The sequence below is a fragment of the Abrus precatorius genome, unplaced genomic scaffold (genome assembly GCF_003935025.1).
Source record: "Abrus precatorius isolate BTA unplaced genomic scaffold, Abrus_2018 Scaffold5, whole genome shotgun sequence".
NCBI classification, from domain to species: Eukaryota; Viridiplantae; Streptophyta; class Magnoliopsida; order Fabales; family Fabaceae; genus Abrus; species Abrus precatorius.
Window position 1 is genome coordinate 3,321,160 of NW_020874395.1, and position 72,089 is coordinate 3,393,248.

At 29.5% G+C, this 72,089-nt stretch overlaps 5 protein-coding genes and 1 pseudogene across 5 annotated transcripts; 5 read left to right on the forward strand and 1 right to left on the reverse strand.

Moving 5' to 3' along the window:
- The first annotated feature begins 6,519 nt into the window (after window positions 1-6,519).
- LOC113867865 (basic leucine zipper 43-like) lies at window positions 6,520-7,182 on the forward strand. Its single transcript, XM_027503365.1, has one exon. It carries the CDS (start codon window positions 6,577-6,579, stop codon window positions 7,180-7,182), a length of 606 nt encoding a protein of 201 aa, XP_027359166.1. The 5' UTR covers window positions 6,520-6,576.
- A 5,434-nt stretch (window positions 7,183-12,616) lies between these two features.
- LOC113867199 (probable galacturonosyltransferase 9) lies at window positions 12,617-16,515 on the forward strand. The gene is made up of 3 exons (XM_027502325.1): window positions 12,617-13,051; window positions 13,264-14,499; window positions 14,678-16,515. The coding sequence occupies exons 1-3, from the start codon at window positions 12,899-12,901 to the stop codon at window positions 14,951-14,953; spliced, it is 1,665 nt and encodes a 554-aa protein (XP_027358126.1). The 5' UTR covers window positions 12,617-12,898; the 3' UTR covers window positions 14,954-16,515.
- A 3,995-nt stretch (window positions 16,516-20,510) lies between these two features.
- LOC113868168 (zinc finger A20 and AN1 domain-containing stress-associated protein 7-like) lies at window positions 20,511-20,978 on the forward strand. Its single transcript, XM_027503754.1, has one exon. It carries the CDS (start codon window positions 20,511-20,513, stop codon window positions 20,976-20,978), a length of 468 nt encoding a protein of 155 aa, XP_027359555.1.
- Window positions 20,979-23,901: 2,923 nt separating this feature from the next.
- On the forward strand, window positions 23,902-24,315 carry LOC113868117 (zinc finger A20 and AN1 domain-containing stress-associated protein 1-like). Its single transcript, XM_027503683.1, has one exon. The coding sequence runs from the start codon at window positions 23,902-23,904 to the stop codon at window positions 24,313-24,315; it is 414 nt and encodes a 137-aa protein (XP_027359484.1).
- A 21,749-nt stretch (window positions 24,316-46,064) lies between these two features.
- LOC113867470 lies at window positions 46,065-48,468 on the forward strand (annotated as a pseudogene).
- Window positions 48,469-50,384: 1,916 nt separating this feature from the next.
- Window positions 50,385-58,771, reverse strand: LOC113868172. Its single transcript, XM_027503759.1, has 6 exons — window positions 57,822-58,771; window positions 56,115-56,252; window positions 54,646-54,747; window positions 52,993-53,094; window positions 52,180-52,601; window positions 50,385-50,993 (listed from the first exon to the last, which is right to left on the reverse strand). Exons 1-6 carry the CDS (start codon window positions 58,657-58,659, stop codon window positions 50,385-50,387), a joined length of 2,211 nt encoding a protein of 736 aa, XP_027359560.1. The 5' UTR covers window positions 58,660-58,771.
- Between the last annotated feature and the right edge of the window lie 13,318 nt (window positions 58,772-72,089).

A 72,089-nucleotide genomic window follows, 5' to 3' on the forward strand; every position in this document is an offset into this window, starting at 1 on the left:
ACAAAGTATCTATGGCATGTTGGGGAGGTAAACAGAATCCCCAACGTAGTAGATTATTGTATTTTTCTGAATTACAATATAATTTGATCCAATCACAAATATTCAACTAGTTTTTGCACTTATAAAGAATCACCTTGAGGAAGAATGCCATTAAGCAAGATTTTGGACAAATCATTTAGTAACACTCATATAAGTTACTTTTTAAAAATATGATATAATTTTTACTTATTTATTTTGATGAAAATTTAAAAATAATTGTTATATTTACTTTATTAACATATGTACATACATAGCAGTTGAAAATGGTGTAACCTTAAATATAAGATTGGACATGGACTGATGGAAGTGGGAAAGAGGGGGGGAAAATGGATCGTAGTGATATTTATCTGAGATTTTTTTTAACAAAAAGATTATTTATTTTTAAAAAATCATCTCAAAAAGTTATTAAAAAAAATTTATTATTAATTTTCACAAAATAAAGTTATTCAAACATGCAGTCGATATATTATGAAAAAATTAACATCAATCATAAAGACTGGCTAATTTTAAGTAAAAAAAAAATGAAAATTTATTAAATTGTCTCCTAATTATTAAAATTACCTTCTCAAATTAGGTCAGTTAATTGACGGGTAGAATATAATTTGCTAATGCATATTTGATTTTTCAATAAAAAAATAAAATATATATTTATAATATAAAAGTTGTTCTTTATTCTATTAACTTGATCCATATTAAATTAAATTTACGTCATATTCTAAACATGGACTGAATGTGTTTGATCTTTCGCGATGTGCTTTTTTCCTTTTTTATACTTTTTTTTTTTATTATTCTCTGTAAGGTCTCTGAGTCTTTTCTTTGACAAAATAAAAAAATTATAAAAGGAAGCAAAATATTTCTTATATAAATAAATAATCTGTATGATTTATAGATTAAAATAAATATTTTTATGATTGAATTTTTATAAACTAAAAAATATAAAAAATTAACAAGAAAAAAAAAGGAGAAATAAGATATGGAAGTAAAAGGGTGAGAGAGATCAGGGAAATGTTGAGTTGACAGGGTGAGCAATAGGGTTAGGGGATGGTGGAATAGCTAGCCATGCGTGCTCGTTAGCATGGACCCCACAGATGACATCTATTGTGCGCCCGCATTTTTCTCGTCCCGTCTGTCAACTTTTTTTCTTTTCTTTTTATTTGAAATTATCTGCCAGGTGTCACCATTATAAAAACCTACCTATTTATTATTTATAAACATTAATAAACTATAATGGTACCAAACAATGAAAAGGAAAATTTAAAAGTTACACAATTCTTTTAGCATAAGTAATGTAACCAGCAAGTTTTACTTGTATTTTAACTTTAAAAGTTTACTTCCTCCCTAATTAATCAAATTCTACTTTGTAACCATTGATAAGTAAAGTTATATAAATACATAATCAAAATTTGTATTTTACCATAAATACAAAGGTCAAAGAAATTTTTTGTAATCACAAAAAAAATTTATAATTTAACCATTTTTATTATAAAAATGACAATTTAAAAAATATTTGCTTAAGTTAGACTCAATATAAAATTCATTTAATAATAATTTTTTTAAACTGACCAAATTTTAACTAAATTTAGGTGAAATTTTTTAATTTCATAATACCGATCGATTTTTAACATGTAAAGAACCCAATTTATTCTTCAAGATTTTGTTTGTTTTGAAGAAAAAGAAAAGAAAAAAATAAGATAAAAAAATATATTTTTAAAATTAAATTTTTAAATTTTTTAAATGATTAAAAATATAATTATTGTTTGTATTTTTTTATTTTTCTCTTATATATTATATTTATGATTTGAAGATAAATGTGTTGCATGTTAAATTTATTAGAGACAAATTTAAGTGTGTCTATATATATATATATATATATATATATATATATATATATATATATATATATATATATATGGGATTAAAATAACTTCCAATGATACGTTAACATAACTAACCCGCATAAGAGTGGGTCTCTTTCACGTTATAAAATCATTTTGGGGTCTCTCTGTTTGGCACGAAAAGGGCAGTGGTTAAATCATGTACTCTTTAGGTCTCGTGCCACTGGCTATTTTTTGACATTATATTTTCTTCATCATTGTAATAAACATAATTATTTTGAGACAAATAAAAAAAAAATCATCATTTGTGATCTGAGAAACATATTCGAATATAGGAAAGGAAATCATATTGATAATTTTTTTTCGTAGCATAAACTTGTTTAATTTTGCTTGATATATATTTCATTAATTATGCTTGTCATTGTAGGACAAACTAGTCTAAGTTCACATAAATAACACATAAACAGTTCAATGTAAGGTTGACATATGCTGACTTATTATAACCATGTTGAGTTGAATGTTACACGTTGTTGTCAACTTTAGGGAAGCCACAGTTAGGAAGAAAATAAAACTAGGTAACTTAGGTTAATGGATTAATGAACATTTATATGGAAAATAATAGATCAATAAAAGCCCAAACTAGCATGATTTTTACCTGCTCTTAGTGAGTTAAATAGGATTATTGTAAGTAATATTATTTTTCAAATGTATAACATAATTACATTTAGTGATATGATTTATATAATGTATTTTTTTAAAACATTATAATAATATTTTTCTCTCATTTTTCTTTTCTTGTTATATAAATACAAAGTGTTTTATATAAACAAGGATTGATTCTCTCTATTGTGGGCCTAGTCAAGAAAGGAATCGAGGCGTGGTGGACAAGTGTACGGACTGATCTGAAACCAGCTACCAGTTGCACTAAGCTGATGATCAACTTGACCAAAAGAAAATAAGGTAAAGAAAATGAAAAATCATGTACCTCAATCAAATGGCAAAGTCAATTTGTAAACTTTCCTTGTCCACTTGTGTCCTTGCGATTCATAGCATTTGGGAATTTGATTTGACAAAACTGATGTATAGCAAGTACATGTACAATGTATAGTACAAGAACAGTTTGGTCAATGACAGACATACCAATCTAACAACATGTTTGGATTGGTGTCGATTAACTTCAAAATGGAAGTTCCATGCTTTACCATAGTATGCAACGCAAGTTTAATGGAAGTAAAAAGATTTTGATCCAATTGAACCGAGGTTGTAAGGTAGGGATAAATAGAGCCTAAGTCTCCAACTATATGAGCACACTTCTAACTAATGGTTAATTTCAGTAATTTTAACATATAATTATAAAAATATTTTACATTGATTAATAAGTTAAAATTAACTTATAAAAAATTAAGGTATTTTACTTTCTTATTTTGTTTTATAATTCTTAGTAAGAAGTTTATCCAAGATAAACATAAATTCACAACTTTTAAGTTACATATTCAAAGAATATAAATAAGTGTAAAAAAAAAAAGAAAATTATATTAGAATTTTGAGTGTAAAATCAATCTGAATATAAGAAAGAGGGTATAAGATTTTAAGTTTCACTGACTTGTTTATATATATATAAACACTTTTATGTAAGTTTCTACGTGTTAGAATAAAACAAAGAGAGAGAGAGAGAGAGATAAAGCAAAGAACAAACGGAAGACAAGAATGAAAGGAGAGTCTAAATCTGTCTAATGGTATTGTTGACCATTGAGTCCACTCAAGCAGACTCACACGGGAAGTGCAGGTAGAAAGCATTTGTCTAGTGAGATTTTTGGTTCTCATCCTTCTGAATGCATTTAAGCTTTTGGTTTAGTGGAAGATGCAATACAAAGTACCATTCCTACTCATTAATTTCCACCATATGTTATGCAATATGCATGATCTTTTCTCCACTCGTTTGAGTGGTTAAAATCAAGCTCATCTCTTTCCATTTTCCTCTGAATGACAAAAAATTTGCATCAATTTTATGGCATAACCAAATTGAAGAACTACATGGATATATACCAATTTGGTGTATCAATAGTTGTCCGACAGAAAATGAATGTAATGCCATGGATAACAAATGCTTGAAACAGAAGATGTACATATAATCACCATGATATTTTCTATTTCATTGATCTTACTAACAAAATATAAATAATTTAAAGTTGTTATTAGGGTCACCATATGTCATTTTCCTTTTATTTTTTAAAAGACAATAGCCAAAAGAAGTGGCAATGTGAAACTGTTGGTACCTGATTGGATAGTGAACAACTGCTCAACATCACTAAAAACTTTTATAACCTTTTTCATCTACTTTATCAAAGCGTATCATGTTCAAATTTCATATATCCTAAAACTATATATCCTAAAAATTTCATATATATATATATATATATATATATATATATAAATGAAATTTAGAATTTGCCAAAACAAAGACACAATTTTAATTGTATACACACATAATTAATGATTTATTTGTAGATGTTGGGTTTTTTGAAGAGTATTAAGGTAAGGAGCTTTATAATAAATAAGACACCATAATGCAATTTCAAAACTTTAAAATAATGAGTATATAGGTTCATCTCTTTATAAATTTCTAATTTACTCATATTTCATTCTATGTAGAACTCAATTCACACTTAATTTCTAACAGTAGACATGTTTTATTATCACTGTAAATAATATTACTGTATAAACTTGTTAGTATAAGTCTTCAAATTCTTTAATAATAATTTAGTATTTGTTGAAAAACTATACTTATAAAAATTGTCTTAATATTATTTAATAATTTTCCTTTTTTGCAATGCATAAAATATTATGTAATCGTTTGATTCCTATATACTCACTCTCACCTACTGAAAATACATACAAAAAAGTGATTGTTGTTATTGTTAGTTTTAATTATGTGTGTATATGGTTATCTTTTCAAATATACAAGTTTATTTAAGAGTTTTATTTTCAAATATGTAGTGTCATTAACGGTCGTGGGGCACCATTTTGTTCACGTGAAGGGCAATTTATGCAGAATAATCATGAGAATATGCCAGAAAAGACCAAAACAAAAATAAAACCTATATACATAAAACTTTATAGTATCTAAAATAAACACAGGAGCGTGACGCATTCAGCATTTTCTGGCATACAATTGGCGTGGAGAGTAATGTTAGCTGAACCTTCTATTTTTTGCTGTTATCACTATTTGAAGTCGTCATTTGCAGAGCCAAATATACTTTGATTAGAACCAAGTACCTACTAGCCCTACTAAACAAAAGTGAATGCTCATAAAAAAATCAGCTTCTATTTAACCCATACATATACAATTGTTTTTGGAGGTCCCAGTAGTGGTCTTTGAGTCATAATTTGGATAGTCATGAATTTAGAAATGAGCTATCCCTGTTGGAAATTTCAATGCAGGTGGCCATGTGAGTTAAGAAATCCCTACAAAACACTTCCCCTATTTCATATAACATCCAATTTATTTTTTACATTAGATAGAAAAATATTATATATTTTTATTTTTTAAAATAATAAATATATTTTAAAAGTAATACAAGTCTTTTAAAGTAAAAATACTAATTAATATTTTTTATAAAACATTAGTCACCCTTACATTTGTAAATAAAATACATAGAAGTTGGATGCTAACATTTTTTTATAGAAAATTTGAACCTATACATATCTTTGAAAAAGTTGATAATTAAAAAAAAGACGAATTATTTTTGAAAATGAATCAATCTTACTATTGGTATCTTAAACATAATAATCCAAGCATGTACATCTTATGGCTTTGTTCTAAGTTTAACAAAATGTAAAAACAAACATGTTCTGAGAAGTTGCTTAAGCATTGTGATTCGTTAGTTTGTCCATTGAGGTCACCTTCAACCTATCTTTCCCAGCCTCGTTTTTCCACACCCTTTTCTTACGTCATTTAAGTGAATATACTAAGCAACAGATCGAGAATCAGCTTGGAAATAACACAATTAAATGACCACTTCAACTCCAAAATTTCCCCTGTACTTGCTTTCAATCAATGGTCTTCCAATAGAGTTATTTTAATTATACTCCCCATGATATAAAATGCCTCTGTCTCTCTTAGGTAAGCATATTTTTCTTCAAATTGATTATATCCACAAACCCAAGTTGCATTCACCCTTTTTGGGCCACTCATGTGCATCAATCATGTCATCATTCACCTATAACATGTCATGAATGTCATGCACATACATACACAAATGCAATGCTTTTCGTAGTATGCAATGGGAACATAAGAGCAGCTAACTAATTAAACCCACTTCATAGACATCATCTGCATGACATTTCATCAATTAATAATTTTATTTTTTGAACATCTAAAATTAATACCATATATAATATCATATACAATTTTATTTTCTTATCTTTTTTATATATATTCATCTTAAAAATACTTCAAAATAAAAACACCAAAAACATCTAAATATGTAAGAAGACATTTTCCATAAATTAATGTAACAAGCTTTTATACTTCAACACTGTTACTCTACTGTTACAAAGTGGGGCCAGTTTCTCATTTTCTCTCCTTATATAATACCTACTCTTCCCACTCTTCCTCCTTCTCAAGACAAATTGAAAACTCTCCATCATTCACTACTCTTCCTCAAATAGCATAAATCTTCTGCTGGTTGCAAGCTAAACCATGCAAGCCAGGGAGATCTCAGGGCTAAATTATTTACTCCCTTCAAACCCATCTTCATCTCCATACCCTTCTAATAACTACACCATGATTCAAAACAACATTCCCACATTTCAATTCCAAAGATTCCCTAACCAATTATATGGTTACAACCACAACCCTCCTTATCAAGTTCATGACTTTAGTCCTCAATCATCATGCATAAGCAGCAACTCCACTTCAGATGAAGCTGAGGAGCAAAACCTAAGTCTCCTCAATGAGAGGAAGCACAGAAGGATGATATCAAACCGAGAATCTGCACGTAGATCACGCATGAGGAAGCAGAAACACCTTGATGAACTGTGGTCACAAGTTGTTTGGCTAAGAAATGAGAATCACCAGCTCATAGACAAGCTGAACCATGTGTCAGAGAGCCATGATCAAGTGCTTCAAGAGAATGCTCAGCTAAAAGAGGAAGCTTCAGAACTTCGCCAAATGCTAAGGGACATGCAGATACATAGTCCTTCCCCTTCTTCTTTCACCCCTTTGGAAGATGAAGTCCCTTGCAACTCAGCATATCTCAGATCTGATTCTTCAAACCAATCAAACTCTAGTAACATGCTTGGCTAAATTTCAAGACAAGGCCCAAATTAAATTTTTATCATCTCTTTAGTTATTTTTCTTTTACTTTTTTTTTTTTTTTGTCTGTGTGGAAGTCCAAAACTGTAGTCTTTTCCTCCCTTTTGAGCTGAAAAGATAAATGGCAATAACATGTCTTGATGAGTATTTTTAATTTGAACCTTTAGTTATTCATTTACTTTGACACTATCTCCTTTCTTTCTATAAAGGGTGTATGCATATATGCAGTCTCTAATTTTTATGTCTTGTGTAAGCATTTAAAGATGGCTAAAGGGTATGTGCATGTGTGTAATCTCTAATTTTTATGTCGAGTTATAAATTTGTAAAGAGGGTTGAAGAGTTATTTATAAGAAACTGTTGGGTTAATTGTTAGCATAAAACAGCAGAGTCAGAAACAGCATCATGATTCATTCCCTGAAGACAATATAGAAATCTTTCATGACCTCATCTTTCTAGCAATATCCAGAGAATTGTGGGGAGATTAAAGAATTAAACAAAGGAAGAAAATAATAAATAAATAAGATAATATGAAGCCAACATAATCTTATATATGATTTGTGTAAAATAATGGAAGTAATAATGTCAGGTGGAATTGGATTGGGGAGAGTAGGACATGACACAGAAATAAAAGGGTGTCTGTAGTGGTCATTGGCTGATGATAGAAAAGTTGCCATAAAAAGGAAAACATTTGGACAGGCCACCCACTATAATTCTTATCACTATATTATATCTTTTTCACAGCTACCTTGACTGCATATTATTGGAAAATAACTGAAGCTTTGGTTATTTACTTTCCTCCCAGGTTTTGATAGAGATCCAATATAATTTGTGCACTGGCCAGAGGCACCAATGCACCTTTTTCCTATAATATGGCTCTTGATGATGAAAAAAGTATTACAAATTAATGCAAATATGTGTACACATGCTCAAAAATAACATTTAGCCATAATGTTTTATCCTGTTTTTTTGGGGGCAGGGGGGTATCTTTTGACATTCCTATTGTGGTCCTTTGATGTTGCAAAATTTAGGAGAACAACACTTCAATTAGAAAATCCTCAACCTTTAGAATTGAGTTAAATAATTAATAACATCAAAATATTAAAAATTATTATATTTTTAATGCAAAATTATTACTTTTGCTTAAAATGAGCAATAAGAACCAAAGTTAACAAAATTTTTAATTAATATAAGATGTAAATAATAGGCACATAGTAAGGTGGTAGGTCGGTGGTGCTTGGTTTGCTGCTCCAAGCAAAGCCGAATGGGATGAGTTGGTTCAGTAGGTTGTGGTCAATAAGACTGGACACTTCACAAGCCTAAGAGTTCAAAAGTCAGAAAACATTACAAGTAGTGGAAATTTAGTCCATAAATTGGAAAAGGAAAATCAATGTATTAACGAATCATCACCGACAAGCATTTATGTGGTCATCGTTGGCAAGTTCACACGTCCCTCTTTTGACTTGTTTATGTATACTCTTCATCCATGTTTTCGGCTTATCTAATCTCGCGTAAACTTAGATGTTAATTAGAGATTACTAATTACTTTATTCTATTTCTAATACATTCTATAAGTTTAACGAAAATGTAGAGACAATATATATGTTACTCTGCTTTACTATTAAATTTTATTATTTAGAAAAGTTCGATAATATTATTATGTCATAGAGACTCTAATTATGCCATTGATAACTCTTCTATATGAAAGAATATCATGTGTTTAAAGGATCTTGTTATCAAGTATCTAAAAATACATTACTAGAAAAGCGCTGATTACATACGGATTTGTGATTTTTTTTTTTTTTTTTTGAAAAATCTGTCTGTAATATTTGTCTGTAATTTGCTCGCTATTTGGCGCAAAATAATATAGACAAGAATTACAGACAGATTTTTTCATCTGTAATTTAAAAAAGAGAGGAAAATTTGGAGCGAGAGTTACAGACAGATTTTTTTTGTCTGTAAATATTTCCCTTTTTAACCGACTTTTCATGTGACAATTTACAAACGGATTTTTACATTTGTAAATGGATTTGACGAATTTACAGACGAAAAAATTCGTCTGTAACTAGATCTTTAAAACACACCATTTCATTAAACTATTTACAGATAAATTTTTTGGTCTATAATGTCTGAAACCCATAAATTCGCGCCTCCCCCTTCTCCTTCCTCATCTTTCATAAATCTCTTTCTCGCCTCTCTCTGTCTCTCTTTCAAGAAACTTCAGTTTTTTGGCCTTTGCAAGTGATTGGAGCATCCATTTAAAAAATAATTTGCATCATTATGTTCCTGGTACGATACTCTAACTTTTAATCGGTTTAGTTTTTTTTTTTTTTTTATGTATTTTAGAGACTTAAAATTTATAAAATAGAGTTGTAGGATTAGAGATTGTATGACTGGGGGAAGGACATAGAGATCCTTCTCTGAACTTGATTATTGTGTGCTGTTGGATTGTTTGTATTTGTGAAGTTTGTAGAATATGCATGTCTCCTGCATTTGTCACTGGAGATACCCCTTCTCTTGTACCTGAGGAAGTGGAGGACATGGTCTGCACTTAGATCCATGCCCTCAATGAAGAACTGCATAAGCAAAATGAAAAGATATGGAAGAGTAAGGAAAGTGTATGGAAGAAGAAGTGAGCGAAGAAAATAGAAAAGAAGATAAAGAAGAAGGTGACATCGAGGATGCAGAAGGAGGTGCAGCAGCAGCATATACAGATGCATGCATACTTTGAACTCATGAGAGCAAGCACCTCTACACCTCCTCCTCCACCAGCTCCAACACCACCAATCTTCAGCTTCATGCATCATTGACTCCTCCTCTACTGATGGTGATACTTTTTTGGAAGATGATTACGCCGATTATTAGTGATATACAATATTATTTTATTTTTTATATTATTTTTCTAGATGTTTACTTCTTTCTTTGTAATGAAATTTTAATTTTACATTTATAAATAAATTTTTAATTTTAAATATATAATTTTGTAGTTTTTATTATGTTTATAAATTGTAATAATTATGAACAATGAAAAATAATTATGTTTATAAAAAAATGAAACATTTTTTTTTGAAATTTCATAAATGTTCTGTCTGTAATACAGATGAATTTTTCTGTCTGTAATTATTTACCGATGCGCATATTACAGACAGACTGTAACCATCTATAAATCTGTCAGTAATACTAAAATTTATCTTTAATAGTAAAAAAAATTTATCTATAAATCCGTCTATATTTTTAAATTTTCTAGTAGTGATATTTGTTAGCATTAATTTAGAGTTAAGAGTTGAAACGTATTAAATTTGTATCCTTTCATTAGTTAATAACTTTTTATATTGAATATATAATTGATTATTTTATATTATTTTCTTGATTATGGATATTAAATTTTACAAAATTAAAATATTTATACGTATGTTATTCAAAATTTAATATTTACTTATATTTTAAAATATATACCTATTGAATTAAAGTAAAATGATAAATTATTTAGTAATTTTATTTTTTAATAAAATTTAACAAAGTTGATTTTAATAAAAACTTTTAAATTAATGGTTAAATTAATTAATCTCATCTTTTACAAAAGTTATTAAGTGATATAAGTGTTCAAACTTAACATTTAACATCAATAAATCCAGACTCTAAAATTGTATTTTGATAGAAAATTTTAAAATTCATACAGTATATGAAATCAATAATATAAAATTATTTAAGTGAAGTAAAGTATGAGAAAAATTATGAATAATAATTATAAAAAAATTAAATATAAGTATAATAAAAGAATTTTTAAATTCTCTCTAAAAACATATCATTTAAAATTTATTCTATTTGATATAAAAATTAGTTAATTAAAATTTCAGAGGATTCTATAAATACCTTTTTAGTATTCAAATATATATAACTTAATATTTATTATTATTTCATTTAAACACAACATAAAATTAATAGAAATAATTTAGATATTTTGATACTATGCCATATATAAAATTCATGTGAATTTTCATTTTTAGTTTATTCTTGTTCTTGTGATTTCTGTGGCAAGAATGAATCAATTGCAATAGAGCATAATTAACACGTATAGTCTTAGATTAAGTTGAAATTAGAGAAGACCATATGACTTATTTGTATCCAAGATGCTTCTCTTCAGTCACATTGGAGCGCTAGAGTTTCTTTGAGTTCCCTGTATTGTTTTTCTTTTTGTCGAAATCCCATATTCTTATTGAGTCATCAAAATGGAGGTAAGAGTCTAGCTTTGCAGCAATGAAGGAATGTGTACGGGAAATAGAATTAGAAAGAGGTAAAGCTTCTAAAGATGGATTTTGGGCCCTAAATTTGGTGTTTAAAGCTATAGTTTGGAGTGCCATTTATTTTTGGGCTCATATTTATTTGGCAACTGCTATGGATTAGAGCCTAACTTTCAACATTATCTGCTACAAATCGGTGTGTATTTTATTTGATTAAAAAAATTGTGTATGTTGTGTTTTTCAATTATTTTTCTATTTAAGAGGATTAGGTTTGCTTTTGAGTTTAGCTATTTAAGCATAAGGAGATTCACGCTGACTCTATTGTGGGATAATGCCTGACCAAAAACAGGGTAATCATTAATAATAAGAAATTAATGATACTTTTATTTTGGTTTTTAATCAAATTTATTGTTAAATACACCATAAAAAGGTAGTAATTGGTAAAGTAAAATGTACTTTTCACATGAACTACATCACTACGAATTTATGTAAGCTTATCTTAAATTATATTTGATCAAAAGTCAACTGTATGGAAATTAACCAAAACACTTAAGTTGCGTTTAGTTTGGTCGGATTGTTTAGTCAAATGAAAACATCAATTCGATTTTGAAAAAGAAAACAAAAAACCAAATGGATTGGTTGGCATGAATTCACCTTAGAAATGCACCAAATCAAAGTAATACTACTGGCTAATATGCACTGAAACTTAACATTAGCATCTAGTGTAAAATAAAAATATTTTTTAAGCTCATCTTGTTAAGAAAGAGAAAAACATAAACAGGACAAAAAAAAAAGATGATGAATACATGAATTACACATTGAAAAAACGAAAGAAAGTAAGACAAAAAAAAAAGGAAACAATTTATAAATTAATAAAAAATATTAATATCAAATTTTATTATTGATTTTAAGGGTTTATTTAGAAGACATGCCAAGAAAATATGATATTTTTTTTAATTTTATTCTGTTTTTGAAGTTTATTAAATAAATAAGATGTAATAAGTCATAGTCATGTCGATAAATATGTTCCTAAATAATTTAAAATAATAATTTTTTATTAAAACTATGATGAAAGTTAAAAAAAAAAAAAAAAAAAGGCATAATGTGAAGAAAACATTAATAAGCGAAGAATGCGATGGAGGCGAGAGATATCCTAAAATTCAGGTTGAGAACATTACTAGCCCACTTCTGCACATTCCGTGTACAACCCAACACACACTTTCACATCACAATCTCACTAGACTCCTTTCATTACATGCATGCTCTCTCTTACACATCTCCTTGTCCCAATCCTATTAATTTCCTGCCCCTAAACCCACCATGCCAACACCACTTTCCATTGAACCAATTCAAATGAATGAAAGTTAAAAACACACACAAGTACCCTCAACTTTTTAACACAGATTCTTCAATTCAAATCCCTGGATCTTACACAGAGCAACGGTTTTTGGTGCTAAGTTCAAGATCCAATGGCGGTTGCTGTGAGAGGAGGCAGAGGTGGATCTAGTTTTCGTAGCTTCTTCTCGTTCCGGATCTTCATCTCGGCCATGTTTTCTCTTCTTTTCGTTGCCACTCTTTCGGTGCTCTTCACCACCAATCCCTCCACATCAAACGATGACTCTGTAAGTTCCTCTGTTTTCATGCACTTTTAATTGGCTTTTTCTGTTTTTGTGCCAAATTTTCGATTTTGATCGAAACCCACTTTTAATTTGCTTAATTGGAAACGACCCATTATTGTAGATTCGGTTTAAAGCCTAACCCACATGGTGATTTTACAATTTGACAACTTTGAACGAACCCCGTGTAACAGTTTAGGGTGTTTTTTCTGTCACAGGATCTTCCCACTACTGGTAATGCATACGTGCATCGAACGTTTTTGGCATTGAAATCTGACCCTCTTAGGACCCGAGTGGATTTGATACACCAGCAAGCTAAAGATCACATAACACTAGTGAATGCCTATGGTGGTTACGCTAGGAAGCTCAAGCTTGACATATCCAGGCAATTGAAGATGTTTGATGAATTGGCGCGCAATTTTTCTGATATTGCTCTTAAGCCGATGTATAAAGCATCGCTGTTTGAGTCGGATGGTCCGATTGATGAGGATGTGTTGAGGCAGTTTGAGAAGGAGGTTAAGGATAGAGTGAAGATTGCGCGGATGATGATTGTTGAGGCGAAAGAGAATTATGATAATCAACTTAAGATTCAGAAGTTGAAGGATACCATATTTGCCGTTAATGAGTCGCTTGCGAAAGCAAAGAAGAATGGTGCGTTGGCGAGCTTGATTTCTGCCAAATCGATTCCCAAAAGCTTGCATTGTTTGGCAATGAGGTTAATGGGTGAGAAGATTTCAAATCCGGAGAAATATAGGGACGACGAACCCAAGCCGGAGTTTGAAGATCCGACTCTATATCATTATGCAATATTCTCAGACAATGTAATAGCTGTGTCGGTGGTGGTGAGATCTGTGGTGAAGAATGCAATAGAGCCATGGAAGCATGTTTTTCACATAGTTACGAACAGGATGAATGTTGCAGCAATGAAGGTTTGGTTTAAGATGAGGCCAGTTGAAGGGGGTGCGTTTCTAGAGGTAAAGTCAGTAGAAGAATTCACATTCTTAAACTCATCATATGTCCCAGTGTTGAGGCAACTTGAGTCAGAAAAAATGCAGCAACTTTTATTTGAGAAACAAGCTGAAAATGCCGCAAATGATGCCAACCTGAAATTTAGAAATGCTAAGTACCTGTCAATGTTAGATCACCTTCGATTTTATTTGCCAGAGATGTACCCTAATTTGCATAGGATCTTACTTTTGGATGATGACGTTGTGGTTCAAAAAGACTTGACAGGTTTGTGGAAAATTGATTTAGATGGGAAGGTGAATGGTGCCGTTGAGATATGTTTTGGATCTTTCCACCGATATGCCCAATACATGAATTTCTCTCATCCTTTAATCAAGGACAGCTTCAATCCAAAATCTTGTGCCTGGACCTATGGAGTGAATATATTTAATCTTGATGCTTGGAGGCGTGAAAAATGTACAGATAATTACCATTACTGGCAGAATAAGGTATATTTCTTCTTGTAGTTTTCTTCTTTGTGCTAATGCTATGTTTCTGACCCTATTATTTTGCTAAGAAAAGACTGTCTAAATAATACTCATTGCTCAAGCCGTTCGCTTGTATGATTGCTAAATGGATTACTGTCAAGAGCAACTCACTAAATTTTTGGTTTGATTATGTTTTCAGAATGAAGACCAAACTTTGTGGAAATCGGGGACACTTCCACCTGGTTTGATCACCTTCTACTCCTCTACCAAGTCATTGGACAAATCATGGCATGTGCATGGGCTAGGATACAATCCCAGCATTAGCATGTATGAGATCAATAATGCTGCAGTAATTCATTACAATGGAAACATGAAACCCTGGCTTGATATTGCATTGAATCAATACAAAAATCTCTGGACCAAATATGTGGATAATGATATGGAGTTTGTGCAGATGTGCAATTTTGGCTTATAGTTGAGATCAACACAGTGCTGTATCATGATAAAAGCTTGAGATAACATGTCACTCGTGGTTTACCATATTCTTTTGGAATTGAGAATCTCAAGTTAAATGTAGCTTGTCACACAGAAGTTCTGTGTTGTCATCATGTTTCTTCTACAATGGGAATGGCATCTGAGAATTTCACTGTTGATAATTTTCAGTTGCTAGGCAATAATTTTGACAAAACTGTATTTGAAAATTTACACGAAGTAGTATTTTTTTCTCCTTCTCTGTTCTGGATCATATTTTTCATTTATTTGTTTGCTGATGGTAGTGGCTGACTCTATTTACTGAAAAGGCACTACTTTTTTTATCTATTTAATACATGTAACATGTTCTCTTTTGTACGTTTCTGGTATTTCCAATATTGATAAAGCTACATATCATAGGGAAAGGCCATATGAAAAGCTGCAAATAGTTTACAGGAATTTGGTGCACTTGAATGAAGCACAACGCATTTTCAACCAGGGATGTTTCATTTTTACAGAACGTTTGAGATAAGTAGTTTTTCTGGCTTAGTTTACTGCTGTGTGCTTTGTTAAGGATTACATCATCTGTGGATCTTTACAGGGATTGGATAGTTCATTTTATAGGAATATTTGTTTGGTGGATCAGTGGATGTGTCAAGGGATTGAATGGTTCTTTAATGTTGATGTCTAGTTTTTCTGTTTTCTTCTGTTAATCTACTTCTTGATTTGCCATCTCAGTAGGAATCTCAATTTTCTGTAATATATCTCTCTTTGGCAAATATGGTATCATGTTTTTGTTTTGTTTGGATATAAATGCTGTTAATGCAGCTTTTACACTCAAAAGTATGCCTAAAATTATTCAAATTCAATAAGGAACATCCTTAAATGAGACACCAATCTCAACTTTCAGGAGATGATACAGGTCATTTTTATATATCATGTACGTGTTGATGTGTTAAGTTGAAGAAGTGACTAGTTTAGTCATGTATGTGTGCTTGTCTTCCTTTGCCATAGTCACTGGACTCTGCCAATCTCTACATTGCCTCTTGGATATCTTCACTTTCAATTGATAGCTGTGAAACAAGCTTTTCATTAGGAGCAAATATGGATCAATATTCCCATAGAAATCAGAAACAGTTTTAGAGCATCCAACAAGGTATGGAATTGATCACTTCAATAGCCTATATATTGCCCGAGGCTTTCAGCAAATTGTATGGACTAGGGTTAATATTGGTGCAATTGAAGTGAAAAGACGTGAGATGTTAATTCTGGAATTTATAGTAAAGTAGACATTTTTGACACACAAAAGTCCACCCTTTTGGCTTTCAGGTTGATTCCATTTTGTAACTAGCCAGGTGCTTCATACACATGTCAATAGTGCAACAAAAAAATCATTTGGGATCTAAAAAATTCTTAATACAAGATATTTCCTCACAAGTTGTTTTAACACTATCCCCCTTTTTTTTTCCCTCAAAATTGATAGTTTATTCTGAACCCAACAATTTGATGTTTATTGTCTAATCACTAATGTGTAGTTTTGGTATGCCAAACGACATGCTCTCTGACCCAAAAAAAAAAAAATTGTCATTTTTGTTGTAAAAATTCACATGCCAACCTTTATCATCTCTAGCCATAAGGTATCTATCTCTAGGCAAATTTGGAAAATGAATAAGAAACTTTTATCATCACTTGAGACCTCTCTAGTCATAAGGTAATTTGGAAATGACAGACATCAACTTTCTCTCTCAGTTGTCCCCCTTATTAACAAGATATCTTGCCTAATTACAGCAGCGTGTTATCCAGAAAATACTGATCAATTTAGAGTTGCAAAAATAAAATATCCTTCTGTTATGCAGATGAATCGAGAAAACTAGGTTAGGTGGCTTACATAATCTGTGATTTCTTTCCTTCTTTGTCATCCACATGATCATAAGTAGCTGCAGGTTGCTTCTGTTAGATAGCAAAGTCTAACATTGGTGGAATAGCAACAAGTTGGTATATAAGATAAGCATGAGTTCAGATTGCCAAGATTAAGTTTATTCTCTCCCACACTCTTAAATCAAGCCTCCACTCAAATTTTAAACAGCCACTGTTTACTCCTATATTTTCTTTAAGGACTATCTTAAAATTTTTGTAACATTTATTCCAAATATATATATATATATATATAATAAAAATTTATCATGAATAGTAGTGCAGCAAAAACTTCATCAGCGCACGGTCAAAGAATTTAATATATCACTTAATTCAATCTAAATTCATATCAATTCAACAAATAATTGGATTCTCAATTATATAATAATAGCTCTGATACTAAAGGTAAGAATAAAATTTTTATGAATCTAATTATATGAATCTATAATATCAATTATAGAGTAATTGTAAAATTATTTATTTGTTATAGATATTGTGAATTATAAAGTAAATAACGTACGTGAAGTATAAATCCTTCATGAATGAGAAGTCAAAATCTTCTATTAGCTAATTACGCTCTCATAATTTTATGTTCTCAATGGGACAAACCTAGAGAACAATAAAATATGTTTCTATGACAGCAAATGTGACTTAACCGTTGTATTTATTAACCTTATGCATTTTTTATCATAAATTTAAAGGTTAGGTTCACACTATGTTTCACATTGATCAATATTAAATATCTAAAACTGATAAGTAATTGATCACATTATTAATAAGGTTAAGCATTATCAAATAGATCATAATATTAGTCATTTTTTGACAAAATAAACAATCACAATTAATTATAATTTATAACGAATTCTAATAAAATAATGTTAAAATAATTATAAATATATTAATATTTTATTTATACTTTAATTTCAATTTTATCATATTATTTTGATAATGTTGTTAAAAGTTACCTGTTATGTGGTAAATAAGAAAGATTGTAATAAATTATAAAAAATATTAACTTGTAGGAGTAAGTAGTAACAGGAGGGTACCATTATTCTTTCCCATCATCCTTAGCTCACCACTGATTACGAACAGCTATATCGACATAATTTAATAAACATAATTCTTAAAAAGTACTCTAATTTGTTTATAAATCATAAATTACTCAATAATGTACAAACTGGTTTATCTTAACAGCGTTTTGTATGAAATGGCTTTAACCCACAATTGGCAAAATTGTCTTAAGTATTATTTTTGTCATATTGAACGAGAAATTTAGGAAACGTTCAAAAGAGTTTATAAACATAATTTATGATTCTTATGCACTTATTTTATTAGTTTTTTTTTTTTTTATCTATATCAAAATAAGGTCTTATTAGCTCATGCAAATAAAAAGCTTATCGAATAAGTGTATAGTTATATTTAAACACGCCCTACTTAGTTATCAATCATTTCATATTTTTAGAAGTAATTTTAACAAAGAACGTTTTAATCAACTATTATCTTTCTAATTACACTACATAATTTCTTCTGCATTCAATTTTTTAAAATTTAAAAATTCAATTTTTAATAAAATTTTCTTATTTTGAAAATTTTATTTTATAATTTTCTTTTTAATATAAAATAATTATTATTAATTCATTTTTCAATTATTAAAATTTTTAAAATTTTAAAATAATAATGTAATATACAGTTAAATACTTATTTCAAAAAGTTATTTCAATTTAATAATACACATTAAAAAAACTCACTAAATATTGCATACTTTAGTCCGTTGTGAGCTTACGCATAAAAATAAGTGGCCCATTTAAATGTAAGTCTCGCATGTTGACTTTTATACCCATGAGGTAAACCTACAAGCCTGCAAGCTAACCCGTTAACTTGCAAAAAAAAAAATTAAAATATTAACTTTTAATAACTTTAATTATTTTAAAATAAGAATGATAAAGTATAAGTAAAATATTAATAAATAAAAATTTTAAAATAAAAAAATTTGTGGGATAACCCATCTAACCACGTGCTTATGTGAGAGAGAGCTTCGTATATAAGGCACATTTAAATATTGACCTGTGTGATTTGACTCATTTAACTGCGACCTTATGGAGCGAGGCAACCCTATACCCACCTATGCATATAATCAAATTAATCTATCTTTAACTATTCCCATTTTACTTTTTAGACTATCATATCTAGTTTATTTTATTTCATCCTACTCTATTTTATCTCTTTCTATCAAGAAAATGCATAATTTTATCAAGTAAAAATAAAAAATTGATACAAACACATATATATAGTTGATTCCAAATATTTAAATTTATAACATGAGAAAAAAAAATAGAGATTACAAATTACAAGTGTCATTATTTAATAAATAGAGAAAAATATTCAATCACTATCAAGAAAATAAACTTGATTTAATATATAAGAAAGGATAAAATTGTATTTTAAAAAAAATTCTATTGACTAGGAATTTAATTTAATATATGTTTTTTATTTATATTTTTTTACAAGTAACATTGTATCTATGACCATCAATTCAAATTAATGATTTTTTTTCAACATAACACAAATGTTATTCAATTAAATAATTTTTATTAAAAATTAAAAAATTATGACTATTTTAAAATTGAATAAATTTACAAAATATAAAATATTTTAAGAAGCAATAATAAATGTTTATTATATAAAATAAAAGGTAAAATAAAGATATTAAAAATTTTTAATTAAAAATTATAAAAACTAAAATATTTTAAGTAAAATTAAGATTGAATTAAAAAAAATTAAATGTTCAATGCAAGAGAAGTCACACAACGTAATAAGAATAAAATAGCTCTTCAAAATATTTTTTTTATTTAAGAGGACTCCTAATAAATTCAGATTTAAGAACAATGACTCTAATTTAGGTAGATTAGTAATTTTAATTAAAATTTGAAGGTCTAACAATTATATCCTTGTTCAGGAACATAAGATAAATGATATTTTAGAAAAATAAAAACTGATAATAAATAACTAATTATTTTATGTTACTTCTTAAAAAAAAAAAAAAAAGAATCACTCAAATAAAGTAATCTATAGCTGAATTCATACTAAAATTTGAAATTCGTTTAAAAATTTTAATTGTTTAATTAATGCCATATCCATAAAAGAAATAAATTCAAGTGATTTCTGACATTCCTTAACTTCATCATCATCGTCATATTTGACGTATAAGATCAAACTTTTAAAGTAAAAACAGCATAGCAACTGGTCATTAATTGCTGGATTTTCTTAGTTGTAGATTATCTATAACTAATTACAAGATATGCTTGAGGATGTTACTTATTGCCATAATCCCCTATAAACTAACCCAATCTATTCAACCATCCACCTAACTAGTTCAATGCATATAAGATAAGGATTCTAATACAGAATAAATTAGGATTACTTTTGTTGTTTTGGTGCCATTTATTGTTATTTTTCCTTATTTTTAGGGATTTTATATTTTATTAGGACTTGTATTTAGTTAATATCTATTTAGGTTTTGACTATCTTTGGGTTATATATACCCTATCCTATAGGTATAGCATTACTTTGTTTTCTTTTCTACAAATTTGCGTCGTTTCAAGATCTCTTCCTTGCGTTTCTTCTTTAGGGCAAACTAAGTGAGCAACATGGATCCTCCACTTTGTGCTAATGGTTGTGGCTTCTTTTCTTCTCCTGCAAACAAAAACCTTTGCTCAAAGTGTTACAAAGATTGTCTCAAAGAAAAAATATCTAAATCAAATGAAGTTTTGAAGAGTCAAATCAAGTGTTCGAAGGATGAGCTCTTTACTCTTGACTCATCTACGTCTCTTAAACCATGTTCTTCAAATAACCTTATAACTAATGTTTGTGATCCTATGGCTAGTGTTGCCATTTATGACTCTTCAAGCGTGAAGGACAAGAAAAAGAGGTGCAAAAGCTGCAATAAAAAGGTTGGACTAATTGGGTTTGAGTGTCGTTGTGGGGATGTTTTTTGTGGAAAACATAGACACCCAGAAGAGCATGATTGCAAAGTGGATTTCAAGGAAATTGGTCGTCAAGCTTTGGCTAAACAAAATCCTATATGTATTGGTGATAAATTAGAACATAGGATCTAAGCTATAAATTTTTAGGAATTTAACAATTCTTGTGGTGATGAATTTCTTGCTCGTTATTTTTTCATTTAACAATTCTTTCTTGTTATTAACTTGTGTATAATTGGACATTATTAACCATTCATAGAAATAAAAAATCTCTCCTTTTATTATATAATAATGGTATATTTTTAATGATGTTGATTTTTTGTTTTCCTGTGCTATATATATGAACAGAGACGACAGATAGTGAGTTTTATATGAAATTAACTCAAAAGAAATTAAATCTAATGTTAATATACGATAAATGTGGATACAAAATATCATCTATTCTCTACTGGTTAGACCCATTGGCCAACACCAACAACTTTTCTCTATAATATTTCTATCTATAAATTTTAGTTTAAGATAACATATTCCTTTCAAGTTTGATCAGTTCGTGTGAGAAACATTAATTTTACTTGGTTCTTATGCAATTTGAAATAAAGCTAGAAATGCCGTTTTTAATATAGTGCACTCGTGCTTTATTGAATTTGTTCGTGAGTGTTACAATCAAGGTCACCACGAATAAAAATAGAAAAGAAAAAGAAATCCTTATTAAATTTTAAAAAAAAATTGAGAAAACTTAAAAGAGAAAAGGTCTATTTATGTTGCATTTGGAAGTTTATTGACGCATGGAAAATATGTTAACAGCTAATAGTTGGAAAAAAAATGTTAAAGCCTCAAAAAATCAGTAACAGTAGAAAAATTACTTAAGAAAAAGGAGAATTGTTAAGATAGACAAATTAAATATTTTGATTAAAACCATCAACACAGAAAATTGTTTCAATCGCATGAATAGTCTTAAGTCCTTTAAGTTCGACGACACCACATAGTCTCTTCTTCCTAACCATGAGTGTGTTTGGGCCTAAATGGTTGGTATCCTTTGTAAGATCCTTAGGAATGCAAATGGAGATAATGTCTAGAGAGAGAGAGCTTGTGCATAACCTCAACCACGACGATCTATCAGATACAAATTATAACTGTCATACAAATCATCAACAATCCGATCGATATTCATGTATTTCTTGTAGTGTTTTTTTTTTTTTTAAATTATATTAAAGGTGTAAATTTTTTAAAAGATATTTGAAAATAATAAAAAAATAATATTTTTATGAATAAAAGATAAAAAGATATTTTTTGAAAGGTATTTAAAAGAAAAAATAAAAACCTTTAAAGATATTAAAAGCGATTAAAAATTATTGTTATATTTAAGTTTTTTGTTAGTAGAAAAAAACTAATGTAGCTAATCACATACCTTACCATTTCCTAATACATCATTGGGGACCAAAAATGGTTAACTTAAAAAAATAAAAATCATGCAAACCTTTTTTACGACTCATTTATTCATTGTAAATAGTAGTGATAGATTTTTTATTGTTAATTTATTTAATTATTGATAAAATTGTCGATTTTCTTTTTAATAACTTTAAGTTTTTTTTAACTGAAAAATTCAATCACCGAGTCTTTCTCAAATAGGGTTAGTAACATATTTTTGACAAAATTATAAATTTTTAATTCTTGTATGAATTTAAAATGTATTTCTAATTATTTTTACACATGCAAAATATTGAAAGAGACATTGTATACATGACATTAAGATCTTATTTATTATACGGGAATGATAAAAAAAAACATATACTAAAACAAATAATAGTAACAATAACACTTTCAAAGTGAAAACAATGGAAAAAAAACATTATATTTTAAATTTATTTTATTATTATTATTATTAATAATAATAAAAATATTACTCTTTATACAAATTTATTAATTTTTATTTTTATTTTTAGAAGTAATTTATAATTTTAAAAAAATTATAGAAACAAATAATAAAGACGAAGACACTTTTTCCGTATTTGGTCATGCATTCAGTTTTAATATTTATTTTGATTATAATAAAGAAAAACTTTTAAAATAAAATTTATAAAATAAATCATGGTAAAAAGTTTGGGACCTTTAATACATAGTAAAAATTAGTTATTTTAAACATTGTACTTAATATTTAAAATATATACTATTTGATTGATGGTTTTATATTTTCTTTAATTTAATTTATTTTTGTGTTTTTCTTTAGACAAGCTCGTATCTTTCATTCAGTCTTTATGCAAAAATTTTGTTTTGAATATTTTTAATATGTAGTGATAGTTAAATATATAAATTAAATTTTAAGCTTTGTTTATTATATTAGTTTAAAGTTATCATGCTCTTTCTTTCTTTCTTTTGAAATTACTAGCCTTGACTCATTATTATTTTTTCAGAGCAAATGTTATCTTGAATTAAATCATATTATTATTTTTTCAGAGAAATGCTGATTATTTTTATTATTTTGTTGACTGGATCATGATGATCAAAGGTAATTAATTTGGTATATTATTTTAAAACAATTACATTTAATTAAATAAATATAAAATTTGGAAAAAATTTACTGTAATAAAATTAATTAAATATATAATTTAAGGATGGGTCATAAATTATAAATTTTTTATACAATTATTAAAATTAAAAAATATATTTTATTACATTTTATTTATATATCTTTGAATCAGTATTTTAAACTAAGAATTTTTTTATTAAATGTCGCTTATATATATATATATATATATATATATTAGCAAATATTAATACACCCGTGTATATAGCGTGGGTAGAACTAATTGGTAATAATAATAAGAAACTAATTTACGTCTAGCATGCTCAGTTTTTAAAATTAAAACTGCAAGGAAATAAGTAATAGTTTTCTTGAATGTAGATGATTTATAATTAATTATAAGATATGTTTATGGATATTACTTCTTGCCATCATTTCTTATAAATTAACCCACTCTATTTTGTTCTTTCTCCAAATTTTCCTGTCAATATCTTTTTCTTGTAAAATTTTCGTTTGAGCCAAACCAACATAAGCAACATGGATCCACCACTTTGTGCTAAGTGTGGCTTGTTTGGTTCAACTACAGACCTAAACCTTTGCTCAAAGTGCTACCGAGATTATCTGGAATCGAATAACGTTTTGAAGATCGAATTCAAGAGTTCGACAGGTAAGACCTATGTTTTTGAATCATCTATGTCTGGTAAAGCATGTGCTTCTGGGAGCTCTTCCACTGTTCCCAGTGACTCTAAGAGTGAGGAGAAAAGGTGCAAAAGCTGCAATAAGAAGGTTGGACTAACTGGCTTTAAGTGCCGTTGTGGAGAGTTGTTTTGTGGAAAGCATAGATACCCAGAAAAGCATGCATGCAAAGTGGATTTAAAGGAAACTGGTCGTCAAACTTTGGCTAAACAAAATCCTAAATGCACTGGTGATAAATTAAAAAATAGGATCTAGGGTATAAATTTATACAAATTATATATACTTTTTATATTTCATGAATTATAAATATTACTATTATATAAGTTATGAGTTTCTTACTCATTATTTGTCTTTAACATTATATAAGTTATGAGTTTCTTACTGATCATCATAATGGGATATCACACACTGTTTTGTTTCTCTATCAATCCATGCCTGATGCGTTATTAACCATTTTGTATAAATGTTATTACACGCAGTGAGATATATATAATGAATATTTTTAGAAAATAAATAAATAAATAAATTAAGGCATAATTATTATAAATTATTGTCATAATAATTTTACTACATGAGTGCAAATGTGGGTCATCCAAGCAAATTTCTGCCCAACTTTGACAACACCACCTCCTCCCAATTATTTTTAGGATCGTTTATCAAACTCTCATTAAGTGAGTACTAATTTTTAAATTAGACCCTTTTTAACTGTTTTATATGGTTTTATGGGTTAGTTATGTTTTTTTTAATCATTTTAAGTAATTTTTTATATTAAAAATTATTTTTAATTTAATATTCAATTAAAGTTTACAATTTTCATAATTTATTTTTTTAATTTTAATATTTATCTCTTTACATAACTTTTTTAATATAATAAAATATCTATTATTTTAGAATTTGTACTTATAAATTATATACAGAGGTAAATATACAAAGTTATATTAAGTGAAAGTATTTTTAATTAGGTGGCAATTTTTTTATATTTAATATTTAATATTTAATTTAAATTTTATTTTTTTAATTTTAAAAATGTTATCTCTATAGTCCTATTTAATATTATAAAATTAATTATTACTCTAAAGGTATTTATTGTTTCAAAATTTAATAAATTTAAGAAGACATATAATTAATTTATTTTTATTCCAAAAATATGTTTAATATAAATAAATTAGTACTCATTTTTAACGAAATATCGGTAAAAAAATTAGTTTATATGAATACATAATAAAACAAACATTTCAATTATGAGTCAACAAAACTATGTTCATTAAAGCATATAAGTTGTAAGTAGAAAAATTATCATGAATGAGTTAAATAACATGAAAATAATTAAAGGAAAAATATCATAAAAAATGTAAAAGTCCTAAACAATAGTAAACTATCAATATAGACTAATTAAAACTGAAAGAAAATTATCATTTACTTGTAACAAAAAAATATCAATCTATTGATTTTTAGAGTTATAAAAAAAGTCTTAAAAACTACCTTCCAAATTCAAAGTTAAATTTCATTTGAAGTAAAAAAATATTTTACTTAATATTATTATTTAGACGCATTACTATCCTTTTCATATTATAACCATATTTTTAATATTAACATATAGTAAGATATATTCAAAAAGTCAAAAACTTATGTCTCTAAAATTTTTTCCTTTCACAAATTTGTATATGACTTAATAAGGTAAAAAGACAAAAAATCAAATATATAATTAAGAAGATATTAATATTCGTGAATTTTCATCTCATTAAATTTTATTAATCTATAAAATTTTAATAATAGACTTAATTATATTTTTGTTTTTATAAAAGTGCTATCCTTCAAAATAAGTTTTTAAAATATTTTTTTTTGGTTAAGATTCACTTTTTAATTTATTTAAAATATTATATTTTTTTACAGTCAATAATTACCGTTAAATAATCAGTTGAATTCACATCAATGTTATATCATCGTTATTTTTAAAAATTTTATTATTTAAAAAATTATATTTAAAAAAAGTCCTTAAAAAATCATTTAAAATTTTAATTTTAAAAAAATATTTCCTCAACTTCTCTCCACACTCTTTCAATCCCAATTTCCTCCTAACCAAAAAATCCCCTGCTCACCGCAACTTGCCCTCTCTTATCTTTCTTGGATCGAAGTTTCTCTTCAATGACAATATGGCACTTAGAATATGCGTGTTTGGAAGTTTAGTTGAACCTTTGAGTTTTCACAGTTATTATATTCAACAGTGTTCCTTGACCTTGTACGAAATCTGAATTCCATTTTCTCCTTTTTTTTTTTTTTCGTTTCTCTTTGTTCTAAGCACACACCACTTGTTCCAGAGCCATGGAAGAAGATTTCTTGCTCTGCAATTGCATTGCCATTTTTCTACTTTGATCGGGTATGTATATGCTATTTTACTTGCTCTATACACACCCTTTTACTCCCTTTCTTTATGGAGTGGCTTTTAATCACTGTTCATGTGGTGAAATCAAAGAAAAGCTGAAGTTGGGTTCTAAAGAATATTAAAAAGAGAAAAAATTTAACTTGAGTTTTGTTACAAGTTAATGCATTTTTGGACTCAAAAGCAAGGAAGGGTGTGGGTTTTTGTCAAGTTGTGGTTTTGTTATGTTGTGTAGATCAGAGAAAAACTGGATTTCATTGGTAAATTTGTACAAAGACAGAAACTTTGCACTTAAAGCCTTTGTGAGTTTTCTTTCTTATGGGTTAAAGGTGTTTTATGTGATAGAGCATGATCCTCCTTCCACCTCTAGGATTCTACGATCTTCTCGGCCTCCATTAAGAGCATATAAAAATGACAGGGGTCACTGTAACTATGGAATGAAAAATTTTAAATAATAAAATTTTTAGAAACTATAGAATTGACTGAATCGTAATAAATTAAAAATTTAAAGACTTATTTTAATTGGTATTACTTTTATGGAAATTAAAAACATAATTAAGCTTTAATAATATTTATATTCAATTAACAAATTTTCTCATATTTCTTAATTTTTGAAAATAGTGAATATAATAAAATAAATAAACATATTCAATATGTTATAGTCTTAAAATTATTTAATGCATTTTTATATCACGAAGCTTTGAAATGAAGATATTTACTATTTTTTTATTTCAACTATGCATATAACATCATAATTTTGAAAATCAGAGTAATGCAATTGATGAACGGGTCAGATAATCGATCTAAATGACTCAAAATTGGATTGTCAAGACTAAATGAACCGATCAAGAACCAATGAAAATTGATTTAGTAGTTGGACAGAATCTTTGTTTATTTCAAACAAAAAGGTAACCAGAAGTAATTCTCATGGGTATCTATTATTGTTTCAGTTATTAGTTGTTAATATTAATGCCTCATTTTTACTATTTTACTTCATAAATTATATTTAAATTAATATAGATATCTTCATTAGTAATATTCACTATTTTATATTTACATATCAATTCAACTGTTAATCGTCTAAGAGAGTAACACATGCAGGAAAAAATTTAAAATCAATGACTCTTTAAATAGAGAGAGAATAAGAGATAGTGATAAATATATTTTTCAAAGAACTTTTTATTTGTTATTCCTTAATGCTAGAAGGCTGGTTAACATTTATCTTAATTAAATTCGAAGAATTCAAATGTTTATTAATGCTTGATCAATAAAGAGATAGACTACCAACCTAGGTATACTGACTTAAATTAAAGAAAATATTTTCTTGAAGCTGATAGTTATAGCATTTTATAGAGGAAATTTTTTGAATTTAGTACGCTGTTAATTCAAGAATTAGGACTCGTTTGTTGTCAGTCATAGTTCTCCCTTACTTAATAATGTTTATTCTTTTTTCGAATGCGATATATCTTATAAGAGACAATTTTGCAAAATGAATATCTTACCAAATTCAAATTGAGCCTATAAACAATTTTTTTTTTTTTTAAAAAAACATGAGTATATTAGTACACATGACATGTTTTTAATATATACTTATTTTATAAGAGTATTTTAGCAAATTACTCTTTCATGTGTATTTTAACAAATTCAAGATTATATAATTATTACAATATTCCTAAAAAAATAAGTGAGTGCTCTTATTTATCTTTTAGAAGAAGCATGTTTATGTATTATACCATTGAAAATATTATTAAAACAATTAAAGTTTAAGTTTATTAAAATGTTCCAACTAAAAAAAAAGTAAATGCACACTTACAAAAGTTAGTTTATTTTCATTTATTTCTTAGAAAAAAGTAATTTTACAAGTTATATTTCTAACAAATTCAATCCAAAAAATTTATAAAATATAAATAACATATAGATTGAACTTGATTGCTTACCTTGAACCATTAAAATTTTATTAGCAAATGTAGAGTAGGGAAAGTCTAATTCTATTGCGAAGTGTAATATGTTATTTCTAAACTCATTATGATGGGATGCAATATATTATTTCCAAACTCATTATGATGGGATGCAAAAATCTCTTTATGGCCCTCTACTCTAAGCATGAGTTTAAACACATTTTCTTGACAATTCAAAATTGCATTTACAAGTAGGCATCTTCCATTACTGTTTACAGCTAATGAAAGGTTAGAATTTGCTTTTCTCATTAAATCTACGAACTCACCAATCTTCGCTGCCAGTAACATGTACTTTAGAATTTTAAGTACTGGGCAATGGTTCTTTTTCATCTTTGAATGCCTGAAAGCATTTGAAAGTTAATTTCAAATGAAGGACTTAATTAAACATAAGACAAAATTGACGTATGAAAGTAAAGACAAAACTAATATCATACGTATTTTTAAGTAATTTTCTTTAATTAAAAGTAGAGTTTTATTTTGATAATTTATATAATAAATGTTATATGTTAAAGGTTATTGAAAATTGTTGTAGTTAAATTTTAATTCAAATTTAAAAATATTACTAAAAATGCTTGAACTATTGTGCATAATTAAATTTAGAATACAATAAAAGTACAACTTTTTAAAGTGTTATTGACGTTGTTTACTACTTAAAATTAAAATTTTAATAAATATTGTAAACATTTTATTAAAATTAAATAAATTTCAATACAGAGAAGCTTTTTCCCTCCTTCAAGAACCATCCATTCTGCCATTTTCTCATTGTCGGTTAATTTAGCAGCAAGAACAAGCTCAATGTATCCCTCCCTGTCTTACATAGTCAGCAATTGCTACTTCCCAATTTCAATTAAATTCTTCATAATTTTATCATGTCCTGCACCTACCGCAACATGAAGAACGAATTTCACGCTGTAGTGTGTATTGAAAATATCCTCACAGAAACTGTTGATGTGCTCTCTCACCTCAGCCTATTTGTCTCTTTTCACCAAATGATAGAGCTAATCAAGTTAGTTGCTGTGACGATGGTCAAGCTCATTATCATGGTAAGCTTTCACATCTTGGCTGAATGAGACCTTCAAGTGATTCCATGCCTATTGCATTGTTTTGCATTTTCTTGTTTGGCTAAAAGTGCCAAATCCACATGACAGTTGAATGGCATGTAAAACATTGCTATTTTTATATTTCCAATCCGAGTTATCGTTATAAGGGTTAATATCACCCTCTACAACAATATGTTAGATACTGGTAACAAAATGAATGACAACACATACTCATGCTAAACTTCATACAATCATCCAATTCACTTCCTAATCCACAACAATATTCCAGTATACATCATACATACACCCCATAATTTCATTTTATATAACTTACCCTTTTAATCACAGCAACACTACTCCCATTTTCCACACACCACATACACATCGGGCCTTCACCCAACGTACTCTACTTACTAGCCACTACTGCATCATTTATGTTACGTGTCACCAAATAACTAGTAAGGTGAAAGGTGAACATACGGTGGTAAATGAACCGCTGCGACAAACTAACTTGGGTTCTACTGAGAAATGCATAAGAGAGGCGAGCCAAACCACAATAAGATTTATCAGGATCCAAGCCTCTGGCACCGTCGTCTCGGATTAACATTGTGGCACCATCTGCAAACAAAACGTAAATCATTCATATTTATGTTGATTCGGGGCCTATAAAATAATTAAACATTATCCACTTCTTAATTAATGAATAAATATTAATAATAAACATATTTTATCTCCTTAAGTAAGGTTAAATACATAAATTGCATAAATGTATATTAATTCATGTATTTTTATTAAATAAATTGCTAATAACTAATGAGTAAAGCCAAGATTAGTTCTGAAATTGATGACACCGATTAAGTTAGTTCTGAGATTCAAATTGACTTGTTACTTTGTCGCGTCACTTTACTCCAAACGGTTGCACTGGTAAAACAACATTGTTTTGGAATGGAAAGGAGAGAGATAACATCGTTTGAAAATCATAGTTGTTACATTCAATCAAGAAATTATTCTCTAGAAGCAAATGAACGAAGACTTACCAAATATTTCGGTGGAGATGCAACGTGAAAGAAGCTTAGAGGCGTGACAGAAAGTATTTTGGAGTAAGACGGACCGAGGAGTAATAGAGAAGAGATACCTAACCATATTTCTATTGCCCTTAGCAGAGGCGAGAAGCACGGGGATCTCTGATTAGGTATTGGTGGTGAGACAGAGAAGCTCTTCCCCTCCTTCACGAACCATCCACTCTGCCATCCTCTCATTATCGGTTAATTCAGCAGCAAGAGCATGCGCAGTGTATCCCTTCCTGTCTTACATTGTCAGCAATTGCTGCTTCCTAATTTCAATTAAATTCTTCATAATTTTATCCTGCCGTGCACCTACCGCAACATGAAGAACGGATTTCACGCTGTAGTGTGTATTGAAAATATCCTCACAAAAACTGTTGATTTGCTCTCTCACCTCAGCCCATTTGCCTCTTTTCAGCAAATGATAGAGCTAGTCAAGTTAGTTGCTACGACGATGGTCAAACTTATTATCATGGTAGGCTTTCACATCTTGGCTGAATGAGACCTTCAAGTGATTCCATGCCTATTGCATTGTTTTGCATTTTCTTGTTTGGCTGAAAGTGCCAAATCCACACGACAGTTGAATGGCACGTAAAACATTGCTATTTTTAGATTTTCAATCCGAGTTATCGTTATAAGGGTTAATATCACCCTCTACAACAATATGTTAGATACTGGTAACAAAATGAATGACAACACATACTCATGCTAAACTTCATACAATCATCCAATTCACTTCCTAATCCACAACAATATTCCAGTATACATCATACATACACCTCATAATTTCATTTTATATAACTCACCCCTTTAATCACAGCAACATTACTCCCATTTTCCACACACCATATACACATCGAGCCTTCACCCGACGTACTCTACTTACTAGCCACTACTGCATCATTTATGTTACGTGTCACCAAATAACTAGTAAGGTGAAAGGTGAACATACAGTGGTAAATGAACCGTTGCGACAAACTAACTTGGGTTCTACTGAGAAATGCATAGGAGAGGTAAGCCAAAGCACAATAAGATTGATCAGGATCCAAGCCTTTGGTTCCGTCATCTTGGATTAACATTCTGGCAACATCTGTAAACAAAACGTAAATCGTTCATATTTTTATTGATTCAGGGCCAACAAATATTATTAAAGATTATCCACTTCTTAATTAATGATTAAATAATAATAGTAAACATTTTATTTTTTTAAGTAAGGTTAAACACATAAAATGCATAAAAATATATCATATATTTTATTAAATAAATAGCTAATAAATAATAAGTAAAGCCGAGATTAGTTTTGAAATTCTTAACATCGATTAATTTAGTTTTGAGACTCAAATGGACTAGCTACTTTGTTGTGATACTTTACTCCAAATGGTTCCCCTTTTAAAATAGCATTGTTTTGGAACGGAAAGGAGAGAAATAACATCATTTTAAAATCACAGCTATTACATTTAATCATGAAATTATTCTTTAGAAGCAAACGAATAAAGTCTTACCAAATATTTCAGCAAGGATGCAACATGAAACAAGCTTATAGGCATGACAGAAATTCTTTTGGAACAAGACGAATCAGAAAGTAACAGAGAAGAGATATTTAACCATATTTATATGGCCATTAGTAGAGGCGAGAAGCATAGGGATCTCAACTTCATCTTCATCTGATTGGGACCTTATAGTGAGACAGAGAAGCTCTTCCCTTTCTTCACGCACCGTCCACTCTGCCTTCTTCTCATTGTTGGTCAATTCAGCAGTAAGAGCAAGCGCAATGTATCTCTCAATGTCTTGCATTGTCAGTAATCGCTACTTCCCAATTTCAATTAAATTCTTCATAATTTTATCTTGCCCTGCACCTTTCACATCATGAAGAATGGTTTTGCCACTGTAGCGTGTATTAAAAATATCATCAAGAAAATTATTGATGTGTGCTTTCACCTCAATCCATTTGCCTCTCTTCACCAATTGATCGAGCTGGTCAAGTTTGTCGCTACGAGCATGGTCAAGCTCATTATCATTTTAGGCTTTCACATTTTCACTAAATGAGATCATCAAGTGATTCCATGCCTCTTGGACGGTTTTGCATTTTCTTATTTGGCTCAAAGTCTGATATCCACATGATAGTTGAATGACATGTAAAGGATTGCTATGTTTGGATTTATAATCCGAGTGGTCGTTAGGAGGGTTAATATCACCCTTTACAACAATGTGTTAGATACTGGTAATAAAATGAATGACAGCATACACTCTTGCTAAACTCATCCAATCCAATTAACTACATAATCTACAACAACAATATTCCAATATACATCACACATACACCACATATTACATTTTATATAATTCACCCTTTAATTACAGCAACACTACTCCCATTTTTCAAACACACCACATATACATCAGGCCTTCACCCAACATACTCTACTTACTAGCCACTGCATCATCATTTATGTTACATGTCACCAAATAACTAGTAAGGTGAAAGGTGAACATACGATGGTAAATGAACTGTTACGGCAAACTAAGTTGGGTTCCACTGAGAAATGCATAAAGGAGGCGAACTAATGCACGATAAGATTCATCAGGATCCAAGTCTTCGGCTCCGTCGTCTCGAATTAACATTGTGGCAACATCTGCAAACCAAATATTAATCCACACGACAATTGAATGGCATGTAAAACATTGTTGTTTTTGAATTCTTAATCCGAGTTGTCGTTATGACGGTTAATATCACCCTCTACAATAATGTGTTGGATACTGGTAACAAATAGGCTAGAGATTGAATAGATACTTATATTGCTTAGGAATCTCTATTCAGTCCTTATGTAAAAAGTGTACAAATGCACCAGAATATAATGATGGCACTTCGAGAGTCCAAACTCTCGCTCACATGTCTAAGGATTTTTTTTCTTCTCCCCCTCCTTACTCTTTACCTTCTTATTCATAATATTGTTCCCCTTTGCTATCTCCTAGATTCAGATAATGAATAATTCTGTTATAATTATTATGGTGAGTATCCCTAATGTGCTAACCAGGGCTTTTATTCCCTTCAGCCTTCCTATCTCTTCTTCTATACACCTTATAGTAGGAGGTTTCCTAACAATACACGGCTTTGAGAGCCATGTTGTCCTCAAGGTGGAAATGAGGGAAAGTATCTTAAATACAAGCCGCAGATTTCTAAGAGGCTTTATAATCCGGTAGACTTTTCCACTTAATCAAGATTTCGAGTTCACCTTGGCGTCCCTCCCAAGTTGGAGCTTATACGCCACTGGCCCTATCAGCTCGACAATTTGATATGGCCCATACAATATAGCGCTGAGTTTCTCATTAGGTTTTCTAGCTATTGACTATATTCTGTAGGGCTGCAACTTCAGATAGACCAAATCTCCTACTGCCAAGTCAACCTGACGCCTTTTTTTGTCAGCCTAAGCCTTCATAACATCCCGACCTTAAGCAAATTAGCTCTCAATTTTTGCAGTTGCTTGTCTTTATCGTGGTCATGTGGTTAACCTCTTCCACCTTCGTAGGTATAGTCATCCCTTTTAGTAACACAGGGGGATCTTGCCCATATAGTTCTTTAAAAGGTGTCATCTTTGTGGAAGCACTGTAGTAGGAATTGAACCAGAATTCTACTCAGTGTAACCTGTTAGGACAATGTTTGGGATTGGTTCCCATAAGATAGCGTAAGTACATTTCAAGGCATCGGTTCACCACTTCCATCTGTCCATCTATTTGTAGATGATAGGCTGTACTAAAACGGAGCTGAGTCTCGGATAATATAAATAGTTTGCACTAGAAACTGCTTAAAAATACCTTATCTTTTTCTGACACAATTGAGGCTGGGAACCCATGCAATTAGACAATTTCCTACACAAACACAACAGCCACCTTTTTAGCAATGAATGAATGGCATAATGGCAAGAAATGTGCATACTTGGTGAGACAATCCACCACCACTAGTATCGTATCCACTCTACGTGTTTTGGGAAGGCTTCCTATGAAGTTCATTGATATGTCCTTTCAGCTATAGGCAGTTATTGGCAAAGGCTATAGTAACCCTATTGGGCTGAGGACTACATATTTATTACGTTGACAGATCTCACAATCTACTACATAACGTTGTATGTCTGCCTTCATCTCTTCCCAAAAAAGGATCATTGCAGCTCTCTTGTAAGTTAGAAAGAACCCAAAATGTCCTCCTGTTGGGGAGTCATAGAACTCTGCCAACTGTGAGAGAATCTGTGGGGACTGCTTGGGTAGCACCAACTGTCCACGAAAGTACAAGCAGTTTTCTGAAAGTTCATACCCAGGATGTGTTGAAGGATCTGTAAACAAATCACGCATGATCCCGCATAGTTTACTTACACGACTTGTTTCCTCAGCCCACTCTTCCAACTATTTGTGTCTCATCACAGAAATGGCAGTGAACATCAGTTGTCTGGATAAGTTATCAATAACCTGATTTTGATGGCTTGGCCTGAAATAGATTTTGAAGTCGAAGACCGTTAACTTAAACATCCAGCGAAATTGTAAGTATAGTAAAGTGCCTCTCCAACAGATAGTGTCTCCACTGTAGCACTGCATGACGACAGCCATGAGTTCCCTTTCATATATGGACTTTCGTTGGGCCCAATCGGACAGTGTTTGGCTCCAAAAAATGTCACTGGTCTCCCTTTCTATGATAACACAGCCTTAGACCCTTGCTAGAAGCATTTGCTTCTATCACGAATTCCCTTAAAAATTCTTAGGTTGCCAATACATGAAGTTGTAGCATAACCCCCTCCAACTGTTCGAAAGCTCGTTGGGCTTGAATGCTCCATTGGAACACAACATCCTTCTTCAGCAGCTGTGTAAGAGGTCGTGCCTTGGCTCTGTACTTCTTAAGAATTTGTCTATAGTACCTAGGTAGCCCTAGGAACCCCTTGAGGGCCTTCTGATCCCGCGATATTGACCAGTTTTGGACGGCCTCCAACTTTTGTGGATCTGTTGCCACCCCTTCCTTTGATATCACATGTCCTAGATATTCAAAAGTGTGTCGAAGTGCTCCCAGGACTAGTTTCAAATGTCATATATGCTCTTCCAAACTGCAACTATACACAAGAATATCTTAAAAAAAAAAACTAATATGAATTTTTGAAGATATGGTTTTAGCACGTTGTTTATCATTACTTGAATGTGGAGGGGGCGTTTTTCAAGCTGAAAGGCATTACGAGGAACTTGTAGTGTCCCTCGTGAGTTCTGAATGTCGTCTTCTAAATATCACTCCCTTTCATGCAGATTTGGTGAAAACCAACCTTTAAATTTGGTTTGGAGAAAATGGTTGCTCCTCCCAACTCAACCATTAGCTCTTCTATCACCGGAATGGGGAACTTGTCAGTCACTATGATTTTATTGAGGACCTAGTAATGTACACAAAATCATCACAAGCCATCCTTTTTCTGAATAAAATGGCTGGGCTGGAGTATGGGCTTGTGCTAGGTTGGATTATTCCAGCCTCCACCATCTTAGTGACCAATTTCTCTATTTCATTTTTCTGGTAATGTGGGTACTTATAGGGTTGAATGTTCAAAATATTCGTTCCTTCTTTTAAGTGTATTGCATGATCTATTTCCTTTCTAGAGACAATCTTGTTGGTTGCTAAAACACATCTTCAAACTCCGCCAATAATTGATGTATCTATTGTCCTCCTCTCTGATTCTATGACTCTAATGTTTTTCTCATTAGACAATCAATCTAATACCCTTCTTGTTCATCTAGTAGGGCTTTATGTATGGCTTTTAAGGTTGCTCTTCCCTTGGACAATCTTAGGTCCCCTTGCAGTCTTGCTACTCCTGTCCTAGTATTAATACCTATTATCATCTCTTGGAAGTCCACCCAGATTCTTCCCAAGGTTTCTAGCCACGCTATTCCTAACACAACTTCAACTCCCTTTAATTCAAACAAATAAAAACCTTGCTCTACTTCTACTTCTTACATTTCAATCGTCTACCTCCACCTTATAGGGGTTTGTTTCCAAAACTAACAAGCCTAGTTCTTCAACCAAAACTTTGAAAACAAAGTTGAGGGACGCTCCACAATCAATGAGGACAAGAATCGTATCCTCCAATTAACACAATACTCTAGGTATTAAGTTTACTGGGAGGATACGGTTCTTCCTCTTTGTTAATATTAAAAAAAATTATTTTTTAAAAGCTTATATATATGTAAATAAAATATATTTTTATTCTTTTAAAATATATTAAATTTTAATTTTTGATTAGTATTAGATAAAGACATAACTAATCGATATATTTTTATGACAATTTTTATGATACATTATGTTTTGATAAATTAAAATAAAAAATTTTACATGATCCTAAATTAAAATTGAATATATTTGATTTGAAGCTACAAAATATATTTAAAGTTAAGAAGAAAGATCAAACGTAGAAAATAAAGGAAGGAGGTATTGAAAAAGGAAGAGTTACTGAATATTTGAGCAGAGATGCAATGTGCAAGAAGCAGAGGCGTAACAGAAGTGATTGTTCTCATTCATCAAGATAGACCAAGGAGTATGACAGAAAAGCTAGCGAGCCATTTCTTTGTGTTCCTTAGTCGTAGCAATAAGCACCAGAATTTCACCATCCTTACTCTCTTCACACTTCTACTAAATTGAGCATCAAGAGCAAGTGCAGTGTATCCATGCGAGTCTTTCATTTTGTGCAACAATAGATTCTAAATCTAAGTCAATTATCCACAATTGTCTCATGCCCTGTGTTAGGAACAACTAAAGAAGAAAGAGAAAAAACACAAGGATTTAACATAGTTCGGCACATAGTATATGTACCTATGTCCACGGCTACACTAGGAAAATATTTTATTCATTAGATGATTCTTAAAGTTTTACAAGGCATTACTTATATAGTAATAGTAAAATAGAAGTTGCTCAAGAGCAAGTAATGTGAGACTAAATAAGACTACACAATCTCAACAATTCTCCCACTTGGAGTCTGATTAGGTCTTTGTAAACCATGAGCTCATGTACTCTTCACCTAGTGTAGCGCCTTCATTATCAGTTATCCTCGAACGCCAGTTGAGGCAATGCAAAGCCTCAACTTATCAATTGTGACAGTCTTGATCAACATATCAGCTGGGTTTTCTGATCCTGAGATCTTCAACAAAGACAAGTCTCTAACACTTATTAGGTCTTTGATAAAATGGTACTTCATATTAATATGCTTGCATTTGAAATGAAAAATTGAATTTTTAGCAAGACATATAGCATTTTAACTGTCATTGAATAATGGAGAATCGTCCTTTTTTTTTTCAATTCCTTGAGAAATTTTTTTAGTCATGACATCTCCTTTGCTGCTTCTGAAGTAGCTACATACTCGGCTTCAGTGGTTGAGAGAGCAATTCTATTTTGAAGTTTAGACTTCCAGTTCATAGCAGTACCACCTGAGGTAAAAATGTAACATGCGGTGCTTTTTCTACGATCCAAATCTCCTCCAAATCTGGATCAAAGAATCTTTGTAAAGTGAGATTATTTTTGCCAATGCACAAACACATTCCTGAAGTGTCCTTCAGATATCTCAATATCCATTTCACACCTTCCCATTGCTCATTTTCAGGATTTGATAGGAACCTATTGACAATTCCTACTACATGTGCTATGTCAGGTCTAGTACACACCATAGCATACATTACTCTCCCTACAGCTGATGTATATGGTATTCTTGACATGTAACTTTCTTCTTCATCTGTCTATGAGGATTGCTTCTTTGAAAACTTTAAGTGAGTTTCTAAAGGAGTATTTCTAGTCTTGGCATCTTTAACATTAAATCTGTCAAGCAATTTTTGTATATATTTCTCTTAAGACAGCTTCATAATACCTTTTGATCTGTTTCTGAGGATTCTTATGCTGAGAAATTGTTTAGCTAGTCCAAGATCCTTCATCTCAAAGTTTTTTGCCAACTATTGCTTCAATTCGTTGAATTTTGTCATACTGGACCTTGCAATTAACATGTCATCAACATATAAAGCAAGAATGACATAACTATCAGCATACTTCTTAACATAGCAGCAATGATCTACATAACATTTGTGAAATCAAAAGTTACTTATAAACTCATTAAACTTCTTGTACCACTGTCTTAGTGCTTGTTTCAAGCCATTTAAGCTTTTGTGAAGTTTGAATACAAGATTCTCCTTGCCTGAAACTTCAAAACCTTCTAGTTGTATCATATATATGTCTTTCTCTAGATCCCTATGTAGGAATGTAGTTTTAACATCTAATTACTCCAAATAAAAATTCTTTGCAGTTACGATACTCAAGATAACTCTAATGGTAGTCATCTTGACAACAGGAGAGAAAATCTTTGTGAAGTCAATTCCCTGTTTCTACTGAAACCCTATCTCTACAAGTCTCGCATTGTATCTTCTACTACCGTTAGGTTTTTCTTTCAACCTATAAACCCGCTTGTTCTGTAAAACTTTCTTTCCTTGTAGTAGCTTGGTTAATGACCATGTTCCATTCTTCTAAAGAGATATCATTTCATCTTTCATTTCTAACTCTCACTTAATAGATTCATTCCCCTACATGGCTTCTGCAAAATATTATGTCTCACTAGCATCAGTTAATAACAAATAATGCAATGAAGGAGAATACTTTTGCGATGCTACTAGTACTTTACTATATCTCCTTAATTTGGTCATAGGGATTTCTAGCATTGTTGTGGGTTCTAGTTTTGGTTCTGATTCAGACTCTTCCTTTGTATCTGACCTTCTATTGGTTACATCACTCTCTGAAATTTCTTCTAGTTCTACACTTTCAAAAAGTTTTGGCAATCTCTTTGCACCCATAGATTCCATAAATCTATCTTTATAGAACATGTACTCATTAAAAGTAACATTTCTACTTTTAATGATTTTCTTGTTTTGGTTATCCCAAAACTTATAGCCATACATGTCAGATCCATAGCCGATAAAATAACACTCTCTTACCTTGGGGTCTGATTTATCTCTATTGTCAAAGTATATCGAAACATATGAGACACAACCAAAAACTCTTAAGCGTGAAATTTTTACCTCCTTTCCAGACCATACTCCTTCAAGTAATCAATAATTTAAGAGAATTGAGAGTCCTCTATTCATAAGGTAAGCTGTTATATTTATTACTTTTGCCTAAAACATTTTAGACAGGCCAAACTAGATCCGTATATATCTAGCTCTCTCATTCAAGGTTCTATTCATCCTTTTTGCCACACTATTTTGTTCAATTGTTCATGGTACTATTTTGATCATTCTAAACCCATTTTCTAAAAAGAAGTCCTTAAACTCCTAGCTATCATACTCTTCACCATTATCAGATTTCAGACTTTTAACCTTTAAACCTATTTGATTTTCAACTTCTGCTTTCCATATTTTAAACATAGAAAACATATCAGATTTATTTTTAAGAAAATAAACCCATACCTTTCTTTTAGAATCATAAATGAAGGTGACATAATAGCGTGAGCCTTCAAGGGATTGTACTGGGGATGGCCCCAAATATCTGTATGCACTAATTCTAGCTTTTCAACTTTGGATATCTTTCTTGACTTCGAGAAGCTAACCTTTTTCTACTTTTCGAAGATATAGTGTTCACAAACTCCAACATCAACATGCTTCAAACTTGATAGTTTTCTCTTTGACGCCATAAGCTTCATTCTTTTATCACTCATGTGTCCGAATCTTTGATGCAATAATGAGGAACTATCAACAGCATCAGTAACTGCTACCATTTCCTCACATGCAACCATGTAAAGAGACTTTCGCTTCTTTCCATGAGCTATAACTAAATTGTCTTTCGTTACTTTCCAAGCTCCATCTCCAAAAGTGGTGTAATGTCCCTCATCATCCAATTGCCCTATAATATTAAATTTCTATTTAAAGTAGGAATATGTCTGACATTATGCAATGTCCACAAGGTTCTACTTGGGGTTTTGATATTAATATCACCTCTTCCCACAATATCAAGAGGTTTTCTATTGCAAGGTAAACCTTCCCAAACTTTCCAGAAATATAATTAGATAATAATTCTATAGAAGGAGTAGTGTATAACGACTTACCTAAGTCCATAACCCATGAGTCAATAGTAGTATCCAACCTACAAAGTAAAGCATCTACGGATTCATCAGTTGTTATATTTGCAGATTCATCGTCATACTTCTTATTATTGTTATTCCTCCTCCTTGGAGACTTGCAGTGTCTAGTAAAATGACCTCTTTTGTCACAATTCCAACAAATAATATCATTCCAGGCTTTTCTTTGCCCTCTCTCTCTAGACTTTGATCTTTCTCGGCATTAATTCTGACCCTTCTGGCTACTTCTTCCTCTGCTTTCAGTATTTAACAATGGAAGTAGAACTAAAAGGTTCTCCTAAATCTCTCCTGCGAACGTCTTCTCTTAAGATCAAGTCACAGATGTCATCAAGTTTTAACTTGCTATCTCTTACAGAACTGCTAACTGTAGTAACAGTTGCAGCCCAGCTTTATGAAAGAGATAATAATAGAATCAACACCTTTACCTCATCATCAAACACGATCTGCACTAACACCAATTGGGTAAGAATTGTATTAAATTTATTAATATAATCAGTGACATAATTACCTTGTCCCATTTTGATGTTGAATAATCGACACATCAAATGTACTTTATTTGCTGCGAATGACTTCTCATACATATTTGACAATGCTTTCATCAAATTTGCAGTAGTCTTCTCATTCACAATGTTGAACGCCACATTCTTGGCTAGTGTTAATATCACTACACCAAGCGTCTGTCGATCCAGTAACTCCCATTGACTGCTCCATGTCGTTTGCCTTCTCCCTTTTTAAGGGTTGATACAACCTCTTTTGATATAAATAGTCTTTTATCTACATTTTCTAGAATCCAAAGTCTCTGCCATCAAACTTCTCAATCTTTACCTTTCCCTTTTTCACCGCCATTGCTCCTATTGCTTCCTCTAAGCTAAGGAAACTCCCACTACTTTCTTTAAACTAAGGCCCCGTGAAAAAATCAAATATTTTTTTATGTGGAAGATGAGACAATGTTGCAACTACAAAGCATATTAAGATATTGACTCTTGATACCAGTTGTTAGAACAAGTATGGACCTTTTACTATATCTCCACACTAGTATGACATTGTCCACTTTGGGTCTAAGCTTTCGTTGTAGAGAGAACCGATATGAATAGATTGGTTCACACTTGGGGAGGAGTGTTGGAATCAAGTGTGAATTGAGTCCCACATGAAATGGGATATAGTAAATAAAGAGTTCATAAGATGGACTCATGTACCCAATGCCTTAAAGTTTTGAGGTTTCATTGTGGTGTCCTACTCATTATAAAGTTTTCTACCTGAAAACTCCTCATCCCAACACCCTGCAACCACCACATCATGAAAAACGGCTCTGCCGTTATAGAATCCATGAAAAATTGTAGCATTGAATCCTGTTAATGTATTAAATTATATTAACTTATATAATCATATAATAGAAATTTTTATATATAAATTTTTTATTGTATGTAATATTGTATAAATTAAAAAATTAATTAATAAACTACAGCAACTAAAATTTATACTTAAATTTTATTTTAAAGATTATTTCAAAAATAATCATATAATAACTAATTTGGAACGTTTATGATAGAAGTTACCAAAGAACTTTGGGAGCAAAGGTTTAACGAACTATTGCAAGTGTCGGAAAATTCGACGGAAACATCGCATTGGAAGAGAGGAATGATCTCTTGTTGCCCCTGCAAGAGTTTTTCTCAAGAATATGAAACCAATTAGTATTATTAGTATAGTGGCATTTATGACAGGGTGTGAGACATTCTGGATAAATTTAACGATTTTATCAATATCAACTTAATATTTATTTTAAATATTTAAAATTATGTGTTTTTTGAAAAAGAAATATATTAGTAATATTTTTGTATTTTTATGTAATATATATTTTAATAGATATTTATCATTGTTAAAAATGGATAATGTTAGGTGTATTGAATAAAGAACCAAACGTAAATCATCGTTGTTAAAAAAATTATTAATTTGATATTACCAGAATTTTTAATGCATTTTTAATATAATTATTAATTATTTATTCTTTTTTTAACTAATAGTTTAGGGCTTTAAAAAAATTTACATTAAAATATATTTTTAACATTCGATTTTTTAAAAATTGATTTAGTTTGGAAAAAAGAAACAAGCTCAAGATGGAAACGACGAATAAAAAATGAATTTTATGAAAAATTTAATAAATATTCTACTAGTTAAAGAATTTTAAAAATATATTAAAAAACCTAAAAAGACACTCACTCCATGATTTCTAATAAATTATTACATGATTTTTAATTAAAATGTAATTTTTAATAATTTCGTAACTAATATACATTGACTAACAAGACTCATATATATATATATATATATATATATATATATATATATATATATATATATATATATATAACTTTTAAAAATGTTTTTAAGCAATAAAAACTGTTAATGATTTATTAAAAAGTAAGTATTTGTTATATAAAATATAAAAATATAATAAATATTTTTAGTTCTAAAATTAATAAATGATTTAATTAATTATTAATTTTATTTTTAATTCTTTAGGTATTTTTTAATTTTTATTCATTTCAAATTTGATTTCTATATTTTTTTATATTAGATTTAATGTGATCTAAATTTTTAATGTTGCTACATTATATAAAATAAAGAATATTTTTTTTCCAATAAATTGGATTTCAAAATTGTGATAATCTTAATTATAGTATCGGTGAGGAATAAAGTTAAAATACTCTAAATTATTAAATATTTTTTATATTTTAAAGATAATAAATGCACACAATTTTATTTTATATTTATAATAATTATATATATGCGTGTGAGAGATATATAATTAATCTTAAAATAATATTACATAATTAGAAATTAAGTTTAAAATTATAAATTAAAACAACAGATTATGTTATATATTTTACAAAATACGAAATGAAAAGATAATATCAGTTGAATTGATATGTAAATATAAACTAGTGAATATTATTAATGAAGATATCTATATTAATTTAAATATAATTTATGAAGTAAAATAGTAAAAATTATGCATTAATATTAGCAAAAAATAACTGAAATAACAAAGATTATGTCCAACTGTTAAGATTAATTTTTAAAATTATCTATTGTATTGATAAAAATGATAAAGAATTTTTAAATTTAATCTTAATTTGAATTTTTCCTTTTGACCTTTCTGTATTTTTATTTTTATTTTTAAAAGTTTATCTCTTGAATTTAATTTTAGTTAATATAATAAATTATTTATTATATTTAGTCTATTTTTAACTTATAAAATTTTTAAATACTTATATAATATGTTTTAATACTTTTTAATTTAATAATATATTTAAAAATTGACTTGTTTATTCATCAAAATTAGTATAAAATAGTTACATGTCATAAATTTATATTTTATCTTACGAATATACCCATAACATTAATATATTTTATAGATTAAATATACTCGTAACATTAAAATTGTTTAAGTCATTATATTTTGTTTAAGTTAAAATTGCAAGATTCTTATGTCTGTACAATTAATATAAGTCAAGTAAATTTACTTTAGCAAATTCATTACCCCTTTAGCATTATTCATTCAATGAGATTTTTTTACTATAACTTTTGTAAAATGAGATTAAAATAGTTCAAGCAAATTTTGCAAACATATGGGACTAATATGAACAGAGAACATGTTAAAGATCTAAAATGACATTTAACAATCTATCAATATAAAAAGTAATTTTTGCGATAAATTCATACTCTAGTAGAGGATGTAAACATATGAAAGTATTAATTCTTAAAATTACTATCTACATACAAGATTTATACAAAATTTGCATGAAAAAAACAAAAAAAGTGTCTATCAATATAATCTTATAAAGATTTAAAATAAGAAATTTTTAAAGTCAAAAAAGATATTTTAAAAATTTATACAGAAGATTAAATTATAAATATATAAACTTGGTATTATTAAGAAAAGGTAAAAGATCTAAACTATTAATTTTTTTAAAAAAAATATATCTAACAATTTAAATAAACTAACTCACTCATATACCATTTAATTGCTTACTCATTTTAACTTGAACCCAAATAATATCTAATTTAACATGAATAATAAAAAGTAATTATATGATATATATTTATAATGTATTTTAAAAAGAAACATGAAAATGAATGGTGAAATTTGTAATTCATGTATTAAATTAGAAAGTAGATGAGTTGATTTACTAGTGCACTATTCGAACTTAACACGTTAATTACTCAGTTAAATTTGTTTATTTAATTAAAGAAATAAATTTAAAGTTTAAAGTTAAAGTTAAATTTAATTATTTAAATGTTTCAAGCTTAAGCTTTGCAAGCTAGACATTAAAGTTTGTGAATAATATATACTTAGATAATTATAATTCTATTTAAAGAAAAGTTTGTTTTACCTTCCTTATATTTGATTATGTGCAATTAAACTCTGATTTTTGAATTTTTATAACACGACGTTCTATGCTTTTGAAAGTTTGTAAAGAAGCTCATTTGTTACTTAGATGTCTAATTTATTTATTTCATAGACAAAAAGCTGTGTAAAAAAGCTCATTTGTTACTTAGATATCTAATTTATTTATTTCATAGACAAAAATACTCTCAAATTCCTAATCTCCTATCTCTATATATGTGGTGAGAGATATTTTTGGAAAAAAAAAATGGAAAAATTAGACATTTGAATAACATAAATGCTTCTTCACACACTTTTAAAAGTGCAAGAAATTGCATTGCACACTTTTAAAAATAGTAGTCCAAATTGTACATGAGCAAACATTTAAGAAAATAAAATGAACTTTTCCATTTATTATATTTATTTAAAATTTATATATTTCTTATTATTATCATTGTATTTAAATTATTTATCTAATTTCAGTTTTCAAGAGTTGTATTTTAAATAATTGACCATCTTCATAATTTTTTTTAAAAAATTTTTTAACCTTAAGCCAATTTTACGTAGATAAAGTTACTTTGTATTACTATTTCACTTTTACTTTACTTTTTAGCATAAGAATACTCATAAATATTAAATTAATGAAAAATTGAGGGAGGTCCTATGTTTAACTCAAGGGAAGGGTTAAGGATTCAACCATCAACAATTTTTTAAATTTAAATAAATATATTTAAAATTAATATTTTTTAAAATAAAATATATAAATTAACATGTTAATGTAAATTTAATATATTAATCATATATTTATTAAAATATATAATTCTTTTAATCTAAAATAAAATATATATATCTTTCCTTAAACAATGCTCTCTCAAACATAGCCTGAGAAACAAAGACCTGTTAGTTTCACGTGAGACAGTGCTAGCCGTGACAGTGGAATCAATGGCCTGAATTCCTTAGAGCATCTTCACCTACCCAACTTGTTAGTTGGACAAATTTGACCCACTTACATCCTAAGAAAGTGTTTCTCTACTTTGTGCCAAAAGGGTTGGTTGTTGAGTTGTAGTTGATGTGTAACACCGTTACTCTACACTCTACACTGTACTTGTATATAATAATTTTATACTTGCTCATTTTATGCTTACTATATAGTCTCTGGCATACCCAGATCTCAATTTTCTGCCATTCCATTCAAAAAACCAGGTTTGCCTTTGCTGCTGCTGCTTTTTCTTATTGCCTTTTCTTGATGCACCAAAGTCAGTGTTGGATTGGTGGTATATATGATTCATGAACTTATTTTGTTTGTTTATAGAAACTCTGCTTACATGTTCTCTTCTTGTTTCTGTTGTGGTCTTCTGGGAAATCAACGTTGGTGAATGTTTTTGGGCTAATCGTGTTGGCAATACTGGTTTGCGTGCTGTAGATGTAATTCTGCTTGTTATGAATTGTTAGATTTTGCTATACAGTAACATTTGATATTAAAATAATAAACGAAACCAATTAATGGAATTGTAGGTGAGAAAATAATTGAGTTTGATTGCAATTCACATATTGTATTGTTGTATTTTGACAATTTGCAGCCCTTGAAGCCATGGCCCTTACTTGATCTGTGCAAATCAACTATGTATCGGTTTGGTAGTTGAGGTTAATACCTGTCTCATGAAATCCCACTTTCTGAGGGAAAAGTCTAGTTATCAATCGTAATGCCCTTTTTTTAATCTTTGAATCTTGGAATGTGTTCTAGTTTATTGAACTTTCTAGTGTACTTCTAGAGGGTTTTATTCAAGGCCTTTAGATGCCTCCAATCAAGTTCTAATGGTTCTCATTGATCGTAGTTTACACCTTTGATTTTTCTTTAGAAATTAAAAGTCCATGCTTATTTTTCACCTTTATACTTCTTCCTCATGTGAATTTTCAGACACTGAAACAGGAGCTTCATTATGGCTCAACCTACAAATCTCACAAGAATAGGCCTTGCTGGACTGGCTGTAATGGGCCAAAATCTTGCTCTCAACATTGCTGAGAAGGGCTTTCCGATTTCGGTTTATAACCGAACCACATCCAAGGTTGATGAGACAGTGGAAAGAGCAAAACAAGAAGGAAACCTTCCCGTGTATGGCTACCATGACCCTGAATCTTTTGTTTAATCCATTCAAAAACCAAGGGTGGTAATAATGCTTGTTAAGGCTGGTGCACCGGTTGACCAAACCATCAAGACCCTATCTACATACTTGGAAAAGGGTGATTGCATAATTGATGGTGGCAATGAGTGGTACGAGAACACTGAGAGAAGAGAGAAAGTTGTGGCTGAATTGGGTCTACTCTACCTTGGGATGGGAGTTTCAGGTGGTGAGGAGGGAGCAAGACATGGTCCCTCTTTGATGCCTGGTGGTTCATTTGAGGCTTTTAAATACATAGAAGACATTTTGCTCAAGGTGGCAGCTCAAGTCCCAGATAGTGGTCCTTGTGTGACTTATGTTGGTAAAGGTGGATCGGGTAATTTTGTGAAGATGATCCATAATGGAATTGAATATGGTGACATGCAACTTATTGCTGAGGCCTATGATGTACTAAAGTCAGTAGGGAAGTTGTCCAATGAGGAACTACAAAGTGTGTTTTCAGAATGGAACAAAGGAGAACTTTTGAGTTTCCTTATTGAAATCACAGCCGATATATTTGGAATTATGGATGATAAAGGAGATGGACATTTGGTTGACAAGGTTTTGGACAAAACTGGCATGAAGGGTACTGGTAAATGGACTGTGCAACAAGCTGCTGAATTATCAGTTGCTGCTCCCACTATTGAGGCTTCTTTGGATGCAAGGTTCCTTAGTGGGTTGAAAGAGGAAAGAGTTGAAGCTGCAAAGGTGTTTAAATCAGGTGGCTTTGGTGATATCATGGCTGATCAACCTGTTGACAAGGAGAAGTTGATTGATGATGTTAGGAAGGCTCTTTATGCTGCCAAAATCTGCAGCTATGCACAGGGCATGAATCTGATCCGCGCGAAGAGTGTTGAAAAGGATTGGGATTTGAAGTTGGGGGAACTTGCCAGGATTTGGAAGGGAGGTTGCATCATAAGGGCCATATTCTTGGACAGAATCAAGAAGGCCTATGATAGAAATCCTAATCTAGCAAACCTTCTTGTGGATCCAGAGTTTGCCAAGGAAATAATGGATCGCCAATCTGCATGGAGACGAGTTGTGTGCCTTGCTATCAACTATGGCATCAGCACCCCAGGTATGTCTGCTAGTCTTGCTTATTTTGACACATACCGAAGAGAAAGGTTGCCTGCTAATTTGGTTCAAGCTCAAAGGGACTACTTTGGTGCTCATACATATGAAAGGACTGACATGGAGGGCTCTTTCCATACTGAGTGGTTCAAGCTTGCCAAGCAGTCAAGAATTTAGAAAACTGGTATTCAAACCAATCAGAAATCCCAATAAATGTAATATTATCTTCTCAGGACTCAGGACTGAATGCAGAGTTAAGCTTATCTAACTGCTATTATGCAGTGAACTTTTGTTTATTATGGCCATCTTATTTGTTTGGTTTTATTTTTCATCCTTTGTGCTTAGATTCAAAATTGTCCCAGTACATCATGGTGCAGCAATTGAATTTTTTGATGTTTTATTTCTCCTCGAATAATTGTTAGGAAATATGAAAGGAGGTTTAAACAATAATGCTGCGTTTGGATGTAATAAAAAATGAGTTAAAGAAAAACAAATAGAAAAAAATATGACTAGGAAGAAATATATGAGAAGTGAGATGAAAAAAATTTGTTTGAATGGATTAAAATAAAAAAGAATAAATGAAAAAGTGAGTAAAAAATATTAGTTTATATGAAAAAAAATATTTTTTATAATATCAATAAAAAATTATTTAGCAAAAAATTTAAAAAGTATTTTGAATAAAATATAAAAAAATCTCACTACTTTTTTTTCACAAAATTTTACCATTTTGTATGAGAAACTTTTTAGTGAGTCTCATAAAAAATACTTTTTTACTCAAAATAAAATATTTAAATATATCAAAATCAAGTATAAATTGAATTTTATATAAAATGAGACATGAGCAAGTTAAAAATTTATAAAGAGATAAATTCATATATCCATTTCACATATACACAAAAACTTTCTTTTCAAATTAGTTTGCATTCTTACATCATCTTTTCTATTAAAACAAACAAAGCAAAAATTATATGATATTCAAAACTTTAAAATATTAAGTTAGGAGAGACGTCCTCTAATAAAATTTAATAAATAAGAGAATTTTAACTTTTAAATAGTTACGAAATATTGTGGATTGTTTGATCAAAATATTAATAATATTAAAAAAAAAACTATTGAAAGATAATTTTATAATTTTTTTACTCTTCTTTTTCTCTTCATGGATGCCCTCCACACTGCTGTGTAGTGAACCTGAGAATCAAGAGATCTTTGTCGATGTTAACGTGGATCTCAGTTGACAAAATAAGCTGCCCAGACAAGCAGTCGCATAAAAGAATGTCGTCGGAGAAGATGAAATGTCATCGGAGAGAGGCAATATAGCTGTCAGAGAAGATGAAACGTCAGAAAGAAAGCGAATTTTGTTTATGCATGTCAGTGCCTGGTGAGTCTCTCTTCCTTCATTCCCGGAGAAAGCATGGGTGAGGGAATACCGGGTGATCTCAACCGACAAGGTCTTTTGGGTGACTGAAAACCCGACGGCGGGGAGTTCTCCTACGAGCACTGGTAACCTTGAAGAATTTATTAATGAGAATCATGCAATTGTTTCGTTTTTAGTGGGACCTGAATAATATGGTGGCATCTTGTCTTTTGTGGATAAGAGAAGATGAGGCAATGGGAAGCAGTTTACATTTTTACTCTGTTTATTGAAAAGCACTTATAATTAAGGAGAGTATATGTAAAAATCACCCAGTTATAAGTCTTATATGTTCCTCATCTTGTCTATTTTTGTTTAGTGTGTGATTTCTTCAATCATATTTGTTAGTTCAACAATTTTCTCTCTCAAACATGAGTCCTTTGAAATGGTACGCTTCTACTAAAGGAAAATCCTTTTAATTAATTTTCAGTCATGAGTATTGTGGTATAACAAAATTTTTGAAGTTGCGCTACACTGCTAGGGATGTGTCTTACCACCCTCACATATATTCCATTTATTAGAAATATAAAAGGAGAGTTAATCATAAAAGAGATTTCTTTTAATAGATCACCAACAAACCACACAAGCTAATTAAATATTACCTCAATCCAAAACCTCAAGAATATTTAAAGTTCTCAATTATTATTTCATGAGGAAAAGAGAAAAATAAAATAATAGAGAGGGAGAAACACACAATAATTAAATTAAATGTAACTCAACTACAAATTTAAAATCAGTGACTCTTTATATTCTTTATAGAGTGAAAACCAGATATAATTGCGAACCTTAGAATTCTTGTAGACCGACGCAATATAGAGGGGATAAATAACGAGGTTGGAATAACTGTGATGCACAAGGCTGCTACTAAAATCCAGCGGTAACCATTTAGCATCGAAATAAGGGCAGCATAAAAAGCACACACCATGGATAGCACAGACAATAATAGGAATCCAAAGCCAAAAAATAACTTAAGGGGCAAGCTTTTCATGAAATCTTCCTCAGCAAAACTTGATGTAAGGATTGCCAAAAAAGCCAAGACTGATGATAAAGATGTGATTAGAGATATTGCATCTGCTACTGCAAATAAAGTAAATGCTTCTTTGCCTAAAAACATGGGCGTGCCTTTGTTTTGATCGTTTCCCCCTGGGACAGTGATGGCTGCAGCAAACATGAGAGTAATGATAACAGTTCCAAAAGTTGTGCCAGTATTTGATGTCTCTTTTAACCATTGTTTACTATCTTCCACAAGTTCTGCGTGGTTCATGGTAAATAGTACACAAGGTGTAAGACCCATTTCATTTTTACTTTCGTAGCACGCTCGAGGCACAATACTTTTTACAGCCTGCATACAATACAATGAAAAAAATCATTAATCCCATTCATTTTTTTCTTCTGTTTAGACGCATTCATATTTGCATTTGAGTCAAGACTTATTATACTTTTGTATTTAAGAATCTTGAAGCAAGGATAAAACATTGTGATTCCCGTTATTGGTATAAGTATAATATGCAAAAGATTACAGCATTTTAATTAACTTTTTAATTTTTTTATGCGTGACCAACGTTGTACGATAAAAAAAAATTAATAATTATTTTTTTATTAAAAATTACAGCATTTAAGTTATTTATGCATTGAATTTTATGATATCCTGTGATTTCTTATAAAAACTATTATATAATTTTTGTATTGTGACTTTGGATATCAATTAAAAAGAATTATTTAACTAATGTATCTCTCTCTCTACTAACCTTTTGGTAGTGATTAAAAGTCACTTAAATAAGTTTCTTAGTCCATAATATTCTTACTTGACTGATAAAATATACATGTAGTACGTTTGACAACTCATAATAACAGGGGAGAATTATAACTGACAAGTGACATCACTACCAAAACATTAGTAAGTGAAGAGATATATTAGTCAAATAAAAAAATTATACCTTAAATCTTGCATAATTAAGTATATACCACTTTAACAAATCACTCATTAGTATCAATTGTTTTAGTTTTAATTAATGTAAAAAGTCTCTCCTAATTTTCAGTTTTATTTTGTAGAGATTGTTGATATATTTTTATTGATTTTGCAAAAAAAAATAAATTATATTATCAAATTTAAATTCAGCCTACTAACATATTAAAAAATAAATATGAGCGTGTTAGTACCCATAATCCTAATATATTTTTATTATTTTAAGAAAAATGAGTATTTTAGCAAATTACTCTTTGGTGTGTATTTTAACAAGTTCAAAGTCATATAATTATTAAAATATTTCTAAAATATAAATGGGTACTTTTATTTTTTAGAAGAAGCGTGTTTATATATATATTACGCCACTGGAAATATTAAAACAAGTAGCGTTTAAGTTTATTAAAATGTTCCAACTACAAGAAAGGTATGAGTTCACACTTATAAAAGTTAGTATATTTTTATTTATTTTTTAGAAAAAAATTTTACAAGTTATATTTCTAACAAATTTAATCATATCTTTTATAAAATATAAATTACATATTGGTTAAACTTAATTACGTACCTTGAACCATTGAAGTTCTCTTAGCAAATGTAGAGTTGTGCTATATTTGCCTCCACTAGTAGAGGAAATCCCTAATTCTGCTGTGAGGTGTAATATGTTATTTCCAAACTTATCATAATAAGATGCAAAAATTTCTTTATAATTTTTTACTCCAAGCATGAATTCAAACATTTTTTTTTTACGGTTCAAAATTGCATGCGCAAGTAGACCTCTTCCATTATCATCTATAATCAATAAAAGGTCAGAATTTACGTTTCTCATTGAATCTATGAACTCAATAATTCCGTTCTTCGCTGCCAGTAACATTGCTTCTCCAGCTGCCCACTCATATTGCTTGGATGACTTTGTTCTTAAGCACAAGTCATGTAGAATCACAAGTACTAAGGAATGCTTCTTTTTCATCTCGTATGTTTCCCAAATACCTTAAAATGAAGGACTTAATCAAGTACAAGAAGACAATGTGGAGGAAATAAAAACAAGGACAAAATTAGTATCATAAGTATTTTTGAGTATTATTTGAATTTTATTTTGATAATTCAAAATTCAATCAAATAATATAAAACTTAAGTACAATTCTTTAGATGTTGTTGATGCTATTTACTAATCAAAATTAATGTTTTATATTAACTTATGTAATATTTAATAAAAAATTGCTATATATAATCTTTTATTACGTGTAATATTGTACAAATTAAAAAATCATTTTAATTAATAAACAACAGCACTCAAAATTTACACTTAAATTTTATCTTAACGGTTATTTCCAAAATAATGATATAGTAACTCATTTGGAGCATTTATCATAGAAGTTACCAAAGAATTTTAGGAGTATTGAAGGTTTAATGAACTGTTGCACTTGTCGGAAAATTCCACCGAAACATCGCATTGGGAGAGAGGAATGATCTCTTGTTGCACCTGCAGAGTTTTTCTCAAAAATATGAAAGCAATTAGTATTAGCATAGTAGCATTTATGACAGGGTGTGAGACATTTTGGATAAATTTAACAATTTTATCAATATCAACTTAAGATTTATTTTAAAAATTTAAAATTATTTTTTTAAACAAATATATTAATAATATTTTTGTATTTTTATGTAATGTTTAATTTTAATAGATATTTATCATTTTAAAATGATTGATTAAAATCAACTTTTATACTTGATGTTGATATTATCCTAAACCTAAAATGGATAATGTTAGGTGTATTGACTAAAGAACCAAACGTAAAACATCTTTGTTAAAAATGTTATTAATTTGGTATCACCATAAATTTTAATGCATTTTTAATATGATTACTTTTTTATTTGTTAACCAATAGTTTAGGGATTTTAAAAAACTTACATAAAAATATATTTTTAACATTCGATGTTTTTAGAAATTGCTTAGTTTGAAAAAACAAAAACACTCAAAAGATGGAAACAACGAATAAAAAATGGATTTTAAGAAAGAAAACTTAATAAACATTCTATTCGTTAAAGAATTAATTAAAAAACATAAAAAGACACTCACTCCATGATTTCTAATAAATTCGTACATGGTTTTCAATGAAAACTTACTTTTTATTAATTTCTGAACTAATATACAGTGACTAGCAAGACTAAACAAAAATCTATATGTATCAACCTTTAAAAATCTTTTTAAGCAATAAAAACTGACATTGTTTTATTAAAAAGTAAGTATTTGCTATATAAAAATATAAAACTATAATAATTATTTCTATTTCTAAAATTAATAAATGATTTAATTAATTATTTATTTAATTTTTATTCCTTTAAGTGTTTTTAAATTTTTATTCATTTTAAATTTGATTTCTGTATTTTCAATATTAGATTTAATGTGATCTAAATTTTAAATTTTGATACATTATATCAAACTAAAAATATATATTTCTTTTTCAAATGAATTGAATTTCAAAATTCTTATAATATTAATCAATCTTAACTTGAATTTAATTTTTAAAAGTTATCATATTATATTAATAAAAGTCATAAAAAAATTAAATTTAATCTTAATTTGAAATCTCATTTTGATCTTTCTGTATTTTTTTTAATTTTAAAATTTCATCTCCTTAATTTAATTTTACTTAATATAATAACTTATTTATTATATTTAAAATTTATAAATTCTTATATAATATGTTTTAATATTTTTAATTTAATAATATTTGTAAAAATTTACTAGTTAATTCATCAAAATTCGTAAAAAATGATTATATGTGATAAATTTATGTTCAATTTTAAAAATATACTCATAACGTTAATTAATATTTCATAGATTAAATGAATGAATGCATTTATTTGTACAGGCAAAGGATGAGTATATTATTAACACAAATTTTATCATAAATAAAAATATAAAAATTAATAATTAATACATTTAAAAATAAACATTTACTTATTATAATTAAGATAAAAAATATTAATATTTTTAATTAAAATATAAAACAATGATAAATTGGAAACAGACCTATTAAAACATATGCATTCGTTTCTTCTTGTGACCCACCACGAGGTTCGATTTCGATATTCTTGTCTTCAAAGTTGACTTTGATTCTCTGCATCAACAAATCTGTAACCAGAATATATTAGAAAAACATTTATTGTATCCCATATACATCTCCTAATCATTAATATTTTATTATTTAATAAATATTTTTACACTATCCACATTAAAATTATTTAAAATGAATTAGGCAGTTGTGTCCAGTAACATTTCTTTCATAAACATTTAGTGATAAAATCTTTAAAATAAGTAATATAATAATAGTTTAAATTTTTAAATATTATTTAATAACCAAAATTTTTGAGAGACCAACATGTTACCACTTATAACTTTAGAAAATCAAATCAAAATTTTCTCTTATGACTTGATTAGTTGTTGGCGAGAAATCACGTATCAATCTAAATTAAGATAAATTAAAATAATTACAAAATAAAAAATCATTTATCAAATTTAAAAAAAGATAAAAAAATAATCATTTTAATAGTTTATTGATTAATTGTATTAAAATATTTGAATGATGCATTATAACATATTAATTAAATATTTATTTAATTATTCTTGTTGAATTAGTTATCTACTTATTTTAAAATACTACATATTATATAATTGATTTTATTATAATAATTTATTAAGCATAATAATAAATTAATTAATATTTTTATAAAAAATAATATGAACTTTTAAAGAAATTTTTTTTAATTAGTTAAAAAAAATTGTTTTATTAAGTGAAATATTTTACTGATTAAAGTTTTTTTTATTAAAAAATAAGATCGATGTCTTAATAAAATAAAAGTAGAAAAATTAAGACTCTTTAAGAGAAAGAAAAAAAATAAATGATATGTTTTTAATTAATAAAAATATATTATATAACTATTTTAAATAATATAAATCATGAAATATAAAATAAAAATTAGATTTATTAATATTAAAATTAGATTTAAATTAAATTGGTCCCTAATAGTAACAAATAGATCAGTCTCTAATTTTTTAAGAAAATTAGTCTATAATTAAGAAGGCACAACATAATTAATTAAATTAATAATATATTCAGTCTCTAAATTAGTCACTATAATAATAAAAAATATTTTATTACTAAAAACTGTCATTAAATAATTATTATTTTCTGACTAAAGGATGGTTTTCTTGTAATAAAACTTGACTAGCTTGTTTATAATTCATTTTTCATATGCTTGTGAATTCTCACAAAATAAAATTTTAAAGAAAAACTTTCTTTATTCCTAATTTTGCAATCACTTTTTATTTTTTTGGTATATACTTTTTTAAAATAAATTATTATATTTAAAAAGTTAAAAATAAAAATAAAAAAATTAAAATGACTATTTATTATAAAATTTCTAGCTATGTCGCAAGTATATATTTACGTTACGTATCACCGAGATAACTAATAAGATGAAAGATGAAAGTGAACATACTGTTGTAAATAAACTGCTGTGTCCAACTAAGATGGATTCCGCTGCGAAAGGCAGAAGGGATGGAAGCTAGTGCACAATAAGATTTATGAAGGTCGAAGTGTTTAGCTTCTTGACGTTTGATCAACATTACCGCAATATCTGTAAATAAAATGTAAATAATTGAATTTAGAAGGGACAAAGTCCATCAAACATAATTACGTCCACGTGACTGTTACAATATTTTAGTTATAATAAGTTAGTAAAATTAGAAAAGGAATTACAGAATATTTTATCTTTTTTAAATACGCACGATGCATTCATTACAAGGGTTCCACTTCAATAAAAAATAATTCCTCTCATAGAACAAGACTTGGGAAGAAGAGTCTTTGAAGCCCGTTAGAAACACCTCGTTTCTATCACTCGTGTCAGAGCTTCATCTGGTGCATTTTGAAGTGGAAAAGCAAGTTCTTGAAGAGTTCAAGAAAGAATATGCAGAGATACCGAACTTTGAATTAACAGAGACCAATAACTAAATAGTAGTTAGTTGATTAATGTAGAACAGGGCGCATTTTGAAGCTGATCCAATGTTCAAGTCACCAAGAATGGAAAAGCAAGTTCTCGAAGAGTTCAAGTAAGAATATGGGGAATAGAAAAACAAATTCTCGAAGGGTTCATGAAAACAGAAGAGAAGATCCAAGGGAAGATGTGATTGAACCATCAATATTAGTATAATTCACATGAGAGTCCATAATTATAGCCTTTTATGCTCAATTCTATGACAAAAAATAATACAAAAAATAAAATATTAAGATTTGTTTAAGAATTTAAAGAAAAAAATAGAAGAAAAGTGTTAAAAGGTAAAGAAAAAAAAAGACAGGAAGTAAAAAAAAAAATTAATAAAAAATCCTTTAAATTAAAAAAACTTTAAAATATGAAATTTAGAAAATTTGTAAATTCTCTATTTTTCATCTAAAATTTTAAACAAAAATAAAATTTCTTCTCTTTCCTTCTAAAAATAAACTCACGATTAAAGTTTAAGAGGAACACAAAGGTGTTAACGCGTTTATATTTGATAAAGGAGAAGTGGAAGCTATGTTTGGATTGTAGGATAGAGCTGCTTGTCATCATGTTTTAAATATAAGGAACTGTAGAGAAACATCACGAGAAACAAGGAAAAAAAAATCAATTTGAGAAATACCGATTATGGACAAAGATACAAGCATGCTATAAAAAAGTGTACTGGTTAAGAAATTAGAAATAGTTTTTTTATTATAAACTGTGATAAGTTACTTTAAAAATTATTAGCATTTGCTAAAAACATTATTACCATTTGTCAACACAGAAGCTCAAGTGAAAATATTTTTGAAATAATTTTGAAGAAAATGTTTTATTTTTTAAAAGTATATATATAAAATAAAATATAAAATATATTTTTATTCTTTTAAAATATATTACATTTTAATTTTTTTATTAGTATTAAATAAAGATAACTAATTTATATATTTTTACGTGTCAATTTTTATGACACATTACATTTTGATAAAGTTGCTGTAGACTAAAACTAATAATTTTAAAAATATATAAAAACTAAAATAATTAATTTTACATGACCCAAAATGAAAATTCAATATATTTGATTTGATTCTACAAACTATATCTAAACTTAAAAAAAAAAAAAAATTAACAGAAGAAAAGAAAAGAAACAGGTATTAGAAAAAGAAGTCTTACCGAAGATTTGAGCATAAATACACCGTTCAAGAAACACGAAGGCATATCGGAATTGATTGTTCTCGTTTATCAAAACAGACCAAGGAGTATGATGGAAAAGACAGCGGGTCATTTCTTCGTGTTGTTCAGCCGAAGCAATAAGCACCGGAATCTCACCTTCGCAGTTCTCCTCTGCTAACAGCTCAGTCCCTCTATTCCTAATCATCAACTCTGCAATCTCAACATTTTTACTGAATTGAGCAACGAGAGCTAGTGCTGTGTATCCACGCTCGTCTTTCATTGTGAGCAACGGTTGATTCCCAAGTTTAACTAGTTCATGCACAGTTACCTCATGCCCTGCAATCACAGCATCGTGAAGAACGGTTCTGCCGGCAGAAGATGTATGGAAAAGAATATCTCTATCACTGTCGATAATTGATTTTGCCTCATTCCACAGGCCATTCTTCAATGCATTGCGGAGATCTTGAATATTCTTTTCACTGGAAGTAGGCGGTCCTAGCTCTATGTCCTTAGTGTGCTCGGAGGCTCTTAATTCCTCCGAACCAAAGAGGGCTTTTAAGATTTTCCAAGCCTCTTTCGCTGTTTCGCACTTTCTTATATAGGGAAGAGTTCGAGACCCGCACGAGAGTTGAATGACGTGCAAAGCCTTTGCGTTTTTGGATTTCCAATCGGGATTGTCACGAGCTGCTTCAGAACTAGCCGCAACGACGTCGTCCCAGAGAGCTTGACCCGCTAGGTAGTTTTCCACTAGGGTGCTCCAGTCTTGGTAATTATCTCCTGAGACCGGTTCCAGAACGATTCCGGTCAGCGCTATGGTATTGCTCGGTGAAGCTTCCATAGTGATTATCACCTGATCCTAGTGTCAAAGTGAATCAAAATGTTTGAAGCCTGCCGGATCTGAGAGGAAGAATGCGTCAACGCTATCGAGATTCGCAGATCTAAGGGTCACACCAACCACCATTCACAAAACCAATATACGAAGACTTTTGTTTGTTTAAGTCTTTTTATAAAACACGGTAATCAGTTTTATTGAGCCCATTCATGAGCCTCCATCAACAATTACTCCCGTCGTCCCAGCTACAGTCTTGTACTTTTCCCGTGTGTTTGTATCTTTGTGTAATATTTTTTTTTTGTTAAAAGTAACAATGTGTTTACTGTGGTATCTTAGCATTTGAAAGGATAGCAAGGTCCTAGTGAATTAAATAAAGTTTATTTTTCTTAAATAAATATATTATTTATAATTTTAAATATTACAAAAAAGTTTTTTAGTATAATTTATTTTAGAAAGTTATATCCTTTGATAATGTAACTTATTATAAAAAAAACTAAAATGAAAGGAACATGCATTTTGATATCCGTAAACCAAGGACTTATATCCCATTATTGATAGGAACAACAATGGATAGGACATTATAGTACCTATCCCTATAATTGTATTTTAAAAAAATACTCATGCTTAACCTTATACTTGCGTAGGTAATAATTTTAATTCTCATACATATACTCTCTATGTACCTGTATATCCATACCTGCCCCTATTATCCATGCTTGTCTAAGGAAAAAAAAAAAGCTTATAAAAAAGTATGCTTATATAATTTTACATAAATATCATAATAATATAAAAGTTTGATATGTATCTTTCAAATAAATATCAAACATAGATAGAAAACAAATATTTAAAGATTACAAGTGTTAAATATATCTTAATAAATTAACTTTTTAAACTAAAGTACTTACAGATTATGAGCAAAATTTCACATATACATACATATATATATATGTATAAGATATAAATTAACTTTTTAAACTAAAATACTTACAAACTATAAATATTGGGTACTTTACTCACTGTCATCCTTAATTATTGGTATTAATTAGTTTTGAGCAGAAGGATTTTAGTGTTGATTGATTGAACTATGTAAGTAGGGATGTAAATAGGTTAGGTCATCCACATAAACTTATAATATAACTTTTTTAAAAGCCTAATATAACTTGAACTATTGAAAAAATAAACTTAATTTAAGTTTTTTAAAGGATTTAATTAATTGAATATACAAAACTTGAGCTTAAAAAAAATTATTAGACTTGATAAAATAGCTTATTTAAGACTTATAAATTTTATATAAATATTATAATATATTATTAAATTATTTAAAATGAATAAGATCTTAAATTAGAAATTCTAATCCTTTTCTTTAGTTCGAGATAAAGAGTGTTCTTATTACATGCTATTTGAAAGAGAAAGTGCCGCTTACTTACTCTTTAGCATTGTTGTTGCTTAATTTGTCTAGTATGTATAATGCTGATCTGTATTTGTATTTGTTGTTTAGTGATTTACTTATTTAAATCCAATATATGGTTTAAAAGTGATAAATAGAAATATGTAATTTTATTACAAATATTTAAAGTATTGAACCATTTTATTTTATGACGTATTTAGATATAAGTGTTATGACTTTTATAGAGACATACCTATTTATATAGTTTGATAGTTTATTTATAAAAAGACTTAATAGCCTATTAAAAATTTTAATACCTACTTATGCAAAGTGTAGACTAGCTTATTTCTATCTCTATAGACAAGGCATTAGTGGAAGTTTTGGGAAGCTAGCAATTTGTAGCAATGCATGGGTCATGGCTTCATGGTGGAGTTTTGCAGGGAGGCTCACTATGTCAAAGACAATGCAATGGTAGCATCATCGTGGAGTTCTGCATTAATTTTTGTCATATTAACTATAAATTCAAACTACAAGACACCTCTCCCTAAACTTGTATCACAAAATTGTCACCCAACCACGAACAACATTAATACACCACTATTCAAGCCACCTTTATATGTAAATTCAAGTTACAACTACATGTAGGAATAAATTGAGTTGAATTTAATTATATACCAATATACGAATTAAGAATAACACTAATGAAATCACTTACTTGTAGACATTGTAAATTGTACGGTAAGTAGACAATTTACCTAAGCTACGAATTCTTTGTAAGTGAAAATCAAACATCTTTCTTAGCCTAATCACATTCTCCTAATACTAGGTTCTCAATGAGGCAAACCTAGAGAGCAATAGATTATATTTCCATGACGATAGATGTAACACCTTAAATTTAAATTCAACTAAATAATAATTTCACAAATCCGGGATAATAAAAGTTTCATAAAATATTTTGAAATAAGCGAAGGGTTACAAGTTTTACATCAAATCACTGCTACACGACTAATTCAATTACAACAGTTTTACAATGACAATCTAAGCTGTAACATCCTCGTTTTTCCTAAACAGTTAATTTGTTAATATAGTTATAATTTAGATTATAATTCTTCAATTTTTGAAAAAAAAATAATAAAAAAAAATACTCGTTTATACCGGTTAAAATTGCTCTATGAGGATAAAAATAGCATTTTTAATCTAGAAGAATTATTTTAAATAATAAAAATTTATATTTTAATTAGAAATAATATTTGGAGTGTAAAAATAATTATTTTGATAATTATTGCTTATTTTTAAATTTTTGGTTAATACTGTTTTATGTGTTCACAGGAACTGTGTGATTATTTTTTTCCTTTTCTTTTTCTTTTTAAGTGATAACCAAAGAGATATTGATGTCAAAAATTATGTTATAATTATTTTAATTGTTTGGCATAAATTATTTTTATTTTTGAGTTTTATTCATAATTATTTTATTTAATTACATTAAAATAGTAAAATAATTGATTATTATATTATTATTTCTTTATCTATTTGACTAAATTGACCATTTTCTTACGTAAATCTTCTTCTTCTCCAAGTCCATAACCCCTTCTTCTCCCTTTCACCATTTTCATTTTCTTCCACTCATTTAAGCTTGTTTTAAGGTATGTTTTTAATATATATCCTTAATTAAGCTTAATTAGTTGTTAATTATCATTTCATCCGATTAAAATTTTAAAATTTTTCTATTTTTGGTTGTCATGAACAGTAAAAATGGGTCTTACTTTACTTCAAAATTATTGATTTTTAAACTTACTTTCTTTTGTACTATATGTAGACTATGTATGGCTTATATTGTTTACATAATTAGTTTTTCAAAAATGTGATTAAAAAGCACTAAACCCTCACAAGGGTTGGCTGCCATGTGGTTTTAGAGAAGGTGAAGTGAGTGTTTTTCAATTCCATTTTATTCTTTTATATTAGTTAGATCATAGAAACTAATTTTGTGTTAATCGGACTTTTATAGCAAAAGTTAGAAAATTTCAATTTTTACATATACATATAAGAGTATAAAATTAGCATCTCCTTAGTATTAATTATGTTTAGGCATGATTAATTGATTAGGTTGATCGTTTCGAAGATTGGATTGTTCGAGTTTTCTAAAGAATCAGAAAAAAATTCATCCATATCTTCATCAAAGAATATCCGTAAGGTAAGGGATGGGATAATTTTATTTCAATAGGTGGCATTAAGAACCATAAGGGAATGATTCTCTATTGTTCTAATCAAATAAAATGAATTTGGGTAGTTTTAGAGCTATCCCATAATTTTTAGAAGATTTTGTTATAGCACTTGACATGTGTGAAAGGTTGCCTTAGACCAGGAAATTGATTGAACAAGGACTCTCCCTTATATGTAAGGTCTTTTGTGTATTTAAATTAATGTATTGGAATGATTTATGGTTGAAGTGCTGTATTGAAATATTTCTTTATAATTGGTTGAATTCTCATTATGTGCTTGTGTAGATATTCTTGTTGGTAGGAATGCCATATAATAGTAAAGATTGGAAGTAATATAGTTTCATGTGGTGTGAGCATATAGATTGATATAATCTAAATGTCCATTAAGACTTGTTGGAAAGAAGAAAATATGTTATATATATATATATATATATATATATATAATTATGTATTTTATATATAGTACAAGTATCTTTTGACTTCTTTTGAAAATAGATTTAATAAAAATAAATAAATAAATTATATTACTGAGAAAGTAATATTGGATATTTGGAAGGCTTGAATCATTTTTAAAAATGATTAAGTTTTAAATTTTTAAGCATAAAAACATATTTAAAGAAAGAGGGGAAGATACGATTTCCATGGATTTTGAGGTGATGGAGGTGGAATTTAATGAATTTGAAGTATTCTGGACTTTTCTGGTTGTTTTACAAGAAGAAGAAAATTTTGGAATATCTGATTTATAGAGGAGACTCTGTCGAATTTTATTGAGAAAAGAAAAAGTAAGGATTGTACTTAACAGAAAAGAAAAATTAAAGTTTTTCTCTAATTACATTAATTAGGAGTGAAGACATGGATCATGAACATGTGATAGTGTGATGAGTGGACAGGGAAGTATAAGAAATCTAGGGGCTCCAGGGTAGTCTTGGGGATAGTGACGTGTGATTGAACCTGACAGTGGCTAAGGCTCGCCATCTTATGCTGTAGACTCTCACTGCAAAACTTTACTATCCTAACTGGTCCCGAGAGATTCATGTATTAGTAGAGCTGTTACTGTATTATGAGATGAACAAAGTTGGCAGTTAAGTAACAGTGAAACTCCTGATCCTTCCCTGAGTAAAAGAAACATATTGATGGTTTTGGGCCCACATGCATGTGTCAAAAAGTACTAAGTTATAGTAATGGACTTGCATCACTTCTTATTCATGGCATATGCATTTGCTTGGTAGATTATGGGTGTTGATAATTAATTGCGTGATTGAAACCCTTATATGTCTTTTGCTGCTGGAGATTGAATTAAATTGTCTCACCCTTTTATTGCTATGTGTGTTGTGTGTGAATATGTTTATTAGGTGAGAACATTGATGGCTTGACCACCGTACCAATTCAGCGTCTCGATCGGATATGATCCTGAGGGAACATGGATGCACGACTGGGAGCAACAACGATTCACCCACACTGGCTCTATTACCTTTTTGTTAGATAGAAATGGCCCAGGCCCACGAGCTTATCCTATCCCCATCCGAGTACCCATGAGACTTACTTTTCCATTTCCTCCAGATGTACAATTTGTGAGACCCCCTACCCCACCTCCTGTTCTTGTATTATCACCCCCGGTATTACCCCCAGGTTTTCTTAGACCTTTACGTCCTTCTATACCATATTTACCACCTATGGAACGGACTAATTTAGTTGACACACTTTTAGCAAGACCTATCTCTATCTCATCCACTTCCTCTTCGTCTTTCTCTAGTTCTTTAGACTCTCCTGATTCTTCTCACTGCTCAAACACTTCTTCTGCTATCGGAAGAAAGAGGACTGCTTCTCAAGCAGGACTCCTTCCTAATTTTGCCCCCTCTGAGTAGGAATCTAGTGAAAAAGGAGAGTAGGTTAGAGTTGAGTAAGGGATAATCTATATATATACGTAGGTGTAAGTACTTTTGACTGAAAAGAAAAAGGGGTATATAGGAAGCCTAACCTTACCGTTGTTGAATTTTGGAAGGAAATGGGCACTTTGGTGATCAAGGATCCAGGGAAAAGCTCATGAGGTCTTCGTTTTGGGTTGTCGTCTCTGATATCGTGACCCCACTTTAGTTTGTATGTAATTCAGTTATGTATATATTTAGATAACTGGATGATTGTATAAATTAACAGATGATGTGTATATATGAAATGAATACTTCTAGTAATGGTAGTATATTTAATTTCACTATATCTGAATAGATATAGACCCATGCATGTGATGTTCTTACTGCTTGGTTATTTTATGATTGTATTTATATTTATTGCTTAGTAAGTAGTAAGGGTGTCACATAAGCCCTATAGCAGTTCCATCCAGCCCTTTACTGAGTCCGCTGCTGATCGTCTTGATTACCTGAAAATGAATGTAAGGGTGAGTACTCTACACTACTAAAAAATACAATCAATCATAGAGTCTCACATTTGAATCATTTTAAATACATTAAAACAAATATAATTGCAGTCAGCATTATCTCACAGTACGTTTCAATTCAATTTCTGATGCACTCACGGCACCAACATTTCACTTTCAAAAATACAGTTAACAACCTGTGCATGCGCACGCCAGCCATACTCACTGTGGCAATGTGATTAGAAATACGATGCCTCTAGCATTTCTGAGGTTTTACTCAAATAGGTAAATGGTCGCCAGTTACCCCCGCCTCACAGATACCACGTGGGCAGTCACGGGTCGCTCAGTAAAGGTCATTAATGGTAAGAGGTCTAGTTAGGAAGAGAGTATGTGGCCCGTGGTGCACCCGTTCCACAGTCGGTATCACCACCACTCTCCTTTTGCCAAGGTATTTCTACCGTCCTCATCTTCCACACCCTAGTGTATCGCTGAACCATTCACAGCATCTTATATCGGCGCTTACACACCCCATTCATGCATGAAATGCTCATGCTTACACACGACACACAGCCTATACTTAACGGTACATAGGCTACATTTCACGGCATGTAGCCTACAATTATTTATGATACACGGCACTAGGCCCACATTCATTTCACAGTACAATGCACAAGGCACATAGCCCATATTCACTCATAGCACATGGCATATAGCCTACGTTCAGTCATAATACACGACACATAGCCTATATTCTATTATATTATACGGCACTTGGGCCCACATTTATTCACACATCGCAATACACAACAATTTCCATCAATCACATATTCTCTCACTCACACACATAATGTTCACAAGTCCCGGCACATGGCCCTCATCGCATTTCACAGTCATTTTCCATTCCCCACACATTTTCTACCTTCTATTTCAGCCACATTTCCATATTCAATCAATTAAACAACAAATCATACATATTGAGATAGGGTAGAGTCTCCCCTTACCTTGGATTGAAGATCCACACGCGGATTCAACCTTGGAAACGTTCCCCACACAGATTTCAGCCTAATTACATGGAAGAATTCCATGAGGACCCAGGAAAATCATAGAAATAGAGGATGAGGATGAAAACAGAAACCCTAACCATTAAAACTCACCTTCAAGCCTTTCCCACACAAATTCAACCTTTAATCTAACTCTCGAACGGCTTTGGAGGTAATTTAATTGGTTGAATGGGGCTTTGGGTTGAGAGAATTGAAGAGATTTCAAAGGAGAGGTGAGAAATAACCTCTCTCGAACCCTAACTCTCTTTAAAACCTCTCTGATCACGACACTCTCACTACAGCGATAACTCTCGCTGCAGCGATGCCCTTTGTCATCACAGTGAAAATTTCAGACAAAACTATATTCTGGTTTCTGTAGAATCTCGCTACAACGAGACTCTCTCGCTACAACGAGACTGCACCCAGAAATGCATTCTCCTCTGTCGCTCTCTCGCCACAGCGAGATGTCTCTCTACAACAAGAAAGCAACATTTTTGCCCTTGTATCCTAGAGCTCTCTCGTTACAGCAAGAATTCACTCACTGCAGCGAGAATACTCTACACCAGATACTTAGCGTATTTTTTTCAGCCCAGTTCAGTCATAAACACAAAATATTCTCACATTTATTCACACACACACACACACACATATATATATATACACACACACACATACATACACACATACATTATTACTACATGTAACATCCCCAATTTCAATTTACTCGTCATGGGTTATTTATTATTAATTAGTGATTTCTTGCTTCATTCTTTTTATTCTAATTTAGTCTTGTAGTGAATTAAAATATTCTTGTGGTCGCTTGAAATTTTTATGTGTGAATCTCTCACTGAATTGTGTTCCTTATTTGCGTAAATTTTTAATTCCATAATACGTTAACGGTTGAGGTATTTTTTTTAGTTTGCATAAGCCCTTATGGTTCTGTGGTGTAATATTTTGAGAACCTTAGGATAGCAAGACTAACCCTAGGACGAGATTATCTTTTGATCTTGGTAAGTGGACCCATTTTATTATTATGATTATTATTATTACACACCCTGTTCTCTTACCCCATTTTAATTATTTATGTTGTATTTTATTTTTTTTTAGGGAAACTACATGTGTGACCCCTGTCTTGCCTAGCCATTATTGATAATTTCTCTTTCTTGCATTGAATACCCACTCAATCTTAGTCAGCACCTGCATAAGCCTTTTCGTTTTCTCCTATACCATGCACTCTAGGTTCACCATTTAATGGAACACTATCACAGCATGTTTCACGTGCAACAGAAAGGAGATTCAAAGAGACACCTTATGATAAAGGTAAAACCAAAAACCCCCCACCACACCAAAAAACCCCTTCCAAACGGCTCAAAACCCTTGATAAAGGTAAAACCATTATAGACCTCGACCCGAAACCTATTTCCTGCCTCAATTCTTCTCCTGAGCCCAAATGTAAGGACATTGAAGTTGTTAAGTCTTCCATTCGTCATGCTCTTCGCTGTTCCTTGAGAATCCCTACTTCTGTCTCTAGTGAACTCGAACCCTCTACTAGACGTTCTTCATCACCACCTCCCTCTACTTCACGTTCACTACCACCTACCATTAGTTGGATCGACAGTGATTCGAATGACTTGCTGCCTTCTCCCTATCCCCAGCCAGTGAATGAAGTCTGATTCTGATAGAATGGAATCCGATCTGAGTGAAGATTCTCTTTCGTTAGAATTTTATGTATATATTGTTTATATTTTTTTGTCATGGGTTGAAATTGCACATAGGACTCCGATTGATTCATTTTTTGAAACACTACACTTTAAGGGTTTTATTTTGCTGTTATTTTACCTTGGACAATTTGGTTTGGATGATCTGCCTTTCATATATACATTCTCGTTATATTTTCAAATTTTATCTCGAATAGTTGTACAATATTAAATGCGTGTTTTTATCGTTATTATGAAATCATATTCACGGATGCTTATAATGATTAATAAATATGATTAATGTGTTGTTGAGATACTGAAACAATTGGATATGTGATTAAAGAATGAAAGGATGCAATGGAATCTCTGTATTGAATTATTATTTCTTCAGTTTAGCTCAAGTAGTTGTGATGAATTAACTCGTGGTTTTATTGAGAAAATTTTATTATGACTATCTGTGGATGTGCTTGGGTTCAAATAATAAAACTTGAAAGTTGAAATTAATTTTCCCGTAAAAATGCTTGTAAATAGTAAGTAAATCTGCTATGTTAATGATTGGAGTGATCTTATGTACACGTTTATTTTGGGTGCACCATTTTATAGAAGCCTTTATTTTTAATATAGTGAGATGGGATCTTGGTAGAAATAAGGTGTCACACTACACATTTAAATGCCATTCACATTCCATCATTACACATTTGAGTGCACATTCCAACATTCATCCTCACATATATTTATATCAATAATAATAATTAATATTATCAAAATTTGGGGCGTTGCAGTAGAGGGTACTTAGCATTGATATTTATTAACCCTAAGCACCTCTCATCATAGGCCTAGAGGTTAGGCCCACACTATATTTCACATAGATTAGTATTAAGTGTCCAAAGCTCATAAGCAATTGATCACACTATTAATAGACTTAAGTATCCTCAAATAGATGACAATATTAGTATGCTTTTGACAAAATAAAATAAAAATTGTAATTGATTATAGCCTATAATAAATTATGTTGAAAATTCTAACACCACATGCAACCACGTATCCAAAAAAAAAATGTAACCTCAAAGCTCGTTATCAACCCCACAACAACCATCTCTCATCATCCTTGCCAAAAGGATAGCATTGGCAATTGTTATCTCTAAACCTATAAGTCAACACTCAAAATAAAATCAACCCATCATAATAATCATTACTGAGTCCAACAACTACTTTAACATTGCAACAACTTTATCTTTTGTCACTACTATTACCTTTCATTGCCTTGTATGTTGTCATTATCAGTCTCTTCTTTCCCTCTATTTTCAATGAACTCTAGCTGCAACATTTTTACTTCTGACTATGTTGTAATAGTTTGCAATTACAAAAAATAAAAAGTTATCATTTTGTTAATGCTGAAAATACTTTTTATAAATGTTATTTTGAATAGATTGGACCACCTAAGATGGATACCTATAACCAATAAATAAAGTATATAAAGAGATTTTTATCAATATACTATAATCAAACTATACAAGTGAAGGAATGTGACACCACATTATATACAAAACCTTAAGATATTAAATTATAAGTCCTTTTCACTCATAGGTTACTTAACTTTTCTATTTTTGTTAAATGTATGACTTCATTACTCACACTTTTTATTTTAACAATAACTCCTTTAAATATGAATCATTGAAATAGTATGCTTCCTTTAAGGAAAATTCTTTTAATTTTCAACTATGAGTATATGGTAGCACAAATGAACTTCTTCAACTCTTTTTTCAAGTTGTATGCACCACTATTAGACATGGGTCCTATCATCAAGAGACATGCACATGAGTTTTTTTTTATTTATTTAAACAATACAATTTTAAAACTATTTCTGAAAATAGGATTCATTAAAAAAAAAATTGTGGTTTTTCTTGTCACGTCACTGAATGCATCGAACTCTTATAGACAATACTATATTTTTTTTCAAAAAAATAATATCGCATATCTCACATTGATACTCATTTTGGTAATGACACATGGCAAAAGCAGAACAAGTATCTCCCCTTTTGCAGCGATATTGCTATCTCCATGTCATGTTTGATATTAAGTGAGATGTTGACACGTAACGTTAATTTAAAAATATTTAAAATTATAATTTAAAAAGTATTTAAATTTATAAATTTAAGATTATAAATTTAATTTTTTTTAAGATTTAAATTTAAAAAATATTTAAAATTAGAAATTTTAAAAAATAAGATTAGAAATCGTAAGAATTTAATTTTAATTGTAGTATTAATGATTAGTAAAAAAAATAAGTTGTGATAAGTTTAATTGACATATTTCCTACAATAATATAAATTAAATTTATAATTGATTGAGTTATAAAATTAAAAATTTCAAAAATAAGATTCTAAATTTCAAAATAAAATTAAGAATAATAAAAATTTAATTTTAATTATAATATTAATTTTTAGTAAAAAATAGTTAAAATAAGTTTAGTTGACATAACATATATAAAAATAAAAATTAAATTTATAGTTATCTCTCTTATTAAAATTATAAATTTTAAAAATATTATTAGAAACTGTACGATGTTTATTTTAATTTTAGTATTAATTAATACTAAAGATAATCTTAATTATTTTTTGAATTCATAATGTTTAATATTTTTAAATTTATAATCTTTACCTAGTATCAGACTTGACATGGAGACGGTAAAACCGTAAAAGTGGAGACGGCAATATCGTCCAAAAAGAATAGATATTTATTTGGTACTTACCATGTGTCATTTTCAGAACAGGTATCGATTTGAGATATGCAATACTCTTTTACAAAATAATAATAAAAATAGTATCATCTAAGAGTCCAATACACTTAATAAACTGTAAAAAAAAGTCTAAATAAAAAAAAATTTAATTAACCTTATTTTGAGAAATAATTGTTAAAATTGTATTATTTAAATAAAAAAGTCATCATATGACCTCTATATGGTCAACTAAGATACATAAATAATTTTTTAAATTATATTATTTAGATAAAAAAAAGTTGATACATGGCCTCTGTATCTTTAACCAGGATTCCATTTGCTAGGATCCGGATCCTCTCATGTTTACGCGGGAACATGACCCTCATGTTCAAATTCGCTTAAGCGAATTTTGAACGGTTTAAGCGAATTTTGAATGGCTTAAGCGAATTTAAAATGGCTTAAGCGAATTATGTAAAAAAAAAGGTAAATTATGTAAAAACTAACAGCATGTTATCAAAGGATAAAATTTTCCAAAATTTATTATCAAAGTTAATTCTACTCATCCAGAAATAGTTAACTGTAACAGCAAAACATGAATAAAAACTCCATTTTATTCTATTCCATTAATGGTACACAATTATTCATAATGAAATTTACTAAAAAAAAATTTATTAATACATAGACAAGTCAAAAATAAAAGAAGCTAAAGCATTTAATTCTATTTCATTCATATCAAATATCATCCGGGAATAAATGGGAGAGGATGAAGATAACGAAGAAGCTGAGGCATTTTATTCCATTCCATTCATATCAAATATCATCCGGGAATAAATGGGAGAGGATGAGGATAACGCTCCATTTATTCCCGGATGATATTTGATATGAATGGAATGGAATAAAATGCCTCAACTTCTTTTATTTTTTACTTGTCTATGTATTAATGAATTTTTTTGGATAAATTTCATTGTGAATAATTGTATACCATTAATGGAATGAAATAAAATAGAGCTTTTATTCATGTTTTATTGTTACAGTTAAATGTTTCTGGATGAGTAAAATTGACTTTGATAATAAATTTTGTAAAATTTTATCCTTTGATAACATGCTGTTAGTTTTTACATAATTTACTTTTTTTTTTACACAATTTGCTTAAGTCATTTTAAATTCGTTTAAGCCATTCAAAATTCGCTTAAGCCGTTCAAAATTCACTTAAGCGAATTTGAACATGAGGGTCATGTTCCCGCGTAAACATGAGAGAATCCGGACCCCATTTGCTAGGAAACATGGGAAGGAAATTAAGTACTAAGGATATACAAACCACACAAGCAAACTATAATTAAGGTATTAGGTTTCAAATTACTATAATAAATTAAATAAATTAGAGAAAAATAAAAAAAAATTATTTTATTTTACACATGCAAATGAGATATTTTATTTATAAGCTTAAGCTTACAATTTTAGAATCTCATATCTTTAAGTGTGAATAAAATTAATGATTACAATATCTTAAATTTTAAGGAACATCTACTTATGATATTTATAACAATTTTTACTTATATATATTTAATATTTTTATTTTTATCTTGCACGTAATTTCTTTACTCACATCTGGAAAAAATAAATGAAATAAAAGAGAGGGAAAAAAAGACTCAGTAGTTTAATTAATTGTAACGCGATTACATGACTCCATCTTCCATCTTCCATGTAGCTTGGAAACCAGATCTAATAGCAAAGTTTAGATTCGTTATAGAGAGAAGCAGTGTCAAGGGAATAAGTATCGAGATTGGAATAACTATGCTGACTAAGTCTGCTATTATAACTCAACGAGCATAAAAAGCACACGTTATGAATAACACATAACATAACAAAGCTCCAAAAACAAAAACAAAAAAAAAAAAAAAACTTGAGAGACAAGTTTTTCATCAAATCTTCTCCAGCAAAACTTGATGTAATGTTTGCTATAAAGGTTAAGACTGATGATAAAGATGTTATTAGAGATACTG

Excerpts from the sequence above, each read along its gene's own strand:
- LOC113868117 (XM_027503683.1), top strand. The coding sequence starts at position 23,902 with ATGGATCCACCACTTTGTGCTAAGTGTGGCTTGTTTGGTTCAACTACA.
- LOC113867865 (XM_027503365.1), top strand. The coding sequence starts at position 6,577 with ATGCAAGCCAGGGAGATCTCAGGGCTAAATTATTTACTCCCTTCAAAC.
- LOC113868168 (XM_027503754.1), top strand. The coding sequence starts at position 20,511 with ATGGATCCTCCACTTTGTGCTAATGGTTGTGGCTTCTTTTCTTCTCCT.
- LOC113868172 (XM_027503759.1), bottom strand. The coding sequence starts at position 58,659 with ATGGAAGCTTCACCGAGCAATACCATAGCGCTGACCGGAATCGTTCTG. Across the intron at positions 54,748-56,114 it reads ACAGCAGTTTATTTACAACA|ATTTGTTGATGCAGAGAATC; the intron begins GTATGTTCACTT and ends TTCTGGTTACAG. Across the intron at positions 50,994-52,179 it reads GAGAACTTCAATGGTTCAAG|GCTGTAAAAAGTATTGTGCC; the intron begins GTACGTAATTAA and ends TATTGTATGCAG.
- LOC113867199 (XM_027502325.1), top strand. The coding sequence starts at position 12,899 with ATGGCGGTTGCTGTGAGAGGAGGCAGAGGTGGATCTAGTTTTCGTAGC. Across the intron at positions 13,052-13,263 it reads CCACATCAAACGATGACTCT|GATCTTCCCACTACTGGTAA; the intron begins GTAAGTTCCTCT and ends TTTCTGTCACAG. Across the intron at positions 14,500-14,677 it reads ACCATTACTGGCAGAATAAG|AATGAAGACCAAACTTTGTG; the intron begins GTATATTTCTTC and ends TTATGTTTTCAG.